Consider the following 72,089-nt stretch of genomic DNA (forward strand, 5'->3'; position numbering starts at 1 on the left):
GATTCGCTATTATCTGGTCTCTGTTTAGTCACAATTTATGTTACAGATAAATGCTACTTGGTAACTGCAATTATCTGTTCCATAAGAACATTTAGAACAATTGTGCACTTCATTATCTGAATTTTGTCCATTAACAAGATATGTCTTTTAAAACATATTTAAAAAATTGTGGATAAAGTTTGTTATTAACAGGCATTACAGCTAGAATAAACAATGTGTGTGTTACCATCAGATACACCTGCATTGTTGCTCACAAAGTGGCTGTTGGGAGAGATGTACAGTATGCCTGTTTGTGGAGCATGTTTGGCATGTTTTTACAATGAGCATGCTCTGGTTCCGTGTATACACAAATACAAGTGATACAGACAGTGTTGGACTGGGGTATGAGGGGCCCGCCGGGGGAATGCAGTGATAGGGGCCCATACTTAGAGGTGTGGCCAGCCTACAAAGGGGTGTGGCCAGCCTCCACAGAGGCTTGAAATACACAATAGTCTTGTGCAGTGTAATGCAACATATCTACCATGTATAATACAAGTGCACAGTCTGGAACCTGATCCCTAGAGGAAGGAGTGGGCCCTCAGGCAGTGGGGCCTACCGGTGGTTTCCCTGGTACCCCTGTGGACCAGTCCGACCCTGGATACAGAATTGTACTTATTTCAAGCTTATCTCCACTTATGGTTGATGCTAGATCCAAGTGGACTAAAAGACCTCTGACGTCACAACTATGTGACCCGCAATGACAAGGGGAGGGGCAAGGTCAGCGGGCTAGCACTTTTACTATCTACGTGCACATCTATTGGTAATAGTAACCTGTGGCGAGCTAAGTCACCATGCCCGAAGTGTGTTGAGCGTACAACTTGAGCCAAACTTGCTCTTTCCCAGCAATTGCAGGTCACATGGTTGTGACATCATTGGTCCTTTACATCATTTGAATTTAGACATAGCGCAGGACAGAGGCGTAACTAGGGTTTTTGAAGCCCAGGGCAAGATGGAAAATGGCGCCCCCCCCCAAAAAAAAAAAAAACAGCAAAAGAAGCATGTGTGCGCGCCGAAAAAATGGGCGTGGCCACGCACCAAAAGGGGTGTGACCACTGAAAATGGCCCACAGTGCCAGTTACATTGCCCCACAGTGCCAGATACAATGCCCCACAGTGCCAAATACATTGCCCCACAGTGCCAGATACATGCCCCACAGTGCCAGTTACATTGCCCCACAATGCCAGTTACATTGCCCCACAGTGCCAGATACATTGCCCCACTGTGCCAGATACATTGCCACACTGTGCCAGATACATGCCCCACTGTGCCAGATACATGCCCCACTGTGCCCCACTGTGCCAGATACATGCCCCACTGTGCCAGATACATGCCCCACTGTGCCCCACTGTGCCAGATACATTGCCCCACAGTGCCAGATACATGCCCCACTGTGCCCCACTGTGCCAGATACATGCCCCACTGTGCCCCACTATGCCAGATACATGCCCCACTGTGCCCCACTGTGCCAGATACATGCCCCACTGTGCGGCCCCCACCGGTCACTCACCTGCTGTTGTGTCTGTGAGGGGAGGAGAGCGCAGTGCCTCTCCTTCCCCTCACCGCTCCCGGTCTTCGGCGGCTGTGTGGCGCCGGTTCGCCAGCCAATCAGAGCTCGCGGACCGGCAGCCAATCAGGAGCCAGTCCGCAAGCTCTGATTGGCTAATGCCGGACACCGGACACACGCAGCGCTGCTGATAGCGCTGTTAGTGCTCTGGCGGCGGTGAGGGGAGGGAGAGACGCTGCGCTCTCCTCCCCTCACATTTCGGCGTGATGGGGGCGAGTGGGGCATGATGCCCTGGCCGCCGGCGGCGCCCCCCTCTCCTGGGCCTGCCAGGGCGCCCAGGGCATGTGCCCCACTCACCCTACCCTTGTTACGCCCTGGCGCAGGAGATGCGTTCCATGCACGATCGCTATACTTCCGGCCTGCTTTCCAAAGGCCGGAAGCTGGCCGCACAAAACGGACATCACTGGCCCCTTCTCCGTAGAGACATTCTATTTATCTATGTGTACTAGCGTTCCCGCTAGTCACAGTATGTAGGACTTGTGTATATATTTTGGTGATATTTATAGGATGTTCTTGATCGCTGTAAGAAGCTTCAGAAGTTGGATTACTTATGCCCCGCCCCCAATGACGTCATTGTGTATATTTCTGGTGTTCATATATGATGTAAAAGTAACAATGAAAGATATTTTAATGTTAAGATGGAAGATAGTTTTTTAACGTATTAGTGATAGGTGTCTTTTTTTCATTTGAATATGCATCTGATTGTCTGCTGTCAATCATGTTTGATTGCTGATCATGTGACCTTAAGGGGTATAAATATGGCCCCCGGTGAACCAAAGCTCCACAATTGGAAAAAGGATCTATATCCGAAATGCATCAGTGGTGGAGCTCATGCTGTGGACTTCTCTTCGGTCGGCCAGGTTACGTAAGAACAACTTTTTTAACGGTGTGTTTTGTTTTTTCACCATCTCCCTAGTCCGGACCTATGAGGCCTATTACCACCAGTTTGTTTCCCGAAGCCAGCCGTAGAGTTAAGGGCCACCTATAAAGGAATTGATTTTTATTCCTTTCTCTTTTTATGTACATACTTTTTGTATTTATGTGTATTGTGATTCTTTTATGAATTTTATATGGTTGTTATAACCAATAAAACTGTGTTTTTTTACGTGGATTGGAGAAGTGTTTATGACCTCATACGAAAGCAGACACTGAAATAAGTGGACCCACAGAAGTGACTCCTAAAAAACCGTTACGTGAACATAGGGACCAATTTCAAGGTCAGTTCGGTCTGGATTTTCATACTGTTGGCAGTGACCGGGTTTTGGTTGGAATGAGGTTGTGACTAATACTGTATGTGTAAAAGATACCTTTGAGGGAACATAGGGCACTTCCTTGAGGTTAGTGTCACAACAATTTCTGCTTTAGGAGGATTCCAGTTACATCTTCACAGTATTTCTCTAATCTGGGTCTATACTGAACAGAGAAGTTGGAAAATCTATATTGAATACCTCCTTACAAATAAGTGGAATTGGACAATATACTCCAACCTTGGAAACCATTCAAGTCAGCATCAGGTCTTTGGCGTATACGATCTAGTGAAGGATAGGGTCATAAGACTCTGTAACAAGTCATATTACAATTAATAAAGCTAATTTTGCCCCATTATATAGTTTATAAACACTATTTCTCTTCTAACAAATGTATACATTACTTTTCTCCTCTAATATATTAATAATCTAATATTGCTCCCATAAAATAATTATTAATGATATATGCCTTACATAATGAATGCCTCAGTCTAAGTGTATTAGCCACCTCATGTGCTGTACTATGGTGTTTTTTCTACCTATTTTGACTAGAGATGAGCGGTTCGGTTCCCAGAGAACCGAACCCTACCAAACTTCACGTCCCAAGCCCGGATCTGGACTTCCCGCCAGACTTGGAAACCTGAACGAGGCAAAACGTCATCATCCCGCTGTCAGATTCTCGTGGATTTTGGATTCCATATAAGGAGCCGCGCGTCGCCAACATTTTCACTCCGGAATAGGAGAGTGTAGCAAGAGGATGTGTTTCCATCCTCAGTGTCTGTGCAGGAAAGTGGGGTGGCGATTCCAGTGCAGTCTTGTGCTGCTCAGTCCAGTGTAGTGTCTTATGCTGCATCAGTTCAGTCATAGTGGTGGTGTCCTCTGCTGCCATATGTCCAGTGTAGCTGTATAAGTCTTGTGCAGTGGCGCTGTGTTGTCCTGCATCAGTCCAGTGGTGATGTCTTGTGCTGCATCAGTCCAGTCACAGTGGTGGTGTCCTCTGCTTCCATATGTCCAGTGCTGCTGTATAAGTCCAGTTCAGTGGTGCTGTGTTGTGCTGCATCAGTCCAGTGGTGGTGTGTTGTGCTGCATCAGTCCAGTCACAGTGGTGGTGTCCTCTGCTGCAATATGTCCAGTTCTTCTGTATAAGTCCAGTCCATTGCAGTGGTGCTGTGTTGTCCTGCATCAGTCCAGTGGTGGTGTCCCTGTGCTGCTGTATAAGTCCAGTGGTACTGCCGTATATGTACAGTGATAATGCCGTATAAATCCAGTCCATTGGTGCTACCGTATATGTCCAGTGATACTGCCGCATAATTCCAGTGGTACTGCCATATAAATCCAGTGATACTGCCGTATATGTCCAGTGGTACTGCCAAATAATTCCAGTGATACTGCCGTATATGTCCAGTGATAATGCCTTACAAATCCAGTGTTACTGCCGTATAAATCCAGTCCAGTGATACTGCCGTATATGTCCAGTGGTACTGCCGTATAAATCCAGTCAAGTGATACTGCCATATATGTACAGTGGTACTGCCATATAATTCCAGTGATACTGCCGTACATGTCCAGTGGTACTGCAGTATAAATCCAGTGGTGCTGCCGTATAAATCAAATCCAGTAGTACTGCCGTATAAATCCAGTCCAGTGGTACTGCCATGTAAGTCCAGTGGTATTGCCATATATGTCCAGTCCAGTGGTACTGTCGTGTAAGTCCAATGGTACTGCCGTATAAATCCATTCCAGTGGTACTGCCGTGTAAGTCCAGTGGTACTGCCATATAAATCCAGTCCAGAGGTACTGCCATATAAATCCAGTCCAGTGGTACTGCCATATAATTCCAGTGGTACTGCCGTATATGTCCAGTGGTACTGCCGTATATAAATCCAGTGGTACTGCCATATAATTCCAGTGATACTGCCATATATGTCCAGTGGTACTGACGAATAAATCCAGTAGTTCTGCCGTATAAATCCAGTCCAAAGGTACTGCCGTATAAGTCCAGTGGTATTGCCATATAAATCCAGTCCAGTGGTATTGCCATATAATTCCAGTGGTACTGCCATATATATCCAGTGGTACTGCCATATAAATCCAGTGGTACTGCCGTATAAATCCAGTCCAGTGGTACTGCCGTATAAGTCCAGTGGTACTGCCATATACATCCAGTCCAGTGGTAATGCCGTATAAGTCCAGTGGTACTGCTGTATAAATCCAGTCCAGTTGTACTGCCATATAATTCCAGTGATACTGCTGTATATGTCCAATGGTACTGACGTATAAATCCAGTGGTACTACCATATAATTCCAGTGATACTGCCGTATATTTCCAGTGATACTGCAGAATAAGTCCAGTGGTACTGCCATATAAATCCAGTCCAGTGGTACTGCTGTACAAATCCAGTCCAGTGGTACTGCTATATAGTTCCAGTGATACTACCATATATGTCCAGTGGTACTACCGTATAAATCCAGTGGTACTGCCGTATAAATCCAGTCCAGTGGTACTGCCATATAAGTTCAGTGCTGCTGTCCTGTGCTGTATATTATTTAATCCAAATAAAGGAGTTATTAATATTTAAACCAAATAATTTTCACAGGATTTGCCCTGTGTGGTGTAGAGGTATGCTCTCCTGTGCTGCATATTGTTATATAACTCCAGAAAAATAATGGCGAACAAAAATTTGGAGAATAAAATAGGGAAAGATCAAGAGTCACTTCCTCCTAGTGCTGAAGCTGCTGCCACATGACATAGACAATGAAATGCCATCAACATTGTCTGCTAAGGCCGATGCCCAATGTGATAGTAGAGGGCATGTAAAATCCAAAAAGCCAAAGTTCAGTAAAATGACCCAAAAAAAGAAATTTAAATGGTCTGAGGAGAAACGTAAACTTGCCATTGTGCCATTTACGACACGGAGTGGCAAGGAACGGCTAAGGCCCTGCGCTATGTTCATGACTAGTGGTTCAGTTTCACCTGACGATGGAAGCCCTCATCCTCCAGCTTGAAAGATGATAAGAGTTAAGCTGGCAAAAGCACAGCAAAGAACTGTGCGTTCTAAGATGGTATCACAAATCCCCAAGGAGAGTCTAAGTGTGTCGGTGGTTGCGATGCCTGACCTTCCCAACACTGGACAGGAAGAGGTGGCTCCTTCCAGCATTTGCACGACCTCTTTAAGTGCTGGAAGGAGCACCCACAGTCCAGTTTCTGATATTCAAATTGAAGATGTCACTGTTGATGAGGATATGGGTGTTACTGGCCCTGAGGAGGAAGTTGACAAGGAGGATTCTGATGGTGATGTGGTTTGTTTAAATCAGGCACCGGGGGAGACAGTTGTTGTCCGTGGGATGAGAAAGCCCATTGTCATGCCTGGGCAAAATACAAAAAAAGCAAACTCTTCAGTGTGGAATTATTTCTCCACAAATCCGGACAACAGGTGTCAAGCCGTGTGTTGCCTCTGTCAATCCGTAATAAGTAGGGGTAAGGACGTTAACCACCTAGGAACATCCTCCATTATACATCACCTGCAGCACATTCATCAGAAGTCATTGTCAAGTTCGGAAACTTTGGGTAAGAGCGTAAGCAGTCCACCGACACGTAAATCTTTTCTTCCTCTTCTACCTAAGCTCCTGAAAGCCACACCACGAACTCCCTCAACGTCAATTTCCTTCTCAGTGAGGAACATCAGTAGCCCTGCAGGCCATGTCACTGGCATGACTGACGAGTCCTCTCCTAACCGGGATTCCTTTGGAGGATCCTTGAGTGGTACGCCTACTGCTGCTGCTGCTGCCGCTGCTGTTGTTGCTGCTGGGAGTCGATCGTCATCCAAGTGGGGAAGTCGGAAGACCATTTGTACTACTTCAATTAAGCAACTGACTGTCCAGCAGTCCTTTGCGAGGAAGATGAAATATGACAGCAGTCATCCTATTGCAAAGCGGATAACTGAGGCCTTGACAGCTGTGTTGGTGTTAGACGTTCATCCGGTATCCACCATTTGTGCAGTGGGATTTAGACAATTGATGGAGGTAGTGTGTCTCTGGTACCAAATCCCATCTAGAGTCCAGTTCACTAGGAAAGGGATTCCCGGACTGTACAGGGACATTAAAAAAAGTGTCCTCAGTGTCCTGAAAAATGCGGTTGTACCCAGTGTCCACTTAACCACAGACATGTGGACAAGTGGAGCAGGGCAAACTAAGGACTACATGACTGTGACAGCCCACTGGGTAGATGTATTGCCTCCCACAGCAACAACAGCAGCAGCACCAGTAGCAGCATCTCATAAATGCCAGCTCGTTCCTAGGCAGGCTACGCTGTGTATCACCGGTTTCGGTACGGAAACTGAGGTACATCATCGCTCACCCTCCAGTGTGTACACCAAAAGAGTGTTTAGTGCAGCCGGTAATGATCGGCGTAGGAGGTTACTTCCAGAAAATGTGGAGAAGATGATGTTCATCAAAATGAATTATAAATTCCTCCAGGAAGACATTTACCAGCAATTGCCTCTTAGCTTAGTCATCCAGCGACCTCGGTGCAACCTTTTGGCCTAAAAACAATATTGTGAGGTTTGAGGTGACTGGAAAGGAGTGGATATGAATGTTATTGAGGTTAACAATACCGTAGGATCCAAATTACCCCCAAATTCTGTGATTTTAGCTGTTTTTTTTTGTGTGATTTTTTTTGTGTTTTTTTTTTTTTTTTTAAATATCCAGATCCAAAACCAAAATCCGAAAGGATTGTTTTGGAAAAACCAATCCAGATCCAAAACACAAGCGAGGATCCAGATCTAAAACCAGAACACAAAACACGAAAAGTGCCCGCCGCACATCTCTAATTTTGACTAACTAGTTGATGGTTTTGTCATTCCAAAACTACTGCACACCGCTGGCAGTCTGACAAGCACCAAACTGCTGAGTAGTGAATCTAGCATTTTGCAGGGGAAAACTGCTGGCGATGAGCAGGCGTGTCAAACTGCCACATACCACAATTTGTAGTAAATTTCCCTCTTAAAGATATTTTTTACATTCAATACAAAAAAACAAAACAAAACAAAACCCTACATACCCAGATAGCCACGGCTGTGTTTTTACGCTTTAAAACTCTGCAAACAGTGGTGTGAGCAGAAGGACCAATCAGTAGGTGTGATCTCATTGATATCACAGAGTTTGTGACTTCTAATTGGTTCTCCTGCTCACACCTCCTCCGCAGTGGCACACAAACAAATGAGACAAATCACAAAACTCCAATAAAGGGCAGAATGGAGAAGGCCACCTGAGCTCTGTTGCATGGCTTACTCATTTGATGACTTTTTCACCCTGATTGGGAGGGCAGAGGAAATTAACTGAGCTTGAACCGTAAAGAGTTTGTGTAATAATATATTTTAATGATCATACAAGGAGAGAAACTGAATATGTACTTATATCTAATAATTAAACTGTTTTTTACAGTAGTTTAATGAACATGACCATTTTAGGGGAAATAAATTCTAAGTCATGTGCCATTGAGCATCAACGTGATGCTCTTATCAGCTGTATACAGTACTATATACCGACGTCTCTCAAGTTTTATTACACACCTCTATGGGATGCAGGGCCGGTGCCAGATCTCTCTGCACCCTAGGCAAACCTTCAGCCTAGTGCCCCCTAACCTGCTAGCCCCTCCCCCCTCACACACTCCTCCTGGAGGGGAGATAGCAGGTGGCCACTAAGTGGGCTGGGGTGAATTGCATCATTATACATATATACACGGTCAGAATACCGACAGTGGCATCCCGAGCACCATAATAATGTAATTTTAAATTAAATTAATTAACCTTACTCCTTACCCTATCCCTCCCTCCCCGCAGCCTAAATACTAACTTTCAGGATGCCGGCTATCGGGATTCTGGCGTCAGCATTCTGACAGGTGTCAGGATTCTGGAGCCAGTATTTTAAACACCAGCACCTGATCCGCCGGGATGCCCTCTACATCCCGTAAAATTGTATGTGTTTACATGAGTATACGCACAGACCTACATATATTTGTATGCTCCTTATTGTGTTCGATCGCCCCTTCTTTAAGTTCATTACTGACCGCATACAGAGACACCCTTCAGTTTTATGGAAGATGAATTCAGTGGTGCCCTCCAGTGGACGGCGCCCCTAGGCAGCCGCCTAAAGCTGCCTAATGGTTGAGCCGGCCCTGAAGGGGTGTGTGGGAAAACCTGCAATGTAGATGTGCTCAATGTGCCAATCTAGAACAGCACACAACATCTAACGGGCTGAATTAAACTGGTTCCCAATGCATCTCTGAAGAGACACATACTGTAGTACAGTAAATCTGTTAAATGCAGTATTCTATTGCTATGATTAACTGCTTACTAAAATCATGATATAGTCATCAAGTAATATTTTTTGAAAGTTATAATTCCTGAAAGCAGAAAATATAAATGTAACCAAACCAGCATTGCAGCATTTCATATGATATAGACAATATTAGTATCTTGAGCTGCAAAGTATTAAAGAGAGGCAGTTAGAAATACCACAGCAGGAAGAACAATTCAAACCGCTACTCTCTTTTAATTGTAGAGCGGGGCAAGCAGAGTGATAAATAGAAGACAACCTGTACAACAGCATTTAACAATAGCAAAGAAAGATTCCAAAGGCAACTGACCACACGGTGACCGCACATTTTACCATAAAGTAAGCCTTCCCCAAACAGGAATATATATTTAAGTGAGATCCCTCATTGAAGTTTGATTTTTCGCTAAAACCTAGGGTCACATATGGACGAGCCGAACCATCAAGACCCATGTGGCATCTAACCGTAAAAGATAAAAAGGAAGAAAAAAAATTAAACAGGGCAACCACTTGTCAAATGCACTATTATTAGTTTTGTTTTTCTTTATCTTGTTTCATAGCATTTGGGTTTATTCAAAACAGAGTAATAAATATTTCAATATTTTATTGCAAAGGAAAATGTTATCATCATTGCATACTGTATATTAACTGCAGCAGCGAGTTTAATCTTACTTTCTCCATGTGGATTGTAATATGACGTTCAGTAAACATTGGAGAACTGATTAAAGGTTCCCCATCACACTGTAGGGTATAATCATTAAAGCTATTTTGCACAAAACCTAAGAATCCCCTAAAGCAACAAGGTGAGCATAAATCTACGATGTCTACTACGGTCCCTGCCAGTCGGATTTCTAAATATAAAGATGTCGTTGGTTCATAGCAGCTTACAGGCTACTTTTCTGCAAAATTTACTGGGGAGGGATTCTTTGAAGCCCTCTTTGACAACCCTACTGACACATGCGCTGGCTGACAGCTACACATGTTCAGTATTCGCGATAGCTATTACTTTACTTCAAGGCATTTGTCGAAAAAGAGCTGTTTTGTAAATGCAAGCAGTCATTTTCACACCTGCATTGAGGGTTTGTCAGGTCAGGCTGGAATGTAGTATCTGACGAATAGGTTTCAGCGGAGGTGGCAGAGACCACTGATGGAAGAAGGCGTGGAGACTGGATATAGTTCTTTCTTATGGACTCCCAGGGAAAAAGGATAAGCACACTATGGCCCTCATTCTGAATTGATCGCTCTCTAGCTGCTTTTAGCAGCAGTGCCGCCGCCCTCTGGGAGTGTATCTTTGCTTAGCAGAAGTGCGACTGAAAGGTTCGCAGAACAGCACCAAAAATATTTGAAGCAGTTTCTGAGTAGCTGCAGACCTACTCCTACCTTTTGATCACTTCAGTCTATTTAGTTCCTGTTTTGACGTCACAAACAAGCCCTGCGTTCGGCCAGCCACTCCCCCGTTTCCCCAGGCACACTCCCGGGAAACGGTCACTTACCTCCCAGAAATGCCCCATTCCTGTCAATCACTCAACGATCAGCAGTGCGACTGAAAAGCGTCGCTAGACTTTGTGTGAAACTGCATCGGCTTTTGTGAAAGTACGCCGTGCGTGCTCATAGCGTACCATACGCATGCGCAGAAGTGCCATATTTTTGCCGGATTGCCGCGCTTCGAACAACGACAGCTAGCGATCAACTCGAACGAGGGCCAATGACAACTGGATAAAAAATAACTGTTGCTGTGAAGTTAGGGAGTGTGGTTACTGTAGCAAGAAGATAATAAAGACTTTTACTTGATTACTGAGGCATGGGGAGAATAGCTGTGAAGACTGAGAGGTAACGAGAAGAGAGGAGACTCTTTTTGTTGGGGCACGCTTTTGAAAATAATGATAGTAGTTTTAAAACATTAAAGTTTATTAGTATGCATTAAAAGTAAAAGCAAAATATGACTTCCATATGGCAAAACAGATGGTACTTGATAATAGGTACAAGGAGAAAGAGCACATATAACAAAAGGACATGACATGAAAAATACACCAGATATAATACTGTAAAGAATAGTTCCTCAATTTCAGGTACGTCACCATCGAGGACATGCAGTATGCACAAAAAATTATATTGTGTGTAACAGCCGGTGCTGTAGGTGACTCCCAATAATGAGTGTTAAGGCCCATACACACTGGCCGATATATCGGCCGTTCTATTGAACGGCCGATATATAGCGAGTCCATCGGTCAGTGTGTATGGGCGATATGTCTTTGAACTCCGTCATTCACAGACATATCGCGTCAGCCCTGCAGCACAGCCAACGGGCAATATATCTATGATATATCTACCGATATATTGGCGCATCGCTGTGTGTGTACGGCCGACCAGCCGACCGCCCGTACACATGCTGCCGCAGCCGGCGGTGATTGACAGCTGAACTGGGTGGGCGTGTATACACGCCCGCCCAGTTCATGACGTCAGGCCCCGACAGATCGGGCAGTGTGCATGCACAGCACACTGCTTGATCCATCCATAGATATATCTGCAGATCAACTGCAGATCAACTATAATCAGTGTGTACCCACCACTAGTCACTCTCTGTGGCTGTGTTTATTAATCATGTGTAAAAAACCGAACATTTAGTAACAATATACAAGACTACATACAGGAGCGGTTCTTGGTCTGGGGCGCTGCAGCCTGGGGGCGCGGCCACAGTCACCCTACAGGCACCGCCGCCTACCCGCACCCCGCTCCCCGGCTGCAGCGGATGACGTGGTCTGTGTGGGCATCCGCTGCAGCTGGCTCCAGTGACAGACACTAGAGGTCATTATTGACCTAGAGGTCATTATTGACGTCATGATGTCTCTCCCATAGAGAGGAGCCGCAGGAGGCCAGATGGAGCAGCAGCAGCGGTCAGGAAGCAGGAGCGGGGCAGTGGTAAGTATTGTTTTTTTTATTTTTGTGTGTGTTTGTAAGCGGCTACTAAGGGGCACAGTGACAGGGGGCACAACTACTGGGTGCAAAGCAACAGGAGGTACAACTACTGGGGGCAAAGCAACAGGGGGCACAACTACTGGGACAAATCTACTGGGAGCATAGCTACAGGGGGCACAGCTACTGGGGGCACAGCGACGGGCACAACTACTGGGGGCACAGAAACATGGGGCACAGCAACAGAGGGCAAAGCAACAGGGGGCACAACTACTGGGGAAAATCTACTGGGGGCATAGCTACAGGGGGCACAACTACAGGGGGCACAACTACTGGGAGCAAAGCAACAGGGGGCACAGCGACAGGGCATAACTACTGGGGCAAATCTACTGGGGGCATAGCTATAGGGGGCACAACTACTGGGGCAAATCTACTGGTGGCATAGCTACTGGGGGCACAGCTACTTGGGGCACAGCTACTGGGGGCACAGCTACAGGGGGCAAATCTACTGGAGGCAAATCAACTGGGGGGCACAACTACTTGGGGCAAATCTGGGGGCACAGCTACTGGGGGCATAACTGTGGCTACGCCCCTCCCCTATGAAGCCACACCCCTATTTTTTTGCCGCTCGCCTCTGGCGCACACTGTTTTGCTGCAGGGGGAAACTTTTGCACTGGGTGCCACAAGGTGTAGAACCGGCCCTGATTACATATATTGGGCCAGATGTACTAAGCCTGAAAAGTGATAAATATCACTGTGATAAAGCACCAGCCAATCGGCTCCTAACTGTCATTTTTCAAACACAGCCTGTAACATGGCAGTTAGGAGCCGATTGGCTGGTGCTTTATCACAGTTATATTTATCACTTTTCAGGCTTAGTACATCTCCCCCATTATAAAATCAGGTGAAATAACCTCCCTGGAGGCGGGACCTGACATATTTCCTGTACACTCCCCCCAATTATGGTCAATTTACTTTAAGGTATAAAGGTGGCCACTGAGCACACTTCAACCACACTTGGTGAACAATCCAACCCTCGGCAAAATAGATTTGAAGGTTCCAGGTCCTGAACAGCACACTATACAAGTCTTTGATAAGTATACCTCCTTTATGCCTGCAGTGATTTACCTGTTTGATTAAATTTTTGTTTGCATATCACACTTATTGCCACACTTACCATTTCATTTCTGAAGGACTCTCATTTGGGTTCGGACCGAAATTCACCCCCTGCACTGGGCTCCCCACCAGGGGTGGATACTGGTCACTTACTCAAAAGCAGATACTCTACCTTATATCTATTCTTCACTTATTTTTTACCTGACTCTTTATAATCTCACCAACTCATTCGCTGTCCTTAGTAACAAACGAGTGAGAAGTAGATGTAAGATAAAGGTGAAGTGTGCCCTCCTTTTATCAGATCTACTGATTAAGGCAGGAGCAGAATCAATATAAGGAGGTTCACCTTTCTCTCCCCTTTTTTTTAATCCTAACTCACGGCATAACATACTAGGCATATTAGACTTACTGATTCAAAGGTGATATTTCTGTATACTTTACTAACCTTCCTAGGGTACCACTACGGATTGCTATATATTTGCCTGTGTAAATCCGTGGATACCACATGTTCATGTTGAATGTAATTACCATTATGGGCTGATACCATTTAGATATCCGTAACCAAAGTTATTTTTCCTGATTTTATAATATATGTAATCTTGTCTATTGTTACTGAATGTTTGTTTTTTGCACATGATTAATAAACACAGCCATGAAAAGAGAGTGACTAAAGGTGCATACACACGGAGAGATTTTGGCTATGAGAGATTTTGACTAACTTTTCCCTTGAACTGGCAGTAGGAGATTTTGACTAACTTTACCAGAGATTTTGTCTAACTATGCAAGAGATTTTGGCTATGGGAGATTTTGACTATCTCATTTAAATAAGGGGATGAGTGTCATATATAGGACGATTTTACAGGGTGGCTGGTATTTAAATAGCTGAAAGTTAAAAAAAAAATTTGCGTGGGGTCCCCCCTCCTATGTAAAACCAGCCTCGGGCTCTTTGAGCCAGTCCTGGTTGTTAAAATACAGAGGAAAAAATGAGTAGGGTTCCCCCATATTTAGACAACCAGCACCGGGCTCTGCGTCCGGTCCTGGTTTAAAAAATACGGGGGACAAAAGACATAGGGGTCCCCCGTATTTTCCAAACCAGCTCCGGGCTCCACTAGCCAGGGAGATGCCACAGCCGGGGGACACTTTTATATTGGTCCCTGCGGCCGTGCCATTACCCCCCCAACTAGTCACCCCTGGCCGGGGTACACTGGAGGAGTGAGGACCCCTTAAATCAAGGAGTCCCCCCCTCCAGCCACCCAAGGGCCAGGGGTGAAGCCCGAGGCTGTCCCCCCCATCCGTGGCCCGGTGGATGGGAGGCTGATAGCCTTTCAATAGTAATATTGTTCTTTACAGGAGGCCTACAGGTCCCAGCAAGCCTGCCCCAGCATGTTGGCACTTGGAGAACCACAAGTGCCAGCATGCCCGGACATAAAGGGCCCGCTGGCACCTGTAGTCCACCTGTAAAGAAAATATTTAAAAAAAAACACAACACATTCTTTTAAAAATCCTTTATTAAACTGGGTCTTCACCTGGGGGCGGCGGCCTTTAAGCTCTTTTGCATGGCCGCCGCCTTCCCAGGGCTTCCGGCGTCTTCACCTGGGGGGGCGCCACCTCCCCAGGGCTTCTGGGGTCTTGCTCCGGCGTCTTCACCTGGTGGGCGGCGGCTGCTAAGCTCTTTTGCATAGCCGCCGCCCATCCAGGACTTCCACGACGTCTTCACCTGGGAGGCGGCGGCCTTTAAGCTCTTTTGCATGGCCGCCGCCTTCCCAGGACTTCCAGCATCTTCACCTGGTGGGCGGCGGCTGCTAAGCTCTTTTGCATAGCCGCCGCCCATCCAGGACTTCCACGGCGTCTTCAGGAGCTCTTCTCCGCTCCTCCTCCGCCGTCGGACTGACAGCCGCTGCCTCGCGCTGACTTATATAAGTCAGCGGGAGGGGGCGGGGCGATGACGCGGCGAGCCGTGATTGGCTCGCGGCGGCCATCTTGAATTTCAAAAATGACGCTGAGGCGCCATTTTTGAAACTGGTACCGCTCCGCTGCCAAACTCTGCAATAGAAAGGTAAATTTCCCCCGCCCGCACCGCTGCCGCAACCCGCCGCCGCCCACACCGCCACCGCAACCCACCGCCGCCCACACCGCCGCCGCAACCCGCCGTCGCCCACACCGCCACCGCAACCCGCCCCCGCCCGCACCGCCGCCACAACCCGCCGCCGCCCGCACCACCGCCGCCTGCACATCGCTATCGCTGGGAAAAATCGCTGGCCTCTTAAAGTGTTAGCGATTTTGACTAACTTTTGCAGCGACATAGCCAAAATTGACTTGCCTGCACTGACTATTTTTCCCAGCGATAGCGACCTAGCGGGGACGCGCATCGCTATCGCTGGCTGTGTACACACGGAGCGATCTGCACTAACTTTCTGAGCGATTTTGACTATATAGTCAAAATCGCTCAGTTATATCGCTCCGTGTGTATGCACCTTAACACTCATTATTGGGAGTCACCTACAGCACCGGCTGTTACACACCATAGAATTTTTTGTGTATCCTGCATGTCCTCGATGGTGACCTACCTGAAATTGAGGAACTATTTTTTGCAGTAATATATCTGGTGTATGCTCATGTCATGTCCTTTTGTTATATGTGCTCTTTCTCATTGTACATATATCAAGTACTGTCTGTTTTGCAATATGGAAGTCATATTTTGCTTTTGCTTTTAATGCATACTAATAAACTTTAATGTATTAAAACTACTATCATTATTTTCAAAAGCGTGCCCCAACAAAAAGAGTCTTCTTCTCTTTCCTTGTTGCCTGTTACAATACATGACTCTTGGGTGCACCACCAACAGAGACATTTGACTCAACCCATCAAGAAGTATATCGTTGTAATGTTGGTCTGTTTTATTCATCAGATATTATACTAAATCAAATCATTGGGTGGGGGCAGAACCTTTTCCTCTTCGCTTGTCAAGACTGAGAGGTAGTAAGCCGTGGCTTGGAGATAATATCTGTGAAGACTGAGAGTTGGATAACTGTAACTAGAGGACAATAACTGTAAAGACAGATTACTTGATGGCGGGTACTTGTAGACAATAACTGTGAAAACTGAGTACTTAATGACTGGAACTTTAAGACAATAACTGAAGACTGGGTACTTCACGACTGGGACTTGGAGACAATAACTGTGAAGACTGGAGGCTGAGTTGCTGTGGATCAAAGACAAGAATTAAGAGAACTGGACACTTGGAAAAACGTGACTGAAGAACTCAGACTCTGGAAACCGGATTCTTGGGAAACGTGACTGAAGAACTCAAACTTTGAGACTGGATTCTTGGAAAACATGACTGAAGAACTCAGACTTTGAAAACTGGACTTTTGGCAACTAGGCAGAGATCCCAAAGAACCGCCAAGAGCTTCGGATTATCCGCAGGTTCCACCTGGCGAGCTGGCAGCTGCAGGAAGCATAGCCGTGCCAGACTCTGGATCAGAGCAGAGCGCAAAGAGAAGGGGAGTAACATTCAGATGAGCAAGGCAGGAGACTTCCAGGAACTCAAAGCACCAAGAAACCAGGACGCCCGCAGGAGCACAGAGCAGAAGCTCCTTCTATGAAGAACAACATAAAGCACTGGCAGTGTTTGATTCAAATGCAATCCCATTTAAAAGGGGAAGCATACTGAGAATCCACAGGAAGCACTGCTATTGGCTACACGACATGCATTGGTCTCCAACATGGCGGCTCCCATAACTGCAGACATACAAGAAAGGACTCCTTTTCCTTGCTGTGTTCCTGCTCACTGTGCTCAAATGGCCACACCCGCAGCCTCCGTCATACCCGGACCCTGACAGAGTTATGGCAAGATTTTCTTACTACAACTGCATTTTATATATTTTACATTAATTTTTATAATAATGAACCTGACTGTCATTCCTAACTTATACTGCTTAAATCCTGTTATCTTCTAAATACAATCACTTAAAAAAAAAAAAAAAAAAAACAACCAAAAAACCCTGTATATTCAAATGAATGTGGTTTTAAAAGATTTAAATATATTTAAAAATTGTCAGGTTCTAAAATGCAGTACTTCTGGTCATGATTATCCCCAAAATGTAAAAGGCAATACTGTAATTGTTTTAGCAAAACATGGCTAGTAAAAGCTTTGGTTCTTTTAAATACAGGTTGAGTATCCCTTATCCAAAATGCTTGGGACCAGGGGTATTTTGGATATTGGATTTTTCCGTATTTTGGAATAATTGCATACCATAATGAGATATCATGGTGATGGGACCTAAATCTAAGCACAGAATGCATTTATGTTTCATATACACCTTATACACACAGCCTGATGGTCATTTTAGAGAATATTTTTTATAACTTTGTGCATTAAACAAAGTGTGTCTACATTCACACAATTCATTTATGTTTCATATACACCTTATACACACAGCCTGAAGGTCATTTACTACAATATTTTTAAAACCTTTGTGTATTAAACAAAGTTTGTGTACATTGAGCCATCAAAAAACAAAGGTTTCACTATCTCAGTCTCATTCAAAAAAGTCCGTATTTCGGAATATTCCGTATTTCGGAATATTTGGATATGGGATACTCAACCTGTATTGGTAATAAATTAGATTACAAGTGCCTGGTTTTAGAACCAGATGCTCGTAAACTCCTAGGAGTTAAAACACACTAGCTCAGATATCTGCATACCTTCCAACATGACTCTCTCCAGGAGGGACACAATGCTCAGCTTCTGGACTTTTCTCTTAATTTATGATTGTCTGCACCTGTGTTGAACAGGTTAATGGATAAGAAAGGTGTTTCAGCATAAGTGATGAGAATCATAAATTAGGAGGGAAAACCAGGAGCAGAGCATTCTGTCCCTCCTGGAGAGGGTCATGTTGGGAGGTATGTACCCGGCATTGCCCGGGTTGAAGAATGGACCTTGAAGTACATCTGCAGCCTGGAGTACAATGCCCATGCTTTGATACTTTTGGCCAACAATAATAATTGCTACCTCATTGGTCACTGAGGCATTGAATCGACCTTGATGTTGATCAGCAGGTATCCTGTCAGCATGAATTATCACTCTAAAATCATCTCATGGCATGTTATCTAAGTCACATCTAAAGCTCTAGATGTGGTTTTTGGTAGCATGCAACATTTCCTGCGACTGAAAGACTATGTGCAAATCAATGGTAGCAATATTTTCACATCGTCTTTTTACATCTTGGTTCCCATCTCCAATGTAGTAAATTTAAAGGCAATTATGATTCTCATTGAGAAGTGGCAGTATGAAAACACGTGATTGATTGTATGTTCCAGAGACTTAAGTGGCTCAGGTGGGTCCAAAAGTGGTGTGAGTTTCACCTTGCCCCCACAGCAACACACACCAGGTGCTTCTCTGCCTCATGTCTTAGCACTGCAGTTCATGCACTGCCTAGACATGCTCATAATATTTACCAAAGGGTGCATCTCATACTGGATATTTGCATCATAGTGAAATGCAGCAAATTCAAAGTCTTTCCATGGTTTTAATCTGAGAACTGCAGTTCTTGCAGGATTAGCAGTTTGGAAATTTGTTTTGCTACTGGAGACTCCATGGCTCTCGAGGCTGCAGTTTGTACATCATTGGCTGACTGGTGGATCTGTCTTTCAGCTGGGGACTTCGTGGCCCTGGATGTAGCAGTTGCAGCCTTGATTGACTGACGTGTTTGTCTTGAAACTGCCAACTACATGTCCCTTGAGGCCACATGTTTAGCAGCATTGGCTGACTGACGTGTTTGTCTTGCAACTGGGGACTCCATGGCCTTGGATTCTGCATGTCTAGCAGCATCATTTTGTTGAGCTGCCTCTGAAGTTTCCTCACGTCTTGCCACTCTTTTACTTCTAGAAGCTGAGGAGCTGCGACCCAGACTGGATTGTTGTTTTGGTGGCATTGCTTTTCTGAAACTTAGCCTGTGGCTGTGTTTTAACAGTGAACAGTCCTCAAAAGGACCACACTTTTGAAGGCTGAGATGTGAAAAGAAGTAAACTTAGTTTGAATGTGGTATACTAAGGAAGGAGCACAGAAGTAATTTACACCTGGATAACAAAGCAAGTTAGGAGTAAATGACAGTGAAGGCAGGCATACAGTATTCTCTGCCTGCTTGGAAAGGACTCATATCAGAAGCAGACTGATTTACAGAATAGAAATCTGTATAGCTTCCTAAATCACTGCAGTTTCAGAAATCACTTCAGAACAGAAATCACTGTCTAGAAGAATCTCTGCAGACCAACATTGAAGGCCACGATAGTTCATCCTGCGACTCACTGCTCTTCCATTAGAACTCTGCTTGCTCCCCACTGGTACATATCAGCCTGTGCCTTCAAATCAGTGCAGTTTTTGACACTGGGAGATATTCTGAGCAAAGCAGCTCAAATTAATTTTAAATTCAGAGACTTCACGGCCTAGTTGGTGGCCACCATATAGACCTCCATGGCCCTGACGAAGTACAAACATAACCATTGGATTTCTTTTTATTTACTTTGAAAACTAGTCTGAAATTTTACAAAGACTGTGCTTTTATCCTTATTACTAAATGTTCCTATTATATATTTTTATAAAATTTTGGTATGCTTTTATATTTATTTACTGCTTACATATACTATATATATTAGGGCTGATGATATGCTGTAGTAAAATGAAAGCAATCTGTAAAACCAAAACTTTTGCAAAGCCAAACATATCTCAGGTACATGGGCCACTCTGGGGTTAGGTATGCGTCACCGCCGCTGGGGATCCCAATGGTCAGCATACCAATCGTGGTGGACAACCACAAGTGGGAATAGTCCCTGCTGTCAGGATTTAGAGGGAGTCGGGATGTAGTCATCGGTAATGTGACCGGTGGTCTCCTGACCGCCGGTCACATGACTACATCCCCACTCTGGCTAGGCAGCAAATTCACTGCAGCTGTCCCAAGTGCACAAAAACTGAAAGCCACACATTTGCCGAGCATCATATAGCCTAAAAGCAGCATTGGTAGCATGTACAGTATACCACATTTACACCTCAGACAGATCTATACGCAAATACACTGATATCCTTAATTAGGATCATTGCTCAATAAACATTACTGATTCTTACCAATTAGTGAATATTAAACTTTTAACATGAACACTGGGGACTTATGGTCTACTTGCACTTCCATATTAAATTCCAATTATATTGTTTAACTACTTTACCGTTGCATAATATGGAAAAACATAATTATTAACATTTTGCAACTAACATCCATTACTTTAATCCTCATTACCACACTAATATGGAAGACTTCATCTATGAACACTACATTAGTAGATTTATGTAATTAATATACTCAGAATTGTTTTATAACTACAATCATACTAAAGAATATGTTAAAAATATATGCATATATAATATGTTTATTTTATTAGATCATCCTACTAGCCCTGCAATATTTACAACTTCTTTACCCTTTACACAAATGGGCTTATTTATCAATGAGTGATACATTTCACTGTGAGTGATAAATTGCACTGTCCAGTAAGCTCCTAACTGCCATGTCACAGACTGGGGGTAATTCTGAGTTGATCGCAGCAAGAACTTTGGCCCTCATTCCGAGTTGTTCGCTCGCAAGGCGAATGTAGCAGAGTTACACACGCTAAGCCGCCGCCTACTGGGAGTGAATCTTAGCTTCTTAAAATTGCGACCGACGTACGCGCAATATTGCGATTACTAACTACTTAGCAGTTTCAGAGTAGCTCCAGACTTACTCTGCCTGTGCGATCATTTCAGTGCTTGTCGTTCCTGGTTGACGTCACAAACACACCCAGCGTTCGCCCAGGCACTCCCACCGTTTCCCCGGCCACTCCTGCGTTTTTTCCGGAAACGGTAGCGTTTTCAGCCACACGCCCCTGAAACGCCGTGTATCCGCCCAGTAACACCCATTTCCTGTCAATCACATTACGATCGCCGGAGCGAAGAAAAAGCCGTGAGTAAAAATACTTTCTTCATAGTAAAGTTACTTGGCGCAGTCGCAGTGCGAACATTGCGCATGCGTACTAAGCGGATTTTCACTGCGATGCGATGAAAAATACCGAGCGAACAACTCGGAATGAGGGCCTTTGTTAGCAGTTGGGCAAAACCATGTGCACTGCAGGGGAGGCAGATATAACATGTGCAGAGAGTTAGATTTGGGTGGGTTATTTTGTTTCTGTGCAGGGTAAATACTGGCTACTTTAATTTTACACTGCAATTTAGATTGCAGATTGAACACACCACACCCAAATCTAACTCTCTCTGCACATGTTATATCTGCCTCCCCTGCAGTGCACATGGTTTTGCCCAACTGATAACAAAGTTCCCGCTGCGATCAACTTGGAATTACCCCCTAATGACAGTTAGGAGGTGATTGGCTGGTGCAATTTATCACTCACAGTGAAATTTATCACTCATTAATAAATGAGCCTGAAAGTATACATTCCCTTCATTTCAAGCAAATATAATTAATTGGGAAGAAACATCCAGATGTAACTAAATACCCTACTAGCATACCTCTCAACTGTCCCGATTTTCGCGGGACAATCCCGTTTTTTGGGGGTCTATCCCGCTGTCACTCCTGCGGGCCACAGTGTCCCGCGGTGGTGGGGGGTGCAGTTGGGAGGCTCCTGCACTCACTGCTCTGCTCAGTTCAGAGCAGAGCAGTGGTGAATAGACATGTGCACAGCGTCTATTCCTGGGAGGCAGAGGGACTGGGGGCATGGCCAGCAGCTCACAGAGCGCTGGACATACCCCCACTGTTACGAAAATTGGGGGCGTGGCTCGCGGGCGCATCCACGCAAGACCACGCCCTTTCAATAGGCCACACCTCCTTTTCGATGCCGAGCGGCTTCACGGCGCAGAATGTCACTCCTTTCCTCCGTGGAATGTTGGGAGGTATGTACTAGTCATATTTTTTAGGGTGAACCTATTTTTCCAGTTTTATTGAGATCCACACAATTTTAATGTCTCAATGTGCTCTGAAATGAAAGCACAGTAACAGCTTCAGGGCCATAACTAGGAGTATGCTAGCTTTGCCTTTTCTAAGGGAGCAAGGCTGAGGGTGTGGCGCCTTAGCAACCTGATTGGCACCCGTATCTGGTTTTTATTGTGATGTCTTGACATAGGCTGTCCATATTATCCCTTTAACCTGGGACACTCATGAACTACACAGGTTCTGTGGCTGGCTGACTACAAGCCTGCATTTCACCTGGTTTTAAGCAGCCACAGAACCTGTGTAATTCACGAGTGTCCCAGGTTAAAGGGACAATATGGTCAGCCTACTTGACACTGTGTGTGTGTGTGTGTGTGTGTTGGAGGGCGGAGGGAGGGGAAGCAGCGCAATACACGCAGCATCAGACATCCATCTGGGAATCAACAACTAGTGATGTGCACCGGAATTTTTTCGGGTTTTGTGTTTTGGTTTTGGATTCGGTTCCGCTGCCGTGTTTTGGATTCGGACGCGTTTTGGCAAAACCTCCCTGAAAATTTTTTGTCGGATTCGGGTGTGTTTTGGATTCCGGTGTTTTTTTTACAAAAAACCCTCAAAAACAGCTTAAATCATAGAATTTGGGGGTCATTTTGATCCCATAGTATTATTAACCTCAATAACCATAATTTCCACTCATTTTCAGTCTATTCTGAGCACCTCACACCTCACAATATTATTTTTAGTCCTAAAATTTGCACCGAGGTCGCTGGATGGCTAAGCTAAGCGACACAAGTGGCCGACACAAACACCTGGCCCATCTAGGAGTGGCACTGCAGTGTCAGGCAGGATGGCACTTAAAAAAATTGTCCCCAAACAGCACATGATGCAAAGAAAAAAAGAGGCACAGCAAGGTCGCTGTGTGACTAAGCTAAACGACACAAGTGGCCGACACAAACACCTGGCCCATCTAGGAGTGGCACTGCAGTGTCAGACAGGATGGCACTTCAAAAAAATAGTCCCCAAACAGCACATGATGCAAAGAAAAAAAGAGGCGCAATGAGGTAGCTGTGTGACTAAGCTAAGCGACCCAAGTGGCCGACACAAACACCTGGCCCATCTAGGAGTGGCACTGCAGTGTCAGACAGGATGGCGCTTCAAAAAAATAGTCCCCAAACAGCACATGATGCAAAGAAAAAAAGAGGCGCACCAAGGTCGCTGTGTGACTAAGCTAAGCGACCCAAGTGGCCAACACAAACACCTGGCCCATCTAGGAGTGGCATTGCAGTGTCAGACAGGATGGCACTTCAAAAAAATAGTCCCCAAACAGCACATGATGCAAAGAAAAAAAAGAGGCGCACCAAGGTCGCTGTGTGACTAAGCTAAGCGACACAAGTGGCCGACACAAACACCTGGCCCATCTAGGAGTGGCACTGCAGTGTCAGGCAGGATGGTACTTTAAAAAAATTGTCCCCAAACAGCACATGATGCAAAGAAAAATGAAAGAAAAAAGAGGTGCAAGATGGAATTGTCCTTGGGCCCTCCCACCCACCCTTATGTTGTATAAACAGGACATGCACACTTTATACGAACCCATCATTTCAGTGACAGGGTCTGCCACACAACTGTGACTGAAATGACTGGTTGGTTTGGGCCCCCACCAAAAAAGAAGCAATCAATCTCTCCTTGCACAAACTGGCTCTACAGAGGCAAGATGTCCACCTCATCATCATCCTCAGATTCCTCACCCCTTTCACTGTGTACATCCCCCTCCTCACAGATTATGAATTCGTCCCCACTGGAATCCACCATCTCAGATCCCTGTGTACTTTCTGGAGGCAATTGCTGGTGAATGTCTCCACGGAGGAATTGATTATAATTAATTTTAATGAACATCATCTTCTCCACATTTTCTGGAAGTAACCTCGTACGCCGATTGCTGACAAGGTGAGCGGCTGCACTAAACACTCTTTCGGAGTACACACTGGAGGGAGGGCAACTTAGGTAGAATAAAGCCAGTTTGTGCAAGGGCCTCCAAATTGCCTCTTTTTCCTGCCAGTATACGTACGGACTGTCTGACGTGCCTACTTGGATGCGGTCACTCATATAATCCTCCACCATTCTTTCAATGGTGACAGAATCATATGCAGTGATAGTAGACGACATGTCAGTAATCGTTGGCAGGTCCTTCAGTCCGGACCAGATGTCAGCACTCGCTCCAGACTGCCCTGCATCACCGCCAGCGGGTGGGCTCGGAATTCTTAGCCTTTTCCTCGCACCCCCCAGTTGCGGGAGAATGTGAAGGAGGAGCTGTTGACTGGTCACATTCCGCTTGACCTGACAATTTCCTCACCAGCAGGTCTTTTAACCTCTGCAGACTTGTGTCTGCCGGAAAGAGAGATACTACGTAGGTTTTAAATCTAGGATCGAGCACGGTGGCCAAAATGTAGTGCTCTGATTTCAACAGATTGAGCACCCGTGAATCCTGGTTAAGCGAATTAAGGGCTCTATCCACAAGTCCCACATGCCTAGCGGAATCGCTCTGTTTTAGCTCCTCCTTCAATGTCTCCAGCTTCTTCTGCAAAAGCCTGATGAGGGGAATGACCTGACTCAGGCTGGCAGTGTCTGAACTGACTTCACGTGTGCAAGAGAAAAATGAAGGACGAAGATTGTCTCTTTGTTGGCGCACATAAATGTTTTCTAAAATTTAACTTTTAATAGTTCCATTAAGACCGTTCAAAAAAACGAAATCAGACAATATAATACAACAACTATCACATTAATTACATACAATAAGTGAAATAACTAAATAAAGTGAATTTTAAAACCAAGGCTCGCTACCTGTGTCATTTAATGTGTTAATTCGGTTTTATTAAAGTGATAAGGATCACTGCGGATCTGGATATTCTAAGATGACTATTGTGATGAAAAAATAATCAATTAAAGAGTTCAGTAACTAGACATATGTTCAATAAATTCCTAGAGAGTTGCTATAATAAAGTGGATATAGTATAACAATTAATAGGGGTATATTATTTAATTCCCATAAGGTATGTTATTGGGGACACTACACACATAGAGGTAAAATTATGTGTTTAGTAATTAGGGATTCACTCCCTTTATCAATGATTTATATAATTAAGTCATTCATAGGTATGGTTAATTCCCACAGCCGCAAGTGATTTGGATACATTAATATTCAGCGGCTTATTAGCTGTAGAATGGTTATATATTGCCTTTATTGCTGACAGCTGTTCGCAGTAGAGATATATAACTATAACTGAACTTCTCATAAATAGATACTTTCAACAGATAGTTGTATCATATGTTGCCTTTATTACTGGCAGTTGTGTGTAGTAGAAATGTATCACTGTAACTAGAACTCTTGTAAATAGATACTTTCAACAAATAGCTGTATCATTCATTGATGCATATAGTGTAGCTGCTGAAACAAGACCACCCAGTCTGTCCCCAGCGATTATGAGAGACTCAACCAAAAATCAAAATTTTATTTAATCAGTAAGAATTCTGTGTGTTAGATTTGTCACTCTCAGATAATCTGTATGTGTATATTTTTTATATATATATATATATGCGCACACTAATGCAGATATATCCTGCAATAAGTAGCTGCACCATTTGACAGATACCCAAGGTATGGTTGCAGTGGCGTAAGTTCGTCCCAGTTGCCCGGAGGCAAGATAAATATTGGTGCCCCCTATTTCCTATATTAAGATAAATATATGTATGTATGTGTGCGTGTGTGTATATGTGTGTGTGTGTGTGTGTGTGTGTGTGTGTGTGTGTGTGTACTGTTCTGAAAAAAATTATATACTGTATTTATACATGTAATTGTCTTTTATTTTAAATCATACATTTCTTAGCAGTCATACCCAGGATTAGAACCCATGACCTGTTACACTAGCAGCAGACACTTTACTGATGGAGTTATTTGCTCCTGTAGAGGAAGCATGAGAATTATAACTATATGAAGTTACGTGTAATTGTCAGAGAAGTATCTTCATATAGTTAAAATTCTCATATTTCCTATACAGGAGAAACAGCTTCATCAGTAAGGTGTCTGCTTCCAGTGTAATAGGTTGTGGTTTCTAATCCTGGGTGTGACACTTGTAAAATGTGTATATTCAGTATAATAAAGAGGGTGTGATTTGCAGCTATCAATTAACTTAATTTAATTCAATGGTGTCACAGAATGGGAGGAGAGGTGCCCCCCTTCAGAGCAGGAGCCCGGCGGCAGATGACTCCGTTGCCTCCCAGAGTTCTGCCTCTGTATGGTTGTTAGAATAGTGGGCTGCTTATCAGCTGCTGGTTGTTATATGGAAGAATAAAGAAACCGATACATTCAACAAATACTGTAGCTGTGTCATCCACTGTTGCATTCAATGTAGCTATTAGGGTGAGATCACCAGATAGTATGGTGTGCCCTGTGCTAGTATAAGCAAATCCTGTCAGCAGTATTATACAACAGTATTGAGTATGACACTGCATTTAGCAGCAGTATTATACAACAGTATTGAGTATGACACTGCATTTAGCAGTGTCATACTCAATACTGTTGTATAATACTGCTGACAGGATGTGCTTATACTAGCGCACACCATACTATCTGGTGATCTCACCCTAATAGCTACATTGTATGCAATAGTGGATGACACAGCTACAGTATTTGTTGAATGTATCGGTTTCTTTCGAGAGACCCAGCTACAGTTACATTTCTTCATTGTGTATAGCTACCAGTAATAAAGGCAGCAGATAACTACTATAACTACTGAACATTTAACAAGCCACTGAACATTTGTGTACTTGAATAATAGCTATAACATCTATCATTTGGCAAAATGATTAAGCCTATATTTGATACCTCCATGGCTGCATTTTCTACATAACAATTAGTAGCTGATAAGCAGCTCAACTATCGTAACAACCATACTGTGTATATCTGTCAAAGAGTGCAGCTATTTATTGCAGGATATATCTGCATTAATGAACACATAAAAAATATACACAGACAGAACAAGCCTATATTTTGATGTTTTTATGGCTATATTCTTCCATATAACAACCAGCAGCTGATAAGCAGCCCACTATTCTAACAACCATACCTTGGGTATCTGTCAAATGGTGCAGCTACTTATTGCAGGATATATCTGCATTAGTGTGCGCATATATATAAAAAATGTACACATACAGATTATCTGAGAGTGACAAATCTAACACACAGAATTCTTACTGATTAAATAAAATTTAGATTTTTGGTTGAGTCTCTCATAATCGCTGGGGACAGACTGGGTGGTCTTGTTTCAGCAGCTACACTATATGCATCAATGAATGATACAGCTATTTGTTGAAAGTATCTATTTACAAGAGTTCTAGTTACAGTGATACATTTCTACTACACACAACTGCCAGTAATAAAGGCAGCATATGATACAACTATCTGTTGAAAGTATCTATTTATGAGAAGTTCAGTTATAGTTATATATCTCTACTGCGAACAGCTGTCAGCAATAAAGGCAATATATAACCATTCTACAGCTAATAAGCCGCTGAATATTTATGTATCCAAATAACTTGTGGCTGTGGGAATTAACCATACCTATGAATGACTTAATTATATAAATCATTGATAAAGGGAGTGAATCCCTAATTACTAAACACATCATTTTACCTCTATGTGTGTAGTGTCCCCAATAACATACCTTATGGGAATTAAATAATATACCCCTATTAATTGTTATGCTATATCCACTTTATTATAGCAACTCTCTAGGAATTTATTGAACACATGTCTAGTTATTGAACTCTTTGATTGATTATTTTTTCATCACAATAGTCATCTTAGAATATCCAGATCCGCAGTGATCCTTATCACTTTAATAAAACCGAATTAACACATTAAATGACACAGGTAGCGAGCCTTGGTTTTAAAATTAACTTTATTTAGTTATTTCACTTATTGTATGTAATTAATGTGATAGTTGTTGTATTATATTGTCTGATTTCGTTTTTTTTGAACGGTCTTAATGGAACTATTAAAAGTAAAATTTTAGAAAACATTTATGTGCGCCAACAAAGAGACATTCTTTGTCCTTCTTTTTTCTCTTGCATAATACAATTGTCTCTGGGTGCACCCTCGAACATCCAATAAATGGTGACTTACTTATTGATGGATACAAATCGGGGCTTTTTCGTTGTAAGTTGATACTATCAATTATTTGGCTAGTGCAGAGCATATCCCATTCCCCCTATCCCTTAATGCTCTGACTTCACGTGTGGCAAGTTCAAAGGGTTGCAGAACCTTGCACAACGTTGAAATCATTCTCCACTGCGTCACTGAGTCAGGTGCATTCCCCCTCCTTTGCCTATATCGTAGGCAGATGTATAGGCTTGAATGGCCTTTTGCTGCTCCTCCATCCTCTGAAGCATATAGAGGGTTGAATTCCACCTCGTTACCCCCTCTTGCTTCAGATGATGGCAGGGCAGGTTCAGGACTGTTTGCTGGTACTCCAGTCTTCGGCACGCGGTGGCTGAATGTCGAAAGTGGCCCGCAATTCTTCGGGCCACCGACAGCATCTCTTGCACGCCCCTGTCGTTTATTAACTAATTCTACACCACCAAATTCAATGTATGCGCAAAACATGGGACGTGCTGGAATTTGCCCAGATGTAATGCACGCACAATATTGGTGGCGTTGTCCGATGTCACAAATCCCCAGGACAGTCCAATTGGGGTAAGCCATTCTGCGATGATGTTCCTCAGTTTCCTTAAGAGGTTGTCAGCTGTGTGCCTCTTATGGAAAGCGGTGATACAAAGCGTAGCCTGCCTAGGAACGAGTTGGCGTTTGCGAGATGCTGCTACTGGTGCCACTGCTGCTGTTCTTGCTGAGGGAGCAATACATCTACCCAGTGGGCTGTCACAGTCATATAGTCCTGAGTCTGCCGTGCTCCACTTGTCCACATGTCCGTGGTTAAGTGGACATTGGGTACAACTGCATTTTTTAGGACACTGGTGACTCTTTTTCTGACGTCTGTGTACATTTTCGGTATCGCCTGCCTAGAGAAATGGAACCTAGATGGTATTTGGTACCGGGGACACAGTACCTCAAACAAGTCTCTAGTTGCCTGTGAATTAACGGTGGATACCGGAAACACGTTTCTCACCACCCAGGCTGACAAGACCTGAGTTAACCGCTTTGCAGCAGGATGACTGCTGTGATATTTCATCTTCCTTGCAAAGGACTGTTGGACAGTCAATTGGTTACTGAAAGTAGTACAAGTGGTCTTCCGACTTCCCCTCTGGGATGACGATCGACTCCCAGCAGCAACAACAGTGCCAGTAGCAGTAGGCGTTACATTCATGGATGCATCAGAGGAATCCCATGCAGGAGAGGACTCGTCAGACGTGCCAGTGACATGGCCTGCAGGACTATTGGCTTTCCTGTGTAAGGTGGAAATTGACACTGAGGTGGTGTGGTTTGCAGGAGCTTGGTTACAAGAGGAAGGGATTTAGTGGTCAGTGGACTGCTTCCGCTGTCATACAAAGTTTTTGAACTTGTCACTGACTTCTGATGAATGCGGACCAGGTGACGTATAAGGGAGGATGTTCCTAGGTGGTTAACATCCTTACCCCTACTTATTACAGCTTGACAAAGGCAACACACGGCTTGTCACCTGTTGTCCGCATTTGTGTTGAAATAATTCCACACCGAAGAGGTGATTTTTTTTGTATTTTGACCAGGCATGTCAATGGCCATATTCGTCCCACGGACAACAGGTGTCTCCCCGGGTGCCTGACTTAAACAAACCACCTCACCATCAGAATCCTCCTTGTCAATTTCCTCCCCAGCGCCAGCAACACCCATATCCTCATCCTGGTGTACTTCAACAGTGACATCTTCAATTTGACTATCAGGAACTGGACTGCGGGTGCTCCTTCCAGCACTTGCAGGGGGCGTGCAAATGGTGGAAGGCGCAAGCTCTTCCCGTCCAGTGTTGGGAAGGTCAGGCATCGCAACTGACACAATTGGACTCTCCTTGGGGATTTGTGATTTAGAAGAACGCACAGTTCTTTGCTGTGCTTTTGCCAGCTTAAGTCTTTTCATTTTTCTAGCGAGAGGATGAGTGCTTCCATCCTCATGTGAATCTGAACCACTAGCCATGAACAAAGGCCAGAGCCTCAGCCGTTCCTTGCCACTCTGTGTCGTAAATGGCATATTGGCAAGTTTACGCTTCTCATCAGATGCTTTCAATTTTGATTTTTGGGTCATTTTACTGAACTTTTGTGTTTTGGATTTTACATGCTCTCTACTATGACATTGGGCATCGGCCTTGGCAGATGACGTTGATGGCATTTCATCATCTCGGCCATGACTAGTGGCAGCAGCTTCAGCACGAGGTGGAAGTGGATCTTGATCTTTCTCTATTTTAACCTCCACATTTTTGTTCTCCATTTTTTAATGTGTGGAATTATATGCCAGTATCAATAGCAATGGCCTACTACTATATATACTGCGCACAACTGAAATGCACCACAGGTATGGATGGATCGTATACTTTGCGACACAGAGGTAGGTAGAGCAGTGGCCTTCCGTACCGTACTGCTATATATACTGGTGGTCACTGTCAGCAAACTGCAAAACTAAAATGCACCACAGGTATAGAATCTAGATGGATAGTATACTTGATGACACAGAGGTAGGTACAGCAGTGGCCTTCCGTACCGTACTGCTATATATACTGGTGGTCACTGTCAGCAAACTGCAAAACTAAAATGCACCACAGGTATAGAATCTAGATGGATAGTATACTTGATGACACAGAGGTAGGTAGAGTAGTGGCCTTCCGTGCCGTACTGCTATATGTACTGGTGGTCACTGTCTGCAAACTGCAAAACTAAAATGCACCACAGGTATAGAATCTAGATGGATAGTATACTTGATGACACAGAGGTAGATAGAGCAGTGGCCTTCCGTACCATACTGCTATATATACTGGTGGTCACTGTCAGCAAACTGCAAAACTAAAATGCACCACAGGTATAGAATCTAGATGGATAGTATACTTGACGACACAGAGGTAGGTAGAGCAGTGGCCTTCTATACCATACTGCTATATATACTGGTGGTCACTGTCAGCAAACTGCTAAACTAAAATGCACCACAGGTATAGAATCTAGATGGATAGTATTCTTGACGACACATAGGTAGGTAGAACAGTGGCCTTCCGTACCATACTGCTATATATATTGGTGGTCACTGTCAGCAAACTGCAAAACTAAAATGCACCACAGGTATAGAATCTAGATGGATAGTATACTTGACGACACAGAGGTAGGTAGAGCAGTGGCCTTCCGTACCGTACTGCTATATATACTGGTGGTTACTGTCAGCAAAACTCTGCACTGTACTCCTCCTATATAATACTGCTGGTCCCCAGTCCCCACAATAAAGCAGTGTGAGCACAGATATATGCAGCACACTGAGCACAGATATGGAGCATTTTTCAGGCAGACAACGTATACTGGTGGTCACTGGTCAGCAAAACTCTGCACTGTACTCCTCCTATATAATATACTGGTGGTCCCCAGTCCCCACAATAAAGCAGTGTGAGCACAGATATATGCAGCACACTGAGCACAGATATGGATTGTTTTTCAGGCAGACAACGTATACTGGTGGTCACTGTCAGCAAAACTCTGCACTGTACTCCTCCTATATAATACTGCTGGTCCCCAGTCCCCACAATAAAGCAGTGTGAGCACAGATATATGCAGCACACTGAGCACAGATATGGAGTGTTTTTCAGGCAGACAACGTATACTGGTGGTCACTGGTCAGCAAAACTCTGCACTCTACTCCTATATAATATACTGGTGGTCCCCAGTCCCCACAATAAAGCAGTGTGAGCACAGATATATGCAGCACACTGAGCACAGATATGGAGTGTTTTTCCGGCAGACAACGTATACTGGTGGTCACTGTCAGCAAAACTCTGCACTGTACTCCTCCTATATAATACTGCTGGTCCCCAGTCCCCACAATAAAGCAGTGTGAGCACAGATACATACCTCCCAACTGTCCCGATTTTCGCGGGACAGTCCCGTTTTTTGGGGACTGTCCCGCTGTCCCACCCACGGGCCACAGTGTCCCGCGGTGGGGGAGGGGGTCAGTTGGGAGGCTCCGTCAATCGCTGCTCTGCTTAGCAGAGCAGCGGTGAATATACGCTGTGCGCATGCGCACAGCGTCTATTCAGTGGAGTCAGAGGGAGAGGGAGCATGCCAGCTACTCACAGAGCGCTGGGCATGCCCCCTCAGTGACGATAATGGGGCGTGGCTCGCGATTTCGGGTCCTCTCACGAAGCCACGCCCCCTTTTCATAGACCACGCCCCCTTTTCGGGAGCGCGCGCGGCTTCGCCGCGTGAGTGTCCCGCTCCACAGGAAAAGAAAGTTGGGAGGTATGCAGATATATGCAGCACACTGAGCACAGATATGGAGTGTTTTTCAGGCAGACAACGTATACTGGTGGTCACTGTCAGCAAAACTCTGCACTGTACTCCTCCTATATAATACAGCTGCTCCCCAGTCCCCACAATAAAGCAGTGTGAGCACAGATATATGCAGCACACTGAGCACAGATATGGAGTGTTTTTCAGGCAGACAACGTATACTGGTGGTCACTGTCAGCAAAACTCTGCACTGTACTCCTCCTATATAATACAGCTGCTCCCCAGTCCCCACAATTAAGCAGTGTGAGCACAGATATATGCAGCACACTGAGCACAGATATGGAGTGTTTTTCAGGCAGACAACGTATACTGGTGGTCACTGTCAGCAAAACTCTGCACTGTACTCCTCCTATATAATACAGCTGCTCCCCAGTCCCCACAATTAAGCAATAAGCACAAATATTTGCATCAACATTAATAAACGGAGAAGACGCCAGCCACGTCCTCTCCCTAACATTTCCAATGCACGAGTGAAAATGGCGGCTTCGCGCGGCTGTTTATATAGAATCCGAATCTCGCGAGAATCCGACAGCGGGATGATGATGTTCGGGCGCGCTCGGGTTAACTGAGCCATACGGGAGAATCCGAGTATGCCTCGGACCCGTGTAAAAGGGGTGAAGTTCGGGGGGGTTCGGTTTCCGAGGAACCGAACCTGCTCATCACTATCAACATCAGCTATAGATCAGAGACAATAGCAAAAGTTCAGGGCAACAAGCAAAATTCAAAGGCATATTCAATAGAGCAGCTTCTTATATCATCGGAAGGAACTCAGGCACTTCTTGCCTTTTAAAAGGAATGAACTCAAAGAAAAAACGCTAATTGCCTTTCTGCCACTATTCAGTGCAACTAATTAGCGAAAACATGCAGAGTAATTGCCTTTTTTCCTGGTAACTAGATATCAGCCTAGCACTAACAGGAGCCTTCTGTGTTGCCTCCTCTGCACTGGCCAATGCTCCATTGGTCCCTCATCAAGTATGACCTCTAGCATCTGTCTCCTCCAAGGCGGCAGACATTTTAGGAGAGACATTTGACAGATTTACATGCGGACGGACAGTCCGCATGGGAATCTGCTAAAACAGTGTCAATACCCCCCCCCCCCCCCCCAAGCCTGGCGCCTCCAAGCCTCCGCAGAGGCTGGGGGGCTGTAGTTATGTCAGTGGAGGTGTGCTACATAAACTGAAAGTTATGAACCTGGAAGCAGTATTGTTTCTTTACTCATGGCTTTGACTCTCAAAGGGATTTTTGAATCTCTCGGTGGTATGATAGTAAGGAGGATAAGTGTAATGTTTAATTTCATTTTCTGTCATGAATCTCTAGAATTCATCTGACACAAATTGTGGACAGATAGTCCTAACAAGAGATATAGGGGCACATTTATCAAACTTTGGAGAGTGATAAATAGCATGGTGATAAAGTACCAGCCAGTCAGCTCCTAACTGCCATGTTATAGGCTGTGTTTGAAAAATGACAGATAGGAGCTGATTTGTTGGTACTTTATCACTGTGCAATTTATCACTCTCCAAGGCTCGATAAATATGGGCAATAGTTTTCTCATATGTAAAGTCACCGTCATGTGCAGCAGGGGATTCTGTATCTCTGCCTTGTGGTTAGCACTGGCCCAGGTAGGGTGTTCTGAGAGGGCCTGCCAGCCTCTGAGGGACACTGTGCCTGGAGTGGAACAAAACCCCTCTTATGGGGTTGATAGGATGACAGTGAATGATAAATTGTCAGCTACAGTGCAGACAGATTATTATGACAGTGATGCAGACAGTGATTGATATAATGACAGTGCTTTATAGTAATTGATGGAGCTGGACATGGACTGGTACAGTATAATTCATATGTCTATAGCTGGCATGGAAATGCTACAGTATATATATATATATATATATATATATATCAATCACTGTTAGCGGATCCAACGATACAATACAAGTCAGAAATTGACAACATTTTAGATCAGGCCCAAGTCTCTAAGAAGATTTCCGAAAAGTTGTGCCGTGCATTGAAGCAAGAACACCCTAGAGTACCTGTCTTTTTCACGGTACCGAAGATCCACAAGAGTCTGACTAGGCCTCCAGGAAGGCCTATAATCTCTGCACAACAGTCGTTGTATCAACCAGTTTCAGTTTTTTTGGACAGCATCCTCCAGCCTCTAATAGAGCAGCAACAACATTTCATCAAGGATACTACCTCTTTCTTGGTCCAACTCAACGGTGTGGGGAAGGTTCCAGAAGGCACATTATTATGTACAATTGACATTTGCAGCCTTTACACAAGCATACCGCATGTGCAGGGCCTGGCAGCCATGAAATCCTTCTTGGTCCAAGAGAAGGTGGCATCGATTGATGTAGATTTGTTCATACAGCTGATGGAATTGACACTTAGCAGGAATTATTTTTTATTTGACGGGAAATTTTTCCGCCAAATAAGTGGGTGTGCGATGGGGAGCAACGTCTCCCCATCGTTTGCCAACATATTTATTTTTCAGGAGGAACAAAAAATGTTTTTCAACAATACAGAAATTAGTCAACATATTTTTTATTTTTCTAGATACATAGATGATATCTTTATTTTATGGACAGGGGGACAGGATAGCTTTGATGCTTTAGTTGTAGCCCTTAACAACAGACCATCACCGATTAAGATCACGGCACAAAGTGATTGCAGGTCCATTAATTATCTAGACGTCAAGGTGTGTCTGTCTGATAATGTAATCAGTACAGAAGTTTATTACAAACCCACGGAGAAAAACACCCTTTTACGACATAACAGTCACCACCCCAGGGCCCTGAAAAAGGGACTTCCACGTTCCCAGCTTATTAGGGCAGCAAGAATCACCAGCGACAGCAGCAAGCTAAATGAGGTTCTTACTACAGTGGTTGAGCGGTTTGTAGCTCGAGGGTATAATCGGGCTGAACTGCTGCAATGTAAGCAGGAGGTATTAGCCATGCCAAGACAGGCTATGTTGGAGCCTAAGATTAAATCAGATCAAAAAATTCTGCCATTCATCACAAATTATAATACCTCTAGTCCAGTGGTTCCCCGGGCCCTGAAGGCTCTATGGCCCATAGTATCCTCTGACACCAGCATACCCACGTTTAAAAGTAGACGTCCCCTCACATGTTTCACCAGAGGAAAAAATATCAAAGATTATGTGGTACATGCTGACGTAACAGGGCTGGGTACCACTTCAACTACTAATTTTCTAACCCGCGCACCAGGCTGCTATCGCTGCCTGGGGTGCAAAACATGCGAGCATTTACAGGCAGGGTCCTCCTTTATGTCCAGTACCACAGGCAAGATTTTCAATATTAGATATGTTCTTTCCTGTACCACAACTCACGTTATGTATATAATCACCTGCCCTTGCCAGCTGCAATATGTGGGCAAGACGATACGTAATGCCAGGGAAAGATTTGCGATGCATAGGTCAGCGGTTAAGGGTGCCCTTATGGGCAAGGTGTCTGACCAGCCGGCGGCCAGACACTATGCTGAAAGTAAACACACACTTAATGATCTGAAGTTTCAGATCATTGACCATGTCCCGAAATCGCTAAGAGGAGGCGATAGGGGAGGTCAATTGTTGCGCATGGAGGCCAGATGGATTTTTACTCTTGGTACCATCATGCCAACAGGATTAAATGATAAAATATTATGGAATACGTTCTAAAAAATTTTTTTTGCTTATAAGCAATGGTTATTGGCAGTAATAGTTGGCAGTGAGTGAAACAACGCAAATGGTGCCTAGGTTGCATAAACTATATATTTTGCATTTATTATATCAATTATGTTTTGTTATGGACGGGGTACCTCATGAAGGGGGAGGTACAATGTCTATTTAGACATATACCGATCTGATGTTTTTAACCACTGTATTTTTAATCACTTTATGTATCACTGTATTTTTGTATGTATTTGATTTCACTAAACATGTGCACAATTGTGTCTTATTTCAGCCCCGGCATGGACCGGCGCCACGGACCCTGCAGTATGGTAACACGGGTTGCCATGGTGATCTCACTGTTCCCAGCCTCCAGGAAGTCGTCGCGGCCGGATCCAGGGGGCGGAAATACGTCACAATTGGAGTGAGCAGGGCAGGGGGCGTGTGTCCGCCCTGGGGCCGGGAGCTCGTCCCGTTCGCGGGTCTTCAACTGTATAAAGGTATGTTATTTTGTATTGTTTGTTCACTTCACCTTGATAAAGGGGCGCTGCAGCCCCGAAACGTTGCACATGGAGTGATCCATTAAAGCACTTTTTACACCTTACTGCTAAGACCAGACTCTGAGTGCCGCCGCCTGCTAGGAGTGGTAATTATATATATATATATATATACCACTGTGATAATGGCACTCACTGTCCTGTACACAGCCACAGGGGTGCCTTCCTGCTGTGATATATCTATTCCGGTTCTCTAGGATGGATTGCTGCTCCTCTCCATGTTGCAATAAGAACCAGGCGGCACTCCACAGATTTTGAAAGCAAATAAGCGTGTATTGGAATACAAATCAAACAGACAAAACTTGCATAGTGACAACCACTGACATTTCAACGCCTCTAGAGCATTTTCTTCAAGGTGCTATGCTGTGCAGTGCTAAAAGCAAACCAAAAAACATCACAAGTGAACATTTCTTACCTTTTAAAGGATTAAGACCTGCCTCCCCTCCACGCCGGCGTTCACCTGGGACCGGGAGTCGTGGGACCCGGCACGGTCGGTTGGCGCAGTGGACGTGATGACGTCACCTCCCGCGTCCTTCCCGATTAGCCCGCTGCCACCAGCTCACTGTCTCCCAGGGCACCGTTACTATGGAGATAAGGGGCGGGAGAGAAAAACAACAGTGCCAAATTTTTAAACACTCGGTCTCTACATTATGTGAAAACAGTGTACTCAAGTGATTTACGTCAGAGCCCTATGGTACATACATATAATCCCCTACTTTATAGTGGATTAAAAACAGGTAAAAACGATGTTGGAAACGTGCCATTGATATATTGCTAAATTACTATGTTTCTTTACCAATGGTGCAGAATACCTCTTTAGGACCTCCTATTATGGCCTGTAACAGTAAGATATTGATAAGGATAGCTTATAAGCTATACTCTATAAATGATTGTAATGGGCTATATACAGAATCCACCGAATCTGTGGGTGTATTGATAGTAAGCCAAATTACCAAACGGCCAAGGAACTGGGGATTGAACACTACCTAAGGAGGTTACTGAGGACATTATTCAAGGGTATGGCCCTTGCCTCCAGACCTGAGGGCCCCCATGGGACACATACTCATATCTACATAACCCTATGAAGCTAAGAATGCAACTAATATGTACTAAACGGTGAGTACCTTTCCTAATACATGGCTAGAATTACTAGAGTGACTACAGAAATACATTCCACTGGATCTGTTCATTTAGTCCATTCGGGGACAGAGAGTCCAAAAGGTGGATCCATCTGGTTTCCTTCTGTGACAGAATCTTCGCTCTATCTCCTCCCCTGCTCATTTTGGGCACATGATCTATGATAGTATATCTCAGTTGACCCAGGTGGTGGTCCGCCTTCTTGAAATGTCTCACCACGGGATGATCTTTCCCTTTTCCTTCCAAGGTGGCTCTTATGGCTGACCTATGTAGTGCCATTCTCTCCCGGAATGTCCTTGTGGTCTGACCTACATAGACCAAACCGCATGGGCACACAATCGCATAGATATATAGGCAGGACAAATGCAGCAGCACTCAGAGGTTTCCAAAATTGAGATAGTGTATTTAAAAAAATCACTCCATAAACATCTGATGTTTCGGGGCTAATATGCCCCTTTGTCAAGGGGAGTAACGGTACTCACCTTAACAAAGGGGCATATTAGCCCGAAACGTTGGATGTTTATAGAGTGATTTTTTTAAATACACTATCTCGATTTTGGAAGCCTCCGAGTGCAGCTGCATTTGTCCTGCCTACCTTGCCTATTTCAGTCAGAGGGCACCGGAGCACATTATTTCATGAGTGGGAGTGCCATGTAATTACTATTATATACATCTATATCTATATATCTATCTATATATCTATATATATATATATATTGTACTGTGTAGGGCTAGCCTGACCAATATGCTGGGCCCGCAGCAGCATAGAGTGCCACACTGTGAAGGGTGCTAGCGTGTCACAGCCAACCACTGACAGTGAGGGGATGGGATGGTCAGTGCTATTGGTGGGTTGTACACATGATTGTGTGTGGGGTGGAGCTGGAGCTCCAGGGCCAATGGTGTCAGGGGGTGAGAGGAAATGTGTTTGCTGGGTACTGGATGTATCAGTGGCAGACATTGTTGATGTAACTGCCCAGGCTACACAGAGGGTGGAGGTGAGCCACTTGTAGCCACACCCGCAGGTTGGGTATGTCTCATATGTAGCATCACTCTGTAGGTGAAGCTTAGAATGAAAATGTTGCTGCACTGCCTTAAATGCAGATTTTCTCCTATGCCTGCTGTTTGCTGGGGCTGAGCCACATCCCATGGAGTGACAGAAGCTCAACAGACAGAGGGAGGGGACACTGAACAGGCCTTGGACACTACTGAAGCAGGTAAGCAGAATAAACGTTTGGACCAAGTGGTTCTTATGTGTCGTCAAATTCTAAACGGGTTGCAGTTATGCAGGGGGGGATTGGGATTGAACACCAGCCTGGGAAATTTATGGAAGCAGCCTTAATGTGGGCGGAGTCTGTTGAGGGGGAGGGGTTTGTCAAGAGGGCGTGATTACTCACAGTTGGGGCCTCCTTTGCTTTACGTTATGCTAATGTATACCTGCAACTTTATGTATATGCTGCTACAATGCCCTTCCCTGATGTACATCTGTACGTCTGAATATACAAGGACTGATATGCCCACTTTCAGTGTCTACTGACACTGCTGTCATGTCTTTAAACTATTTCTGATTTTATTGATTTTTAATTCTACAAACCACTTTTTTTAACCTTATATGTTTTAAAGTACAGGGAGAAGGAGCACACACTACATACAGCACAGTACAGGGAGAGAGCACACACTACATACAGCACAGTACAGGGAAGGGGAGCACACACTACATACAGCACAGTACAGGAAGGGAGCACAGACTACATACAGCACAGTACAGAGAAGGAGCACAGACTACATACAGCACAGTACAGGGAGGGAGCACACACTACATACAGCACAGTACAGGGAGGGAGCACACACTACATACAGCACAGTACAGGGAGAGAGCACACACTACATACAGCACAGTACAGGGAAGGGGAGCACACACTACATACAGCACAGTACAGGGAGGGAGCACATACTACATACAGCACAGTACAGGGAGGGAGCACACACTACATACAGCACAGTACAGGGAGGGAGCACACACTACATACAGCACAGTACAGGGAGGGAGCACACACTACATACAGCACAGTACAGGGAGGGAGCACACACCACATACAGCACAGTACAGGGAGGGAGCACACACTACATACAGCACAGTACAGGGAGGGAGCACACACTACATACAGTACAGGGAGGGAGCACACACTACATACAGCACAGTACAGGGAGGGAGCACATACTACATACAGCACAGTACAGGGAGGGAGCACACACTACATACAGCACAGTACAGGGAGGGAGCACACACTACATACAGCACAGTACAGGGAGGGAGCTCAGCACACACTACATACAGCACAGTACAGGGAGAAGGAGCACACACTACATACAGCACAGTACAGGGAGGGAGCACATACTACATACAGCACAGTACAGGGAGGGAGAACACGCTACATACAGCACAGTACAGGGAGGGAGCACACACTACATACAGCACAGTACAGGGAGGGAGCACGCACTACATACAGCACAGTACAGGGAGGGAGCACACACTACATACAGCACAGTACAGTGAGAGAGCACAAACACTACATACAGCACAGTACGGGGAGGGGGAGCACACACTACATACAGCACAGTACAGGAAGGGAACACACACAACATACAGCACAGAACAGGGAGGGAGCACACACTACATACAGCACAGCACAGGGAGGGAGCACACACTACATACAGCACAGGGAGGAGGAGCACGCACTACATACAGCACAGTACAGAGAGGGAGCACACACTACATACAGCCCAGTACAGGGAGGGGGAGCACACTCTACATACAGCACAGTACAGGGAGGGAGCACACACTACATACAGCACAGTATAGAGAGGGAGCACACACTACATACAGTACAGGGAGGGAGCACACACTACATACAGCACAGTACATAGAGGGAGCACACACTACATACAGCACAGTACAGGGAGGGAGCACGCACTACATACAGCACAGTACAGGGAGAGAGCCATCCCTTTTCGGCAGTGCAATAGAGTTTGAACACTAGGGGGAGCAAACTCTATTGCGCCTGCTGAAAACTCCGGAAAGATGGCACGGCGGCCATTTTTCCGGAGTTTCGCGCATGCGCATTAGCAAAATCTTCGGGAAAATGGCCGCTGCACCGGTTTCCCGGAGGTTTGCGCATGCACAATAGAGTCTGTTCTCAGACTCTATTGCCGCTGCCGTGGAGAAGCATAGCACCGCCGGGGGACTCCGGAGCGGTAAGTATTAATTAGTCAGAGAGGAGGCGGCCCCTGAAGCAGAATCTGTCCCAGTGGACAATCCGCCCCGATTACATACATAGCCGCCACATTATTACATGAATAGCAACACATTACACGAATAGCACTGCATTACATGTATAGCACAGCACTACACGTATAGCACTGCATTTCATAAATAGGGTTCACTACGATCTGCCGGCGGCCGGCCTCCCGGCAACCAGCATACCGGCGCCGGGAGGCCGGCCGCCGGCTTACCGACAGTGTGGCGAGCGCAAATGAGCCCCTTGCGGGCTCGCTGCGCTCGCCACGCTACGGGCACGGTGGCGCGTATTTTATTCTCCCTCCAGGGGGGTCGTGGACCCCCACGAGGGAGAATAAGTGTTGGTATGCCGGCTGTCGGGCTCCCGGCGCCGGTATGCTGGTCGCCGGGAGCCCGACCGCCGGCATACTGAAGACCACCCCATAAATAGCACCACATAACACGAATAGCACCAGATTACAGGTATATCACCGCACTACACGTATAGCACCACATTCTATGAATAGCACCACGTTACACAAATAGCACCATATTACATACATAGCCACCACATTACATAAATAGGCCCATCATCATGGACAGACATTGGGCAGCTATAGGGCTAAAGGACTTTGCATTAGAGATTGTCCCAGGGCTGGTTGTGAGTGCAGCCTGATCAGCTGGCATCCTGAGAACAAGGTACATCCTGCTCCTGTCCAGTCCCCAAACCATATACTGTGACCGGGGACACCCTAATTCTTACACCATCATGATAATGCAAATAATGTAATTAAAAATATCCACTCTGACGGGTCCCCTTCAGTGCTCAGTTGCCGGTCTGGCCAGTTCAGTGAGAGTGCGGGAGCTGGGGTGGTGGCGGGTGTAGTGAACCCGGATCCGACCATTGCTATGCTGCTGCTCCTGGGCCGGGCTCATTGAAGAGACCTTTGGCCAGGACCAGAGAGAGGATGCTGGTGGGCTGGTTAACTTTCTCCAGGTCCTCCGTTGGTAGAACAGCTTCACCACTTTTCACAGCTACTGGCACCTGGAAGTGCCAGCTAGCCTAACTTCTGGATTGCGTTCCAATGAACCACAAGTACTGGAAGCAGTGTGAGCCAGCCCAGCCTGAGTGTCTATCGGCCTGGCTGAGGGGGATATGGGACCGGCCTAACGGAATCTGTCATGGTGTCCTGGTGGGCCAATCTGCCCCTGCAGTTATGTGACCGGTGGTCAGGAGACCACCGGTAACAATTCCAGCCCCTAAATCATGGGCGCTCGCAATCCCGATGGTCGGCATGCCGATCATCAGGGACTATTCCCAATCGTGGGTGTCCACGATACACATAGCCCGCTGTGTGGCAAGTGCAGCGAGCCTGCATGGGATTTGTTGCGCTCATTATTATTAGCCACAAGGGTTCTGCAGCGCCCAATTACAGAGTACATAAACAAATAATCAAAACAGGAAAACAGCAACATACAGTTGATGACAGTATAGGACAAGTACAGGGTTACTAAACATAACTACTTCAGAAGATGACACTGAGATAAGTATCAGGTGGCAGAAGACTGCTGGATTTGGTGCAGTTGAAGATTATTAAAGTAAGAAAAAGGATAAACACATGAGGGAAGAGGGCCCTACTCGTGAGAGCTTACATTCTAAAGGGGAGGGGTAGATAGACAGTGGTGACACAGACGGGGTACACAGAGAGCGTGAACAGAGGGTTAGGATGAGACTTGGCTGGGTTTGGTGAAGAAGTGGGTTTTGAGAGCCCGTTTGAAGTTTTGTAGAGAGGTGGAGAGTCTGAGGGGGAGAGGTAAAGAATTCCAGAGAATTGGAGCAGCACGTGAAATATCTTGGAGGTAGGTGTGGGAGGAAGTAATCAGTAGGCAGGAGAGTCGGCGTGCATTAGCAGAGTGAAGAGGACGGGTAGGAATGTAAAGGGAGATAAGGTCAGAGATGTAGATGGGAGAGGAGTAGGTGAGGGCTTTGTAAGTGAGTGTAAGAAGCTTGAAATGGATTCTGAAAGGGAAGGGAAGCCAGGTCTTGTAAGAGAGAAGAGGTGGACATAGGTGAGGAAAATGAGCCGTGCAGCAGCATTGAGGATAGATTGAAGTGGAGAGAGGTGTTTGTCAGGAATGTCAGTCAGGAGGAGATTACAGTAGTCCAATCTGGAGATGGCACCCCCCCCCCCTCTGCCGGCATTCCGCTTGCCGCCAACAGAAAGGGTGGGGGGTACTCACGGTGGCTGAGACAATGTGTTTGTTATTCATGCAAAGCTCTTGTGTTTTATTTTATTTCTGCGAGGGATAAGGTGTTTGCTTTATTTCCTATCTGGGCTAATGTGTTTTATTTTTTCCTATCGGTGCCCATAGTGTTTGTTTTTTTTTCCTGCCAGGGCAATTGTGTAGGGTTTTTTTCCTATCAGCCATTGATGGGGTATTCAATTAGCTGTGATTTATTTTATCAATAATTTTTTTATCACCAGTATCCAATTACATCTTGCGAAAAAACCCTGTTTTCTAGCGAAAAATACATAGGATCCGTGCTGCGGACCTATGTATTTTTGCATGCAAAATCAATCATCGATAAGCCCCGGCTATCGGGGCTAATAGGATACCCCCCAGCAAACCAATTAGCCATGGTAAGTTACCACAGCTAATTGGATTCCCATCATTGTGTTAATTTTTTCCTATGAGAGTCAATGTGAGTTTTTTTTTATGTGAAACCTATGCAGGGGATTCCATTATTTTTATGGGCATTTAAACTAAATGGGTGTCTTTCGTAGATATTCAATTGTTGCTCCGATCAGACACCCATTAGCAGTGGCAGACACATTTTAGTTCGCATCCCCCAGAGGAGGTGAGCTGAAATGTGCAAAAAGTCAGCTGTTTGAGCACCCAAACAGAACTTTTTTCTGTTACATCCATTTGTTTAGTCTTGTGGCTAAACCTTGCCTAATTGGGCACTATTAGTGCTATATTTAAAGGGTGTCCAAAACAATTGAATTGCAATAATGGGTGCCCATTAATTATTGTGGTTTTAAAAACAACTGAATTCCTCCCTATATGTTTTTGTATTTTCCTATGGAAGCCTATGTGTTTGTTTTTCCTATATGGGTTAATGTATTTACATTTTTCCTGTGGGGCTAGTGTGTTTTATTTCTAAGATTCTGTATGGTCTGATGCATATTTGAACACTTTTGAAAAGGGACCCCAAATTTATATTAATATTCCTCCTAGAACTATATTAATATTCCTCCTAAACTACACATCTACAACTATTTATATTGGTGATGCATGCCAAGAGTCTAGTTCCAGACACAAGTTTGAATGAAATGCGATAATAAATATGAGGGTTTATTCCATAAAGAGGCGCCAAAATCTATATTTGCTTACTCCCTCCCCAAAAAATGAAGCTTTGGCCGTCCCTGGTAGTGTGGCTAAATATGGTATGCGTTGGCTGCGTTGAGATGTTTCAGATGGTTTTGGTGCTGTATTTGGGCATGTCATTGCATATAGAAAGTTGAGCAAATGTATTTTAATGTATGGGCTAAATATACTAGTATAGGACTAAATATTGTTGCACTAGGCTATTATTTTTATCATACTGTAGATTGATATATGATGTTCCTTTACACATGTGTACAATACATTTTTGCTTTATAATACATTGAATGGAGATACTTGGTGGTACCATTCATGTATAGTATTCACTTTTTACTTACATTGCAGTATTTAATGGTCTAGTGGTGTGTTACATTATTCTGGCAGCAGCAGAGGCTCCAGTGTACTGTTCCAGGTCTCTGAGGTCACGTGTGGAGTAGTCCTGGTGGCAATGTCTCACCAGTGGTGTGCCGGTGAGTATTCTACCCCCTATCCCTTATCCCTACACCTAACCCTACCTTCCTTCTGGTGCCTTACCTAACCTCCCAGCAGCCTCTCCAAAAAAGCCTGTCGACTTTCTGAGAATGTTGTCATGACGCCTGTCAACATGTTGAACTATGTTGACAATGAGATAGCAAGACAATTACTATTAACCATGTGACCAGATACCAGGCAGAAGCCCTTGGTAATATTGGCAGCAATCAGAAGCGCTGTTTATCTATATATTATATATAACAGGTGACAGTGATTATATACATCACTTATACCTGATGACTGTGACTGTATTTATACATTGCATAAACTTGCTGACAGTGGGTATATAACTTGATTATTATTATTATTATTATTATTATAATAATTATAAAAATGAACCCTGACATAAATTAGATCATATTGCACGTTTGCATGATGATGTAATTGCTGCACCCCTGCTCCCCTGTGTGCCTAGGAAGACCCAGCGCTTTTCTAAGACATCTCTGATATGTCTCAATCACAAAAGCGCCTTTGGGGATTTTCGTGCACGCGATGTAGCAAAGCATATGTCAACTCGTGAACACTGGCATTGAGTGCGACTCTGAATCAAGCCCTGTGTTTTTAATATACTGCACTTGTGTATGAAGAGTGTGGATCACATGTTGACAATTGTTTAGCAAATAAATACTGCGCTCTATGGTACAGAGACTTCCTAAAAACTCAAAATGATGATAAAAAAAACTCTAAACCAATCAGAGATGTGATCATAAACAAGTCAGGAGGAGAGATTCTCTGCAACAAAGTGTCAACTGCTAAAAAAACAAGGATTAATGACATAGAAGATGACTATTATAGATCATAATGGATGACCGCATTATTAGAAAAGACTACACAGTTGAATAGAAATCACATACGAAAGGAGCAATTTTCAGATTTTAACAATATTGAGAAAAAAATATCAGCTATAGCTATCAGCTATAGCTATTGGCATACAGTAGTAAGTACTTTTCTGCAGCTATATTTCTGTTTGCCATATGTCTTTGTCTAAGATCCCTATGAAGCATGTTATCCTATGAAGAATGCTATCTCCTACCATGTCACACACGTTTAATTACAGGAAAAATAGATTGGGCAGCAATTTAATGAATATGTGACAAAAATTTAGATGAGGCAAGGATAGAGGTAAATGGATGATAGAAAGTAAATAAAAACTAGGGCCCTCATTCCGAGTCGTTCGCTCGGTATTTTTCATCGCATCGCAGTGTAATTCCGCTTAGTGCGCATGCGCAATATTCGCACTGCGACTGCGCCAAGTATCTTTGCTATGAAGATAGTATTTTTACTCACGGCTTTTTCATCGCTCCGGCGATCGTAATGTGATTGACAGGAAATGGGTGTTACTGGGCGGAAACACGGCGTTTTATGGGCGTGTGGCTGAAAACGCTACCGTTTCCGGAAAAAACGCAGGAGTGGCCGGAGAAACGGGGGAGTGGTTGGGCGAATGCTGGGTGTGTTTGTGACGTCAAACCAGGAACGTCAAGCACTGAACTGATCGCACAGGCAGAGTAAGTGTGGAGCTACTCTAAAACTGCTAAGTAGTTTGTGATCGCAATATTGCGAATACATCGGTCGCAATTTTAAGATGCTAAGATACACTCCCAGTAGGCGGCGGCTTAGCGTGTGTAACTCTGCTAAATTCGCCTTGCGACCGATCAACTCGGAATTAGGGCCTAGATGTATTAAATTAGCTAATTAGTTTGTTAAATTACTAAATGATTTACATTTCTGGAAGACAATTCCTTGCTGCAAATATACGGTAGCACCTAATTGTTACCATTTACTGTAAAATGAGAAATAATCTCAGTTAAAAACCATGATAGCACTTATCTCTACACAAATCTGTTTCATTTTTACAGTTATAGTACAGTAACCGAATAATATATGTATTTATTTATTTATTTATTTATTGATACAGTTGCTGTTATTACTTACTACAGCAATGGCTTATAATGAAGAATTCTAAAAAATAAAAATAAAAAAAGCAATACATATTGTCTATAGAGTTAAATACAGTTCTAATAGACCTAACACATTGACATTGCTACAGGCATATCAGAGATATTATATTTTACATAGCAAACCAAATATATTATTGATAGTATTATTTAAATGGTAAATGTATACTGAATGTAATTATTTTGTTATAACTTTCATTTTTTTTATTATAAATTCAACTTATACATACAGTATTTTTTTTTCTTACTGTAACTATGAGGGGAACCAGAGTTGACAAGTGACAGTTGAGCCGTTTAATATATGGAACTTATATTAAAGGACCCAAAATATCCTATATTTAGGAGTAACAGGTGCTGAGGTCCCAAGCTTTGTGTACCACAAGCATGAATGTTAACTGACCCCCCATCAGCCCCCTCCCTGTATTCTTACAGAAATAGGACTGCTGGCCTCAGGTTCTCTGTTTTGAACAAAATCCACCTAATATGGAAACACAAGGGATGATATCAGCTCAAACAGGCAATGCTTTCTTAACCAGACCTGAAGAGCCATCCTTGGTTGTGGCTACAATAACCGATATAGTGCGGACAGCTGAGATGAGACTTGACTCCCACAGAGGAGGTCCTGTTTCCGGCAGATGTCCCAGATACCAGGTCTTAAGATCCCACCACAAAAAAAAGTTGCGTAAAATATATGTATATTTACTCTGACAAGACAAAGATGTATCACTATGTAGACTTCTTCAAACTTATTTTCTAATCATGTATTACATGTGTGACATGTTTAGTAACTTACTGCTTTTTTCTCAATCTATAATTAACCTAAAGACACAAGGCAAACATACACACTCATTTTCCTGACTTCAATTCTGAAAAAACTTAGCTATATAATAATTTATATAATTTAATTATATTAAATAAATAAATAAATAAATAAATGTGCCTTAAAACATGCTAATACGTGTGAGTCTTATGGATTTGGAAAAGGCAGCTCTGTCATAAAATATTGTATGACTTTCCATGATTTGACACTAATTTTATGATACAGATTATGGACAATTAATGGAAACAACTAGATAAATGAGGTACAGTTAGGGGTCTATTGAAACAATTGCTTCAACACAAGTGGGATCCATGTATTGTTTAAGAAATGCTAAACTTCTCTGGCTGAATATAATAATGGCTAATCTGGCTGCAAGTGGAGACTCTGATAGAGAAATGGTTGTTATTGTGAGTTTAGTGCCAGTTTTAGAGATCAAGAGCTTGACATGCTCACAATCAGATGATATCAGCGTTAAACCAACATCAGCAATGGGCAAAAGTAGGGGAAAGCACATACCCTATGATACACATGCATTCATTTGAATTGCAAGAACACACAGATGAGCAGCTGCAGATAGAATGAGTACAAACTGCAACCTGTGATATTCTCAGCCAGTTCAATAAAAAATAATCTAACAATGGTGCAACTCCACAAAGCAGGCTATAATAGGGAATAAGAGTAGTAGTGCATACTCCTCTCATCACACTTGACAGTGCATGTTTCTGACTATGTTGCGTGAGCATTTTCTTGGCATGGTTTCTTGGCATGGTTTGGTGCAGTCATTGCCTTAGAAGGAAATTCTAATGTTTCTAATGTCTAATTCTAATGTTTATTGCTACCTATTGGTGCTGAATGATCATCTTCACCTAATGTTGCAGCATTTCTTTCTCTACTCAGAGCACAGGTGGTCAGCAAATGGTTTGATATGTATAACATTGATGTTATCCATGGGCCATGGCCTTCCCAGACACCATGGAGTAAATGTATGGGTAATCAGAATACTCTGTGCCTAACACTGACAGCAGAATCACCACTTCCCCTTTTTCACACTAGGATTGAGCATTTATCTCATGCTAAGACTGAGCGCATATATATATATACAGTAAGGATTCCTCGCTGAATAATCCAGCACTTTTATCAGCTACAGCTTTTTTATATACTGTATACTCAATTTAAAATCATTTTGTACTTTGTAATACAACCATCTCTAAGAAGTAGGGGTATCTGAGATTATTCATCCACAATACCTTACGTGAGTTTCTAGTTATTGACACACTGAGGGTCTTAATATAATAATTGTTCATTTCTGTGGGTCCAAGTGATTACAAATACTGATTGATGACATATTGTTTGATTCAAAACATACGCATGGACCACAGACTGTATGTTTTTACTATTTGTATTGTTTGTCTTTTTCCAATTGGGTACAAGCAGAAGAAAATGTAAGTTGCTCATATCAATTAGACCATACACTTCAGGTGCATGAAAGGGAGGGGTTAGTCTAGGCAAGAAATAGAATGGGGATTAACCCCTGCTCATCTTTGCTGTGATGCAGCATGCTGGAACACGGCTCGCTGCATGGCATGCCAGGCTGCGACTATTTGCAGCCAACGATCTCTCAATTCCTGAGGAATTAATGGAGTGAATAGTCGCATTGCAGTAAAGATGAGCATGGCAGCCTCTGTATACAGATATATATATATATATATATATATATAAATAAAGACACACATGTACACATATAGGATGCAGTTAATTTGCCAGCTGTTGGGATCCTGGTGGTCAAGATACTGACACTGGAATCCCGACAGCCGACAATGCCAACAGCCAGAATTTCAGCGCACAGGGGCTGTTCCCACTCGTGGGTGTGCACGACACCCATAGAGTGGGAATAGAACCTGTGGTGTGCGCAGCGATGGGACTTTTTGCGCCCGCCATGCTGCCGGCATACTGGCACTTTGTGTAGTGGCCAGACCCCTTTTTTGCTCCCCCAAGGAACCCTGCCCTTCCCACTATACAACTCTCAGTCTGTGGCTTCCTGCTGCCTCCATTCCCTTCCTCACATCATGTCAGTGCCCCAGTGAAATTATCGACTGTTTAGAGTTTCTCATAATTCTCAGTGTGTGGGTTTGTGTTACCTGCATTCCCCTCCTCACATCATGTCTCTGGCCATGTCATCACTGACATATCATGCATGTCCTCATATAGTCTGTGCTGCTGGCCCACCCCTAGGGGTGCTAGTGTTGTGTTACCCCCACAGTGTTTGTTCCCAGCTTGTAAGTCATATATGTACCAAGTTTGTTGTAAATTGGTCCAGGTATTCGGGAGTTATGCTGTCTCCTAAAATACTCTGTGCTGCTGTCCCACCCCTATCTATCTATCTATCTATCTATAAATAGATATTTATCCTATATAATACAAAGCTAACGCTGCTCCTCACCTCCGTCGGATGCCATCTAGTTGCCGCCATCACACAAAACACTTGAATTCCCCCAAAGAGGTGAGGAGCAGCATTAGCCTTTTATTATAGAGGATGTTTTCATAGCCCAACCGCAGGAGAAGATCAGAAGCCAGGCAGCATTGACAATAGAGACAGAGCAGCAGAGGCAGCCCGGTGCAATCAGAAGCAGCACCAGATCCCAAGGTGTTCCCTGGCTGCCGGGTAGGGCGAGTGGAAGGACACAGCCTGCAGCAATCCGGGTCAGAGATGCAGACCCTGCCACAGCAGCAGTGCCCTGAGCAGGGATAGGTTGCAGCCTGAGACCACAGAGCTAGATATCCGCCCACCATCACCCAGCTTTCCATCCCAGCAGCAGCTGGCAGCACTCCCCTCCTCTCACACATTAACAGCTGGGATTGGGCAGCTCAGAGCATGGTAAGATGGGGTGCACAGATGCATACTACAGTATATCTCAAACTTTTTTCTGCAAATGTGTCCTCATACATCTAGGCTCAATACTTCATGCAGCGCAAGATGCTTGGAGTGAGTGAGCCACCAGGTCCTGTGTGAGGAGTCTGTGCTGATTAATTTGAAATATAACAATTGTATATATGTGTGCGACTGAGTCTGTATATGTAGCAGAACTTAACTTGAATAGTAAAAAGCTGCGTCTGCTACTGTATTCAGAGACTCAGAGTCGCACACAGTGTCATATATTAAATTAACCAGCACAGCCTCCTCGTGCAATGCGTTTCCAGCAAAAAAGAAGAAGCAAAAAAGACGCCCTATACTAGAAGATTCTCACACTACCTGGTGTGCCAAGAGGGGCTATTTGGCATTACTGCAGTAAAGATGTATGAGGACACATCTGTATGTACTCATGGGGGTAGATTTACTAACTGTTAGTAAATATTTACCCATTACAGTGCTAAGAGCCAAGGCCATATTAACCCATGGTCGGGCCCCTAGACTTTCAGGTACACTACATCTGACGTTTTGGAAGCAGAGCTTAAGGCCAGTACTCACTGGCCGATGTGAGAGAGATGTGTGCTGAGCATGCAGGGGGAGACGAGGGGGGCACTCACTTCACCCAGCGGGTGAAGTGAGCGACCCGCTAGATTGGCCTGCATACATGCCAATCTAGCAACAGCGATAGCGATTAGCAGGGCTGCGCATCGCTATCGCTGTAAGGGGTACACACGAAGCGATAATGCTTAAATTCTAAGCAATCTGGTCAGATTGCTTAGAATTTTGCTCCGTGAGTACCCCCCTTTACTGTATGCCATTAATTACACTTTCCACCTTCACTCAGACACCGATACCCAATTGATATAAAGACTGCTGTCTTCTTATCTTTATCTCCCAGCACAATCATCCTTCCATTTCTCTTTTGAAATAGTGCTAGTGCGCTCATGGTCCACTGCCCCCCCCCCCCCCCCATTTCCAATTGTCTCGAAACAAACCTCAGCTGACTACGAGTGTGCTTTGCTATGGCACAAAGTGCCTTTTACCATTGGAGCCTGAGGGCACAGGTAGCACCGATACCCAGTTGATATAAAGACTGCTGTCTTCTTATCTTTATCTCCCAGCACAATCATCCTTCCATTTCTCTTTTGAAATAGTGCTAGTGTGCTCATGGTCCACTGCCCCCCCTCCCCCCATTTCCAATTGTCTCGAAACAAACCTCAGCTGACTACGAGTGTGCTTTGCTATGGCACAAACTGCCTTTTACCATTGGAGCCTGAGAGCACAGGTAGCAGTGGCTCAACCCAAAAAAATTGACAGGCTTTAACCTAGTCAGCCTTATGGACAATACGGCCCTGATAAGGGCAGCTTAGTGTCAGGGGTTATTTATATTTAGTATCACAATGCAAGATGACTGAAAACACACAGCTATAGTGGTCACCTACAGCAACAACATTACTCCTTACTACAGTGATTCCCAAACGCAGTCCTCAAGGGATTCCAACAGTCCATGCTTTAGGGATATCCTTGCTTGTGCAAATATGGTATAAACAAACTGAGGTACTAATAAGGCCTTCATACAGCATGGATCGCTTGTGCAATCCCCTGAGCAATTTCCCAATTATCGAGAAACGGTGCAGGTGTAGGAATCATTCTGTGCATATGCAGAGCGGTTCCTGTGTGTGGCTAGCATCTTTATAACTGCTTTTTTTTTGGGGGGGGAGGGGGGGGGGGACAGCTGACCTTCTTGGTAACGGTGTTTGTGTGTCCCCCTCCCCCCCGGTTTTCTGGGACTTAAGAAGCCACGGTCTGAGACTCAGAAGCAGATTTCTTGGCCTTTCAAGGGCTTCTGTGATGGCCGGCAGGAGTATGCTGAGGCTTACTCAGCTGGCAGTCTGAGGGGGAACATGATCTCAGGCTACGACTTGGTCACATCGCTAGGATCGCAAATGCAGCACGGAGGTGTTTACTAATGCGATCCATGCTGAATGAGAGCCCAAGTCTCCTGTGCCTAAACAAGGATATCCCTAAAACCTGCACTGTTGGGTTGCCTTGAGGACCTCGTTTGGGAATACTGTATATGAAAACTTTGATTAAGGGATTTTTTTTCAAAGGCGGAAACGAGGATTGTTTAATTGAACATATTTCAGTACATAAGACTGTAATAGAAAAATAATTTGTACCTAAATCATTGCCTGTGTTTTTAAGAATCCCATGATTGTGACTTTTTTTTTATAATAATTTCAATGATGAACAGATGCTATTTTACTCATTCATTCGATGAAGTCATCAAATTTCAAATTGGTTCAGTTTATTAATAGCGCTTGATTAGGTTTTCTTCTCAGAATGATTCAAGCAACATTTTCTTCATTAATGCAGACTCTAGGAAAGTAAGATGAAGATGTAGCATGGAAATAGAGCCGTTCATTCTTATTTATTCTGATTGGTTTACAATATTTAATCAAATGCTTGTTTTTTTATGTAATATGCATTAATTGCAACAATTTGTCTTATCAGAACACTGAAAAGGGCAATTACATGATCAGCAGCTGCATCCAAGTCTTGTGGTTAATTTTTTAATGTGTGAAAATACCAAAAGAGCCATACAGAATTTTGATTACTTTTTTAAACGCAGATGTGCTTTTAAATCTTTGCAGTACTATACATATAACTGAATGAACGTCTTATAGAAAAGAATAGAACATATACTCTTTAATGAATAACATTAGAATCACATAAAACACAAAGCCTGGATATTTGCCATTTTTTATATTACAATTTTTATTCAAAAACAGATTTATTGAAATTAAGATGTTCATTTAACACCACAGTTAGATGAGCTGAAATATTTAGCATTTAAAGCTTTTTAAAAATTTGTATTCCTTGTTATAAAAGAAACTTTTGTTTCATAGAAAAAATCAAAAGTGAGAAAATAACCCAAAAAAGCCCAAAAAACATGACATAAAGAGAACTTAGAGAAAAACAAGACGTCCATTAGCCTCTCTTGGTGACATGCAATTGTAGCAAGAGGTCAGAAAGAAGGGACAATACCTTGGAGGATTTACAAAGTTACATTATTTTCTAACCACAGTTGACAGTCAGGACCTTTACACAGGATTTGGCTTTACAAAAGAAACACATTGGGGGTCATTCCGAGTTGATCGCTCGCTGTCGATAATCGCAGCGCAGCAATCAGGTAAAAAATGGCAAAACTGCACATGGGCCGCAATGCGCACGTGCGTCGTACGGGCACAAAGAGCATCGCTGCTGTGCACTGGATCTAGCGAAGATTCCATTCGCACAGCCGATCGCAAGGAGATTGACAGAAAGAGGGCGTTTATGGGTGTCAACTGACTGTTTTCTGGGACCTTCGTCGCTGCAATCATCGCACAGAATAAGTAACTACAGTGCTGGTCTTGTTTTGCACAAAATGTTTTTGTACTGCTCGGCAGCACAGGCGTTTGCACACTTGCAAAGCGAAAATACACTCCCCCGTGGGCGGCGACTATGCGTTTGCACGCCTGCTAAAAGTAGCTAGCGAGCAATCAACTCGGAATGACCCTCATTGTCTTTTAAACCAGAACAGACCCCCCTCCTTGGATCCTGGTGAAGTAGATAGATGACCTGAGAAATGCGTCATAGGATTATGCTATAAATTCACAACCCTTTGTTTATACCACACCTCTACAGTAGGTGTTATTCATTGAAATACTGGCATAAACTATTCTATGAATTATTAATAAAAAGAGAAATTATTTCATTTTATTATTATATCTGTTAGAACTAGAGCCCAAGAGGAATATTCCTTGTTACTTTAACATCACAGGTCTGCAGGGATTTTAAGATCTGATATGTTTAGCTATTTAAAATAATCTACAGAACGTTGACATCCAATCTGATTTTCATACAAACATCCAGAGTTATGATCCCAGATATGACCAGTTAACTCCATTATTTTATTTTTCTAAACCAGTGGTTCCCAAACTTACTGTATTTGGTTTACGGCAGGTAGGTAAAAAATTTCTTATTGGGATTTTCTGAAAAAAATATAAAATTAAGTAAATTATGTTTATATGTCATCCTTAGGTTCAGTTATGTAGTGCGGGACAGGATTCAATTCTGTTTGTCTGAATATTTTCTGATTGGAAGCCACAGGTACTGGTTTTGTATAGAGATGAGCGGGTTCGGATCTCAGAGATCTGAACCCACCCGAACTTCATTATCCGAGCCAGGACTTCCCGCCAGACTCAGATCCCAGTACGAGGAAAAACGTCATCATCCCACTGTCAGATACTCGCGGGTTTTGGATTCTATATAAGGAGCCACGTGTTGCTGCTATTTTCACTCTGGACTTGGAGAGTGAGGGAGACAGACCTCTGTCTGTCGGTGTTGGTGTATAGGGGTGCTGCTGTCCTGTGTTCTTCTGGGGTGGTGTCCTGTGTTGGTGTACTGTGCTGTTAGGGGTGCTGCTGTCCTGTGCTGTTCTGGGGTGGTCTACTGTGCTGGTGTACTGTGCTGTTAGGGGTGCTGCTGTCCAGTGCTGTGCAGGGTTGCTGTTCTGGGGTGTCCTGTGTGGTTTGGGGTGCTGTACAGGGGTGCTGCAGTCCTGTGATGTACATGGGCACTGTTCTGTGTGCTGTAAAAATACATTGGGTGTTGTAAAAATAAAGGAACACTGGCCCTTTCCTGTATACTGTCAAAATACAGGGGTGTTGTAAAAATAAAGGAACACTGGCCCTTTCCTGTATACTGTCAAAATACAGGGGTGTTGTAAAAATATAGGGGTGCTATGAAAATACAGGGGTGCTGTGTCCCTGTTCTCTATGTTGTAAAAATACAGGGGTGTTGTAAAAACAAAGGAACACTGGGGGTCATTCAGACCTGAGCGCACGCTAGCTTTTTGTGCAGCGCTGCGATCAAGTCAGAACTGCAATGCGCAGGTGCGTCGCCCCACGGCGACGGGGATCACTAGATAGCGGCGGGATGAACGAAGAAAGCGATGGCACTGGTGATCGCAAGAAGATTGACAGGAAGAGGCCATTTGTGGGTGTCAACTGACCGTTTTCTAGGAGTGTCTGGAGAAACGTAGGCATGTGCAGCCGCTTGAAGGGCAGGTTTCTGATGTCAGCTCCTGGCCGGATCATCGCACTGGAAGAGTAAGTCCTGGGCTGTGCAGAGACTGCACAAACTTTTGTTTGTGCATCTCTCTGCACATGCATTCGCACCTCTGCACAGCGATTACCCCTCCCCCTGTAGGCGGCGACTACCTGGTCGCAGCCGTGCAAAAATTGCCTAAAAATACAGGGGTGCTGTCAGGGCCGGTGCTATGGAGTTCGCCACTCCCCTGCAAACTATAAATTTGCATCCTCCCATACTTTACAAAGGGACAGCGCACATAATGCCCCTGTAGTAGTGACGCTTACACATGTAACACCCCCTGTACCAGTGCCGCTTACACACGTAATGCCCCTTGTACCAGAGACCCTTACACATGTAACACCCCGCTTGTATCAGAGATGCTTACACACGTAATGCCCCCTGTACCAGTAATGCTTACACCCGTAATACCCCTGTACCAGTGACGCTTACACACGTAATACCCCTGTACCAGTGACGCTTACACACGTAACGCTCCCTGTACCAGTGATGCTAACACATGTAACTCCACCTGTACTAGTGATGCTTACACGCGTAACGCTCCCTGTACCAGCGACGCTTGCATACGTAACGCCCCCTGTGCCAATGACGCTTGCGTATGTAACGCTCCCTGTGCCAGTGACGCTTGCACGCGTAACGCCTCCTGTACCAGTAATGCTTACACACGTAATACCCCTGTACCAGTGATGCTAACACACGTAATGCCACCTGCACCAGTGACACTAATACACGTAACGCCCCCTGTACCAGTGACGCTTGCACACGTAACGCCCCCCTGTACCAGTGACGCTTGCACACGTAATACCCCTGTACTAGTGATGCTAACACATGTAATGCTACCTGTACCAGTTACGCTTGCACACATAACGCCCCCTGTACCAGTGATGCTTACACACGTAACGCTCCCTGTACCAGTGACGCTTGCATACGTAACGCCCCCTGTGCCAATGACGCTTGCGTATGTAACGCTCCCTGTACCAGTGACGCTTGCACACATAACACCTCCAGTACCAGTGATGCTTACACACGTAACGATCCCTGTGCCAGTGACGCTTGCATACGTAACGCCCCCTGTGCCAGTGACGCTTACATCCGTAACGCCTCCTGTACCAGTGCCGCTTACACAAATTATGCCGCAGTCACACATACACGCACCACATACACATACACACACACACACACACATACTGTACATACATTACGCACATACACAGTACACACATATAAACAGTATACACAGACACTGTAACACACACACACACACACACACACACACACACACACACACACACACACACACACACACACACACACACACACACACACTTTCATTCGCTCACTGTCTTTCCAGACACTTACCTAAGGAAGTCTGGCTGGCCGCAGCTGTATCAGCTCATCCTCCTGCTGCAGCCTGGACCTGTGTAGCCCCGCCCCTTGTTCCCATATAGACCAACTCCCTTTTAGGTTTGTGCACTGCTACAAGGGAGGGGAGGGGGAGAGGGGGCTTCGGACTGCTGGCGCCGCTGCCTGTCATAGAGTGTGAAAGGCGCAGCAGGAGGGAGGACAGGACGGCGCAGCAGTTCCGTAACTACGCGTGTGCCAGGTGTGCAGCTGCATGCGGCGCCGCCGGTAATTACAGTGCGCTGCTGCGGCTCCCTCCTACCCCTCCCTCCTCCTCCTTCTCCCCTTCCACCTGGAGCTGTCAGCACCGAGGAGCCTGACTGCCTGAGATATGGATATCGGTCGGTCTACCTAATGTGTAAAAGGGGGACTCTGCTGTAATGTGTAATAGGGAGACTCTGTCTGGTGTAATGTGTAATAAGGGGGGCTATCTGCCTAATGTGTAAAAAGGGGGACGCAGTCTGCTGTAGTGTGTAAAAATAGGATTTTAATACCTACCGGTAAATCCTTTTCTCTTAGTCCATAGAGGATGCTGGGGTCACATCAAGAACCATGGGGTATAAATGGGATCCGCAGGAGACATGGTCACTTTTAGACTTTCAAAGGGGTGTGAACTGGCTCCTCCCTCTATGCCCCTCCTCCAGACTCCAGTTATGGAAACAGTGCCCAGGGAGATGGACATTTAGAGGAAAAGGATTTATTGATAAACTAAGGTGAGATACATACCAGCTCACACCTCAAGCATGAGATACATACCAGCTCACACCTCAAGCACGCCGTACAACATGGCATTCAACACAACGCAAGTCAACGGCATGAACAACATCAGCAACAGGCTGACTATAAACGTAACACAACATGTGTGTAACCACAACTAATAACTGCAGATACAGTAAGCACTGGGACAGGCGTCCAGCATCCTCTACGTAGAGATGAGCGGGTTCGGTTTCTCTGAATCCGAACCCGCCAGAACTTCATGTTTTTTTTCACGGGTCCGAGCGACTCGGATCTTCCCGCCTTGCTCGGTTAACCCGAGCGCGCCCGAACGTCATCATGACGCTGTCGGATTCTCGCGAGGCTCGGATTCTATCGCGAGACTCGGATTCTATATAAGGAGCCGCGCGTCGCCGCCATTTTCACACGTGCATTGAGATTGATAGGGAGAGGACGTGGCTGGCGTCCTCTCCGTTTAGAATAGATTAGAGAGACACTTGATTTACTAATTTTGGGGAGCATTAGGAGTACTCAGTACAGTGCAGAGTTTTGCTGATAGTGACCACCAGTTTTATTTATAATCCGTTCTCTGCCTGAAAAAAGCGATACACAGCACACAGTGACTCAGTCACATACCATATCTGTGTGCACTGCTCAGGCTCAGGCCAGTGTGCTGCATCATCTATTATCTATATATAATATTATATATATATCTGTCTGACTGCTCAGCTCACACAGCTTATAATTGTGGGGGAGACTGGGGAGCACTACTGCAGTGCCAGTTATAGGTTATAGCAGGAGCCAGGAGTACATAATATATTATATAGTGAGTGACCACCAGACACACAGTGCAGTTTATTTAATATATCCGTTCTCTGCCTGAAAAAAGCGATACACACAGTGACTCAGTCAGTCACATACCATATCTGTGTGCACTGCTCAGGCTCAGGCCAGTGTGCTGCATCATCTATATATATTATATATCTGTCTGACTGCTCAGCTCACACAGCTTATAATTGTGGGGGAGACTGGGGAGCACTACTGCAGTGCCAGTTATAGGTTATAGCAGGAGCCAGGAGTACATAATATTATATTAAAATTAAACAGTGCACACTTTTGCTGCAGGAGTGCCACTGCCAGTGTGACTAGTGACCAGTGACCTGACCACCAGTATATATAATATTAGTAGTATACTATCTCTTTATCAACCAGTCTATATTAGCAGCAGACACAGTACAGTGCGGTAGTTCACGGCTGTGGCTACCTCTGTGTCGGCACTCGGCAGCCCGTCCATAATTGTATATACCACCTAACCGTGGTTTTTTTTTCTTTCTTTATACATACATACTAGTTACGAGTATACTATCTCTTTATCAACCAGTCTATAATAGCAGCAGACACAGTACAGTGCGGTAGTTCACGGCTGTGGCTACCTCTGTGTCGGCACTCGGCAGCCCGTCCATAATTGTATATACCACCTAACCGTGGTTTTTTTTTCTTTCTTTATACATACATACTAGTTACGAGTATACTATCTCTTTATCAACCAGTCTATATATTAGCAGCAGACACAGTACAGTGCGGTAGTTCACGGCTGTGGCTACCTCTGTGTCGGCACTCGGCAGCCCGTCCATAATTGTATATACCACCTAACCGTGGTTTTTTTTTCTTTCTTTATACATACATACTAGTTACGAGTATACTATCTCTTTATCAACCAGTCTATATATTAGCAGCAGACACAGTACAGTGCGGTAGTTCACGGCTGTGGCTACCTCTGTGTCGGCACTCGGCAGCCCGTCCATAATTGTATATACCACCTAACCGTGGTTTTTTTTTCTTTCTTTATACATACATACTAGTTACGAGTATACTATCTCTTTATCATCCAGTCTATATATTAGCAGCAGACACAGTACAGTGCGGTAGTTCACGGCTGTGGCTACCTCTGTGTCGGCACTCAGCAGCCCGTCCATAATTGTATATACCACCTAACCGTGGTTTTTTTTTCTTTCTTTATACATACATACTAGTTACGAGTATACTATCTCTTTATCAACCAGTCTATATATTAGCAGCAGACACAGTACAGTGCGGTAGTTCACGGCTGTGGCTACCTCTGTGTCGGCACTCGGCAGCCCGTCCATAATTGTATATACCACCTAACCGTGGTTTTTTTTTCTTTCTTTATACATACATACTAGTTACGAGTATACTATCTCTTTATCAACCAGTCTATATATTAGCAGCAGACACAGTACAGTGCGGTAGTTCACGGCTGTGGCTACCTCTGTGTCGGCACTCGGCAGCCCGTCCATAATTGTATATACCACCTAACCGTGTTTTTTTTTTCTTTCTTTATACATACATACTAGTTACGAGTATACTATCTCTTTATCAACCAGTCTATATTAGCAGCAGACACAGTACAGTGCGGTAGTTCACGGCTGTGGCTACCTCTGTGTCGGCACTCGGCAGCCCGTCCATAATTGTATATACCACCTAACCGTGGTTTTTTTTTCTTTCTTTATACATACATACTAGTTACGAGTATACTATCTCTTTATCAACCAGTCTATATATTAGCAGCAGACACAGTACAGTGCGGTAGTTCACGGCTGTGGCTACCTCTGTGTCGGCACTCGGCAGCCCGTCCATAATTGTATATACCACCTAACCGTGGTTTTTTTTTCTTTCTTTATACATACATACTAGTTACGAGTATACTATCTCTTTATCAACCAGTCTATATATTAGCAGCAGACACAGTACAGTGCGGTAGTTCACGGCTGTGGCTACCTCTGTGTCGGCACTCGGCAGCCCGTCCATAATTGTATACTAGTATCCAATCCATCCATCTCCATTGTTTACCTGAGGTGCCTTTTAGTTGTGCCTATTAAAATATGGAGAACAAAAATGTTGAGGTTCCAAAATTAGGGAAAGATCAAGATCCACTTCCACCTCGTGCTGAAGCTGCTGCCACTAGTCATGGCCGAGACGATGAAATGCCAGCAACGTCGTCTGCCAAGGCCGATGCCCAATGTCATAGTACAGAGCATGTCAAATCCAAAACACCAAATATCAGTAAAAAAAGGACTCCAAAACCTAAAATAAAATTGTCGGAGGAGAAGCGTAAACTTGCCAATATGCCATTTACCACACGGAGTGGCAAGGAACGGCTGAGGCCCTGGCCTATGTTCATGGCTAGTGGTTCAGCTTCACATGAGGATGGAAGCACTCAGCCTCTCGCTAGAAAAATGAAAAGACTCAAGCTGGCAAAAGCAGCACAGCAAAGAACTGTGCATTCTTCGAAATCCCAAATCCACAAGGAGAGTCCAATTGTGTCGGTTGCGATGCCTGACCTTCCCAACACTGGACGTGAAGAGCATGCGCCTTCCACCATTTGCACGCCCCCTGCAAGTGCTGGAAGGAGCACCCGCAGTCCAGTTCCTGATAGTCAGATTGAAGATGTCAGTGTTGAAGTACACCAGGATGAGGAGGATATGGGTGTTGCTGGCGCTGGGGAGGAAATTGACCAGGAGGATTCTGATGGTGAGGTGGTTTGTTTAAGTCAGGCACCCGGGGAGACACCTGTTGTCCGTGGGAGGAATATGGCCGTTGACATGCCAGGTGAAAATACCAAAAAAATCAGCTCTTCGGTGTGGAGGTATTTCACCAGAAATGCGGACAACAGGTGTCAAGCCGTGTGTTCCCTTTGTCAAGCTGTAATAAGTAGGGGTAAGGACGTTAACCACCTCGGAACATCCTCCCTTATACGTCACCTGCAGCGCATTCATAATAAGTCAGTGACAAGTTCAAAAACTTTGGGTGACAGCGGAAGCAGTCCACTGACCAGTAAATCCCTTCCTCTTGTAACCAAGCTCACGCAAACCACCCCACCAACTCCCTCAGTGTCAATTTCCTCCTTCCCCAGGAATGCCAATAGTCCTGCAGGCTATGTCACTGGCAATTCTGACGAGTCCTCTCCTGCCTGGGATTCCTCCGATGCATCCTTGCGTGTAACGCCTACTGCTGCTGGCGCTGCTGTTGTTGCCGCTGGGAGTCGATGGTCATCCCAGAGGGGAAGTCGTAAGCCCACTTGTACTACTTCCAGTAAGCAATTGACTGTTCAACAGTCCTTTGCGAGGAAGATGAAATATCACAGCAGTCATCCTACTGCAAAGCGGATAACTGAGTCCTTGACAACTATGTTGGTGTTAGACGTGCGTCCGGTATCCGCCGTTAGTTCACAGGGAACTAGACAATTTATTGAGGCAGTGTGCCCCCGTTACCAAATACCATCTAGGTTCCACTTCTCTAGGCAGGCGATACCGAGAATGTACACGGACGTCAGAAAAAGACTCACCAGTGTCCTAAAAAATGCAGTTGTACCCAATGTCCACTTAACCACGGACATGTGGACAAGTGGAGCAGGGCAGGGTCAGGACTATATGACTGTGACAGCCCACTGGGTAGATGTATGGACTCCCGCCGCAAGAACAGCAGCGGCGGCACCAGTAGCAGCATCTCGCAAACGCCAACTCTTTCCTAGGCAGGCTACGCTTTGTATCACCGCTTTCCAGAATACGCACACAGCTGAAAACCTCTTACGGCAACTGAGGAAGATCATCGCGGAATGGCTTACCCCAATTGGACTCTCCTGTGGATTTGTGGCATCGGACAACGCCAGCAATATTGTGTGTGCATTAAATATGGGCAAATTCCAGCACGTCCCATGTTTTGCACATACCTTGAATTTGGTGGTGCAGAATTTTTTAAAAAACGACAGGGGCGTGCAAGAGATGCTGTCGGTGGCCAGAAAAATTGCGGGACACTTTCGGCGTACAGGCACCACGTACAGAAGACTGGAGCACCACCAAAAACTACTGAACCTGCCCTGCCATCATCTGAAGCAAGAAGTGGTAACGAGGTGGAATTCAACCCTCTATATGCTTCAGAGGTTGGAGGAGCAGCAAAAGGCAATTCAAGCCTATACAATTGAGCACGATATAGTAGGTGGAATGCACCTGTCTCAAGTGCAGTGGAGAATGATTTCAACGTTGTGCAAGGTTCTGATGCCCTTTGAACTTGCCACACGTGAAGTCAGTTCAGACACTGCCAGCCTGAGTCAGGTCATTCCCCTCATCAGGCTTTTGCAGAAGAAGCTGGAGGCATTGAAGAAGGAGCTAAAAGGGAGCGATTCCGCTAGGCATGTGGGACTTGTGGATGCAGCCCTTAATTCGCTTAACAAGGATTCACGGGTGGTCAATCTGTTGAAATCAGAGCACTACATTTTGGCCACCGTGCTCGATCCTAGATTTAAAGCCTACCTTGGATCTCTCTTTCCGGCAGACACAGGTCTGCTGGGGTTGAAAGACCTGCTGGTGACAAAATTGTCAAGTCAAGCGGAACGCGACCTGTCAACATCTCCTCCTTCACATTCTCCCGCAACTGGGGGTGCGAGGAAAAGGCTCAGAATTCCGAGCCCACCCGCTGGCGGTGATGCAGGGCAGTCTGGAGCGACTGCTGATGCTGACATCTGGTCCGGACTGAAGGACCTGACAACGATTACGGACATGTCGTCTACTGTCACTGCATATGATTCTCTCAACATTGATAGAATGGTGGAGGATTATATGAGTGACCGCATCCAAGTAGGCACGTCACACAGTCCGTACTTATACTGGCAGGAAAAAGAGGCAATTTGGAGGCCCTTGCACAAACTGGCTTTATTCTACCTAAGTTGCCCTCCCACAAGTGTGTACTCCGAAAGAGTGTTTAGTGCCGCCGCTCACCTTGTCAGCAATCGGCGTACGAGGTTACATCCAGAAAATGTGGAGAAGATGATGTTCATTAAAATGAACTATAATCAATTCCTCCGCGGAGACATTGACCAGCAGCAATTGCCTCCACAAAGTACACAGGGAGCTGAGATGGTGGATTCCAGTGGGGACGAATTGATAATCTGTGAGGAGGGGGATGTACACGGTGATATATCGGAGGGTGAAGATGAGGTGGACATCTTGCCTCTGTAGAGCCAGTTTGTGCAAGGAGAGATTAATTGCTTCTTTTTTGGGGGGGGTCCAAACCAACCCGTCATATCAGTCACAGTCGTGTGGCAGACCCTGTCACTGAAATGATGGGTTGGTTAAAGTGTGCATGTCCTGTTTTGTTTATACAACATAAGGGTGGGTGGGAGGGCCCAAGGACAATTCCATCTTGCACCTCTTTTTTCTTTTCTTTTTCTTTGCATCATGTGCTGATTGGGGAGGGTTTTTTGGAAGGGACATCCTGCGTGACACTGCAGTGCCACTCCTAGATGGGCCCGGTGTTTGTGTCGGCCACTAGGGTCGCTAATCTTACTCACACAGTCAGCTACCTCATTGCGCCTCTTTTTTTCTTTGCGTCATGTGCTGTTTGGGGAGGGTTTTTTGGAAGGGACATCCTGCGTGACACTGCAGTGCCACTCCTAGATGGGCCCGGTGTTTGTGTCGGCCACTAGGGTCGCTAATCTTACTCATACAGCTACCTCATTGCGCCTCTTTTTTTCTTTGCGTCATGTGCTGTTTGGGGAGGGTTTTTTGGAAGGGACATCCTGCGTGACACTGCAGTGCCACTCCTAGATGGGCCCGGTGTTTGTGTCGGCCACTAGGGTCGCTTATCTTACTCACACAGCGACCTCGGTGCAAATTTTAGGACTAAAAATAATATTGTGAGGTGTGAGGTATTCAGAATAGACTGAAAATGAGTGTAAATTATGGTTTTTGAGGTTAATAATACTTTGGGATCAAAATGACCCCCAAATTCTATGATTTAAGCTGTTTTTTAGTGTTTTTTGAAAAAAACACCCGAATCCAAAACACACCCGAATCCGACAAAAAAAATTCGGTGAGGTTTTGCCAAAACGCGTTCGAACCCAAAACACGGCCGCGGAACCGAACCCAAAACCAAAACACAAAACCCGAAAAATTTCAGGCGCTCATCTCTACCTCTACGGACTAAGAGAAAAGGATTTACCGGTAGGTATTAAAATCCTATTTTCTCATACGTCCTAGAGGATGCTTGGGCCACATCAAGAACCATGGGGTTTATACCAAAGCTCTATAACGGGCGGGAGAGTGCGGATGACTCTGAAGCACCGATTGACCAAACATGAGGTCCTCATCAGCCAGGGTTTCAAACTTGTAGAACTTCGCAAAGGTGTTTGAACCCGACCAAGTAGCCGTTCGGCAAAGTTGTAGTGCCGAGACCCCCCGGGCAGCCGCCCAGGACGAGCCCACCTTTCTGGTAGAATGGGCCTTCACCGATCTCGATAACAGCAATCCAACCATAGAATAAGCCTGCTAAATCGTATGACAGATCCAGCGTGCAATAGTCTGTTTGGAAGCAGGAGCCCCAATTTTGTTGTGAGCATACAGGACAAACAGAGCCTCCGTTTTCCTAAACTGAGCCGTTCTGGCCACATAAATTTTCAAAGCTCTGACTACGTCGAGAAACTTCGATTCGAGCAAGGCGTCAGTAGCCACTGGCACCACAATAGGTTGGTTTTAGTGGAACGACGAAACCACTTTCGGCAGAAACTGCTGACGAGTCCTCAACTCTGCTCTATCTTCATGAAAGATCAAATAAGGGCTCTTGTGAGACAAGGCCGCCAATTCAGACACTCGCCTGGCGGATGCCAAGGCCAACAGCCTGACCACTTTCCAAGTGAGGAATTTCAACTCCACCTTTTGTAAAGGTTCTAACCAATGAGATTGAAGGAATTGCAACACCACGTTAAGATCCCATGGTGCCACAGGGGGCACAAAGGGAGGTTGGATGTGCAACACGCCTTTCACAAAAGCCTGAACTTCTGGAAGGGAAGCCAACTGTTTTTGAAAGAAAACCGAAAAGGCTGAAATTTGTACTTTAATGGAGCCCAACTTTAGGACCGCATCCACACCGGCTTGCAGAAAATGGAGAAAACGTCCTAACTGAAATTATTCTGTAGCAACCTTATTGGATTCGCACCAAGACACGTATTTTCTCCAAATACGGTGGTAATGTTTAGACGTTACACCTTTCCTGGCCTGAACAAGAGTGGGGATGACCTCCTCGGGAATACCCTTTCGGGCTAGGATCCGGCGTTCAACCTCCAAGCCGTCAAACGAAGTTGCGGTAAGTTTTGGAACACGCACGGCCCATTCTGTAACAGATCCTCCTTCAGAGGAAGAGGCCAGGGATCTCCTACGAGTAATTCCTGAAGATCCGGATACCAAGCCCTCCTTGGCCAGTCTGGAACAATGAGGATCGCTTGAACCTTTGTTCTTCTTATGATCTTTATCACTTTTGGAGTGAGTGGAAGCGGAGGAAACACATACACCGACTGAAACACCCACGGTGTCACTAGGGCGTCCACTGCTATTGCTTGAGGGCCTCTCGACCTGGAACAATATCTCTGAAGTTTCTTGTTGAGGCGAGACGCCATCATGTCTATTTGAGGAATTCCCCAAAGACTTGTCACTTCTGCAAAGACCTCTTGATGAAGACCCCACTCTCCTGGATGGAGATCGTGTCTGCTGAGGAAGTCTGCTTCCCAATTGTCCACTCCTGGAATGAAGATCGCAGACAGAGAGCTTGTATGCCTTTCTGCCCAACGGAGCACCTTTGTAGCCTCTGCCATTGCCACTCTGCTTTTTGTTCCACCCTGGCGGTTTATGTACGCTACTGCTGTTATGTTGTCCAACTGAATCAAGACGGGCCGATTGCGAAGAAGATGTTCCGCTTGCAGAAGGCCATTGTAAATGGCCCTTAGCTCCAGAACGTTTATGTGTAAACACATTTCCTGGCTTGACCATCTTCCCTGGAAGCTTTCCCTCAGAGTGACTGCTCCCCAGCCTCGGAGACTCGCAACCGTGGTCACTAAGATCCAGTCCTGGACTCCGAACCTGCGTCCCTCTAGGAGGTGAGAGCTGTGCAGCCACCACAGGAGTGAGATTCTGGTCCTGGAAGATAGGATTATCCTTTGGTGCATGTGCAGATGGGACCCGGACCACTTGTCCAACAGGTCCCACTGAAATACCCTGGCATGGAATCTGCCAAACTGAATGGCCTCGTAGGTCATCACCATCTTCCCCAGCAACCGAGTGCATTGATGGATCGATACTTTTGCTGGTTTCAGAATTTGTTTGACCAGGTTCTAAATTTCCAGCGCCTTTTCTACTGGAAGAAAAACTCTCTGTAATTCTGTGTCCAGAATCATTCCCAAAAACGACAGCCGTCTTGTCGGAACCAACTGTGATTTTGGCAAGTTTAGGAGCCAACCATGTTGCTGCAGAATTGTCAGGGAGAGCGTAATGTTCTGTAGTAATTGGTCCTTGGACCTCGCCTTTATCAGGAGATCGTCCAAGTACGGGATAATTGTGACCCCTTGCTTGCGCAGGAGAACCATAATTTTGGCCATAACTTTGGTGAAAATCCTCGGAGCCATGGACAGACCAAACGGCAACGTCTGAAATTGGTAATGACAATCCTGAACTGCAAACCTCAGGTAAGCCTGATGTGGAGGATAAATGGGAACATGTAAGTAGGCATCCTTTATGTCTACCGATACCGTAAAATCCCCCTCCTCTAGACTATTAATCACTGACGGAGAGATTCCATCTTGAATTTGAATTTCCTTAGGTAGAAATTTAGGGATTTGAGGTTCAGGATTGGTCTGACTGAGCCGTCTGGCTTCGGGACTACGAACAGGCTCGAGTAAAAGCCTTCTCCCTGTTGCGATGGGGGGACCCTGACAATGACTTGATTGTGACACAATTTTTGTATTGCGGCGTATACCACCTCCCTGTCCGGAAGAGAAGCTGGTAAGGCCGATTTGAAAAATCGGTGAAGGGGAACATCTTGAAACTCCAGTTTGTACCCCAGGGACACTATTTGTAAAACCCATGGGTCCAGGTCCGACTGATCCCAGAACTGATTGAAGAGCTTGAGACGTGCCCCCACCGGTGCGGACTGCCGCAGAGGAGCCCCAGCGTCATGCGGTGGATTTGGCAGAAGCCGGGGAGGGCTTCTGCTCCTGGAAACCAGCCATGGCCGGTGATCTTTTTCCTTTACCCTTTCCTCTAGTAGCAAGGAATGAAGACCCTCGGCCTTTTCTGTATTTATTGGGCCCAAAGGACTGCATCTGATAGTGATGTTTCTTTTGTGGTGCAGGCACATAAGGTAAAAATGATGACTTACCCGCGGTAGCCGTAGATACCAAATCAGCGAGGCCGTCACCAAACAATACACCACCTTTATACGGTAGAGACTCCATAGCTTTCTTAGAGTCAGGATCAGCATTCAATTGATGAATCCACAATGCTCTCCTAGCTGAGACTGCGATGGCATTGGCCCTTGATCCCAAGAGGCCAATATCCCTCGCAGCTTCCTTTAGGTAGACTGCAGCATCCCTGATATAACTTAGTGTCAAAAGAACGCTATCCCTATCCAGGGTATCTATTTCAGAGGACAAGTTATCTGCCCATTTTTCGATAGCGCTACTCACCCACGCAGATGCATTGGCTGGTCTGAGTAGCATACCCGTGTTGACATAAATGGATTTCAACGTGTTTTCCTGCCTACGATCAGCAGGATCCTTTAGGGCTGCTGTGTCAGGGGACGGAAGAGCCACCGTTTTGGACAGCCTAGATAGAGCTTTGTCCACAATGGGGGGTGACTCCCATTTTTCCCTATCCCCAGAGGGAAACGGATACGCCATTGCAATCCTTTTGGGAATCTGAAACCTTTTGTCAGGATTTTCCCAAACCTTTTTACAAATCGTGTTCAGTTCATGAGAGGGAGGAAACGTTACCTCAGGTTTCTTTCCTTTAAACATACAGACCCTAGTATCAGGAACAGCAGGGTCCTCAGTGATATGTAATATGTCTTTAACTGCCACAATCATGTACTGAATGCTCTTTGCCAGTTTTGGATCTAATCTGGCATCACTATAGTCGACACTTGAGTCAGTGTCTGTGTCGGTATCCGTGTCAGCCAGCTGGGCAAATGAACGTTTTTGTGACCCCGAGGGGGTCTGGACTTGAAACAACACATCCTCTACGGATTTCTTCCATGCCTGGTTCTGAGACTCAGATTTATCCAATCTCTTATATATCAGTGCCACATTAGCATTCAAAGCACTCAACATATTCACCCAATCAGGTGTCGGTGGTGCCGACAGGGTCACTCCCACAGCCGTTTGTGTCCTCTAACATAGGGGTATATTTACTAAGGTCCCGATTTTGACCGAGATGCCGTTTTTTCTTCAAAGTGTCATCTCGGTAATTTACTAAGCAAAAATCACGGCAGTGATGAGGGCATTCGTAATATTTTGGAAGTCCTAGGAAAAAATCACGAATCAATACACCATCGGTCAAATACGCCTGCAATTTGGTAGAAATCGGGAATTTACTAAAAAGTGCAAAACACAAACACTGCCGACAATAGCCAAACACTGCCGTGCTAAAATACAAATCGTGAAAAAGTGCTAAAAAAAAACAGACCTGCTTTTTTATCCCGTGTTTGTATAGGCATGCACGGATCCATGAGATCTGTGCATGTTTATCAGTGGGAAGGGGTGGGAAATGTTATAATTTTTCAAAAAAAATTGCGTGGGGTCCCCCCTCCTTAACCAAACCAGCCTCGGGCTCTTTGAGCCGGCCCTGGTTGCAAAAATATGGGAAAAAAATTGACAGGGGTTCCCCCATATTTAAGCAACCAGCACCGGGCTCTGCGCCTGGTCCTGGTTCCAAAAATACGGGGGACAAAAAGCGTAGGGGTCCCCCGTATTTTTGAAACCAGCACCGGGCTCCACTAGCTGGACAGATAATGCCACAGCCGGGGGTCACTTTTATACAGTGCTTTGCGGCCGTGGCATCAAATATCCAACTAGTCACCCCTGGCCGGGGTACCCTGGGGGAGTGGGGACCCCTTCAATCAAGGGGTTCCCCCCCCCCAGCCACCCAAGGGCCAGGGGTGAAGCCCGGGGCTGTCCCCCCCATCCAATGGGCTGCGGATGGGGGGCTGATAGCCTTTGTTCAAACTTAAGTAATGAATATTGGTTTTATTAGCAGTACTACAAGTCCCAGCAAGCCTCCCCCGCAAGCTGGTACTTGGAGAACCACAAGTACCAGCATGTGGCGGAAAACCAGGCCCGCTGGTACCTGTAGTACTACTACTAAAAAAATACCCCAATAAAGACAATACACACACACCTTGAAAGTATAACTTTAATGCATACATACACACCACCATATACACATACTTACCTTATGTTCACACGAGGGTCGGTCCTCTTCTCCAGTAGAATCCATGGTGTACCTGTTGAAAAAATCCTACTCACCAAATCCAGTGTAGAGGGCTCCTCGGATAATCCATTTGTAATCCACGTACTTGTAAAAATAAAAAAACGGGACACCCGACCACGAACTGAAAGGGGACCCATGTTTTCACATGGGACCCCTTTCCCCGAATGCCAGAAACCCCCTCTGACTGATGTCTAAGTGGGTTTCTTCAGCCAATCAGGGAGCGCTACATTGTGGCACCCTCCTGATCGGCTGTGTGCTCCTGTACTGTATGACAGGCGGCACACGGCAGTGATACAATGTAGCACCTATGCGCTCCATTGTAACCAATGGTGGGAACTTTCAGGTCAGCGGTTGACCGAAAGTGACCTCACCGCTGACCTGAAAGTTCCCACCATTGGTTACAATGGAGCGCATAGGCGCTACATTGTAACACTGCCGTGTGCCGCCTGTCAGACAGTACAGGAGCACACAGCCAATCAGGAGGGTGCCAAACGTGGCGCTCCCTGATTGGCTGATGGAACCTTCTTGGACTTAAGTCAGAGGGGGTTCCAGGCATTCGGGGAAAGGGGACCCATGTGAAAACATGGGTCCCCTTTCAGTGCGAGGTCGGGTATCCGTTTTTTTATTTTTACAAGTACGTGGATTACAAAAGGATTTACAGAGGAGCCTAAAACACTGGATTATGTGAGTATAATTTTTTCAACAGGTACACCATGGATTCTACTGGAGAAGAGGACCGACCTGCGTGGGAACATAAGGTAAGTATGTGTATATGGAGGTGTGGATGGATGTATTAAAGTTATACTTTCAACTTAGGTGTGTGTGTGTGTGTTGTCTTTATTGGGGTATTTTTTTAGTAGTAGTACTACAGGTACCAGCGGGCCCATTTTTCCGCCGCATGCTGGTACTTGTGGTTCTCCAAGTACCAGCTTGCGGGGGAGGCTTGCTGGGCCTTGTAGTACTGCTACTAAAAACAATATCTTTCACTTTGAACAAAGGCTATCAGCCCCCCATCCGCAGCCCATTGGATGGGGGGGACAGCCTTGGGCTTCACCCCTGGCCCTTGGGTGGCTGGGGGGGACCCCTTGATTGAAGGGGTCCCCACTCCCCCAGGGTACCCCGGCCAGGGGTGACTAGTTGGATATTTGATGCCACGGCCGCAAGGCACTGTATAAAAGTGACCCCCGGCTGTGGCATTATCTGTCCAGCTAGTGGAGCCCGGTGCTGGTTTCTAAAATACGGGGGACCCCTACGCTTTTTGTCCCCCGTATTTTTGGAACCAGGACCAGGCGCAGAGCCCGATGCTGGTTGTTTAAATATGGGGGAACCCCTGTCCATTTTTTCCCCATATTTCTGCAACCAGGATCGGCTCAAAGAGCCAGAGGCTGGTTTGCCTTAGGAGGGGGGACCCCACGCAATTTTTTTTTTACATTTAAACATATTTTTTTTTTTAACAAGGTGCACAATGAAGCCCAGCACGGATCTCTCAGATCCGGCCGAGATTCATTGTATTAAAGTCGGCAGTGTTTTACAAGTCACTCACGTAAAACACTGCC

Source organism: Pseudophryne corroboree, chromosome 1, assembly GCF_028390025.1.
Source record: "Pseudophryne corroboree isolate aPseCor3 chromosome 1, aPseCor3.hap2, whole genome shotgun sequence".
In the NCBI taxonomy this organism is placed as follows: Eukaryota; Metazoa; Chordata; class Amphibia; order Anura; family Myobatrachidae; genus Pseudophryne; species Pseudophryne corroboree.